We start from the raw sequence: 60948 nt of genomic DNA, 5'->3' as shown, positions 1-60948 counted from the left end.
AAAAAATCATTGGGGTCCACAATGCTGAGAGGTACAACGTTTCTGAGGTACACATATTGTTCAACACCATGTTATTCCATGTTGCAAGTACATGGAGGAGCATTATGTCTGTTTCAAAGACTCTTTCAATGTGTCGACATGTCACCATTTGGTGTCTAGTTTTGTCTAGTTTTCAAAATCCATTATTCATACTTTTTTAGAGAGATTAAATCTTCTTGGGCTTTATGGCATAGTGCACAAGCAGAATAAAACCCTGGTTAAGGTACCCTGGCTCGAGCACCTGGGTATTGTGCCGGCTTGTAACAGTCCTCTACCAAGGCAGTTGGTAGCGTAGGGTCAAACTTTATACACTTAGGGTGACAGGCAAAACTTATTATCTAACCCAAGATATCTATAAAACCAATTGTCTCAACTTTGGACTTGCATGTGTAATTAGCTAATCTATGATTTATTGGGCTGTTTTTTGTTATTTCCAGGCTAAAAGTCCAGACCAACAAAAGGAATATTTGTCACTAAGGCGACTGTATATTCATGTTCATTTCTTGGAAACATCTTTAAAAGTAATGTGAATAAGAAAACACCAACGCTGATACATGCTGTTTTGGTAGAGAAATAAAAAAACTAGTCAGTGATAAAACAGGAACAGTGCAGATCATGGGGAATAAAGTCCAGTACCATTTGACCCTGGTTATGTTATTAACTGGAGGTAAGTCATCACATACTACTGTAATTACTAAGTACTGTAATAATGTGTATGTCTATAAAAATAGTGTTTATATAAGGGCATGCATTCTTACTCCCAAATAAGATTTACCACAAGTAATACATTTTTTATGAATATTGATGAATAGATATCGAACACAATGGTTCTTATGAAGGATACTGTTTCGAAAGAAAAGTGCAGAAAACACGATATTTCTACCTTGAGAGATGATAGTTGATCACCATAAATCTTTTAGCATTCACCAATAATTTAATATTTTAGCGTATTCAGTTATTAAATAAACGGTTACAATCTTGTAATCAGTTATTAATATTTTGCATAAATGCATCATTTAGTAAGTAGGTAAAGGTTTATCACTAAAATTTGCTGTTTGTTATAAATGTGTATGTATTGATTTTAAATATGTGTGTCACTTTAAACCACAAATATGAGAAGTTGAGAACAAATCCTTTAGCAGTCAAATTACAAAGAAAATTTGTAATAAGGTACTTTAGTGACATACTGACTTGATAAGAATATGACTGGATAACTTAACATAGTAACACCTTAACATTAACTAGCATTAACAAGAAATAGAAAATTAGTCAGTAGCGGTTACGTCCCAAGTTTCTATAATCGATTGTTCAAATTTCACTATCGATTGTCGCCGACGTAGGCCTTTCCGATCAATTGTCGATTATAATCGATCATCGGCACAACACTTATAAGATCCTTCACTCTTGCTTCTGTATTTCTAGAGTTATTGCCCCTTGTTGGCGTCTGCATCCCGTTTTCACTTGTCCGGGGCATATCTCGTCAACTATTAGTGGTATCAACTTGAAATATCATATGTAGATAGATCTCATTGGGGCAAGTGCAGTGCACTATAACAGTAACTCTTGCTTTCTTAGTTTTAGAGTAATAGATCTTTTTTGATTATCATGCTTAAAGTTTTGTCCGGGCAAATTTTAAGGAATATAAGAGGTATCAACTTAAAACTTCATACATGAAGCTAGATAGACAGAGCTTTTTCTATAGTACCCACGGGTCCTAATATCGGACCCATTCCCAAAGCAAAATATAAGATGTTTTTCCCAATCTTTAGAAAAAAAAATCAAAACAAAACATCATTTTTTTTTTTTAGAGTCTTTTTACATTTACTGGTTCATTTTCAACATCGTAATAAATTATGCAATGTAAAGTTTTTATGACCATTGAACTTGGAAATCATTGATTTTCATCACATTCAGAGATCAGTCTGAAATATTATCTGTCATGATTTCTTGCAATAGATATTTACACCCCACGGATTGATATTTTTTTGGTCTTTTAAAGGGAAAATAAACTAAATTAAATCATTTCCTAATTCGCAGGAGTCTAGACAGCTTTTTCTTTTCACTGTAAAATTTCCCACTTTCAGCATTTTCATGAAGCGAAATTTCCCAAAATGTCTAGGGTCTTTTTCCCATAATGGCCAGAAAAAGCCCTGATAGATCTTATTGAGGGCAATTGCATTGTAAAAGAACCGTAACTCTTGTTTTTTCACATCTAAGTTGTCGTCCAAAAGTTCATTTTCTTATAGAAGTTGACTCGAAATTCCTAGTGTCTATTTTAAGACCCACACGCGGGTAATATACTAATATCATCTTGTGAAAGCCTTATATCAGTGTAACAGTACGGATTGGCTGATCTCGTGTTGATGAGAATTTAACATGGGCAGGTCACTTAAGGTATATAAATATTATATATATGTTAATAAGTATGAACACATGTTGCAAGTTCATATGTAACTAACTGAATGAAGTATTGGTTTATGTATTAATATGCAATCAAATTGTTTTTTAAAGCTAAGTTGTGAGCAATTGCAAAAACACTGTTGTATGAAGGTCTGAGTATTCTATGTTAATGTAAATTGTGTGTTTATAAAATGGGATACTAAAAATTTCATCTTGTCAGATTAACAAAATATACCCTGTTTACTTTATGAAATGAAATAGATATCTCGTGAAACAAACAATTATCATCATGAACACCAAATGTAAATCTACTATTTTGCTTCGCCACTTGTGAAAACATGACTTATTAAATCAAGATCTTACTAAAACAAACAAATATACTCTTTATATTTCACCTCATAAAAAGTAAATTTATTTTTTCTTAATATGTGTGTTGTTTCCCTTATTCATCTATTGCAGTGTTCGGTTTGGAGCCAATAATTGACATGGATGTGGATAATGTGACAGTAAAGGTGACAGACACCGCCATACTGCCGTGCGCCATTGACTTCATGGGAGGCCACAAGGTATGTATCAACGCCATACTGCCGTGCACCATCGACTTCATGGGAGGCCACAAGGTATGTATGAAGGCCATACTGCCGTGCACCAGCGATTTTATTGGAGGCCACAAGGTATGTATCAAGGCCGTACTGCCGTGCGCCATCAACTTCATCGGAGGCCACAAGGTATGTATCAAGGCCATACTGTCGTGCACCATCGACTTCATGGGAGGCAACAAGGTATGTATCAACGCCATACTGCCGTGCACCAGCGATTTTATTGGAGGTCACAAGGTATGCATCAAGGCCATACTGCCGTGCGCCATCGACTTCATGATAGGCCACAAGGTATGTATCAAGGCCATACTGCTGTGCACTAGTGATTTTATTGGAGGCCACAAGGTATGTATCAAGGCAATACTGCCGTGCACCATCGACTTCATGGGAGGCCACAAGGTATGTATCAACGCCATACTGCTGTGCACCATCGACTTCATGGGAGGCCACAAGGTATGTATCAAGGCCATACTGCCGTGCACCAGCGATTTTATATGAGGCCACAAGGTATGTATTAAGGCCGTACTGCCATGCGCCATCAACTTCATGGGAGGCCACAAGGTATGTATCAAGGCCATACTGTCGTGCACCAGCGATTTTATTGGAGGCCACAAGGTATGTATCAAGGCCATACTGTTGTGCGCCATCGACTTCATGATAGGCCACGAGGTATGTATCAAAGCCATACTGCTGTGCACCAGTGATTTTATTGGAGACCACAAGGTATGTATCAAAGCTGTACTGCCGTGCGCCATCGACTTCATGGGAGGCCACAAGGTATGTATCAAGGCCATACTGTCGTACGCCATTGACTTCATGGGAGGCCACAAGGTATGTATCAACGCCATACTACTGTGCACCATCGACTTCATAGGAGGCCACAAGGTATGTATCAAAGCCATACTGCCTAGCGTCATCGACTTCATGGGAGGCCACAAGGTATGTATCAACGCCATACAGCCGTGCGCCATCAACTTCATGGGAGGCCACAAGGTATGTATCAACGCCATACTGCCGTGCGCCATCGACTTCATCAGAGGCCACAATGTATGTATCAAGGCCATACTGCCGTGCGCCATCGACTTCATGGGAGGCCACAAGGTATGTATCAACGCCAAACTGCCGTGCGCCATCTACTTCATCGGAGGCCACAATGTATTTATCAAGGCCATACTGCCGTGCGCCATCAACTTATGGGAGGCCACAAGGTATGTATCAACGCCATACTGCCGTGCGCCATCGACTTCATGGGAGGCCACAAGGTATGTATCAACGCCATACTGCCGTGCGCCATCGACTTCATCGGAGGCCACAAGGTATTTAGTATCAAGGCCATACTGTCGTGCACCATTGATTTTATTGGAGGCCACAAGGTATGTATCAAGGCCATACTGCCTTGCACCATCAATTTTATTGGAGGCCACATTAGGTATGTATCAACGCCATACTGCCTTGCGCCATCAACTTTATGGGATGTCACAGGGTATTTAGTATCAATGCCATACTGCCATGCGCCATCGATTTTATGGGAGGCCACAAGGTATTTAGTATCAACGCCATACTGCCGTGTGCCATCAACTTAATGGAAGGCCACAAGGTATGTATCGACGCCATACTGCTGTGCGCCATCAACTTCCCATACTTCATGGGAGGCCACAAGGTAAGTATCAATGCTTTACTGCCCTGCGCCATCGACTTAATGGGAGGCCACAAGGTAATTATTAACCCCATACTACTGTGCTCCATCATCTTCATGATAGGCCACAAGGTAAGTATCAACACCATTTTGAGTCATAAAATTGTTTATGGCTTTCTATTATTATCCTGCAATACATTGCATTCGGGGGACCTATTTTATAAAGATAGCCATACGTTGCTGAAGTTTTTTTTAATAATTTAAATATCTTAGCTTATAAAAGAATTTGTTATATAAGTAGAACTTGTACCAGAAACAAGAACTTCTTTAAATTAATTGACATAATTCAACCAAAGTTCATAGGAAAGTTAATAACATGATCATTGTTGAACCTTTATTCAAATAACTCTACAATGCATGTGCACAATACTGTAATGGACACAGAGAGAACAAATGTTCAAAATATACCGGTCAGAAATTGATGAGGATATTCAGAAATAGTTTGCTGTTATTCTCTAGTAAAGTTGATGAATCGTCATAGTTCATTTCGACTACTCCATGAAATTATTATTTCTTGTTGTTGATAATTTGATGAACAATCTTTTCACCCCATAATTATCAGGTGGTTTGGACTGACCAGTGGTCTACATTGTTGACCCTGGATGACCGGCGGATAATTGATGATCCACGTGTCAGTATAGTGCGGCCTTATAAGCGCGACTGGAACCTGCACATCTGGAATGTGACGTACGAAGACCAGGGCCCGTATGATTGCCAGGTCAACAGCGACCCTATACATTCCAAGAGGGTCATGCTAAATGTCCTTGGTAGGTGTGTTTTATATTTAATTTCCTTATAAGCTTAAACTTGTGATGGTGCATGTCCTCAGTGTGTGATGGTGCATGTCCTCAGTAAGTGTGTGATGGTGGATGCCCTCAGTAAGTGTGTGATGGTGCATGTTCTCAGTAAGTGTGTGATGGTGCATGTCCTCAGTTTGTGATGCTTCATATCCTCAGTAAGCGTGTGATGGTGCATTTCCTAAGTAAAGTGTGTGATGGTGCATGTCCTCAGTAAATGTGTAATGGTGCATGTTCTCTGTAAGTGTTTGATAGTGGATGTCCTCAGTGTGTGATTGTGGATACCCTCAGTAAGTGTGTGATTGTGCATGTTCTCAATGTGTGATAGTGCATATCCTCAGTAAATGTGTGATGGTGCATGTCCTCAGTAAGTGATTGATGGTGTATGTCCTCAGTAAGTGTGTGATGGTGCATATTCTCAGTAAGTGTGTTATGGTGCATGTCCTCAGTAAGTGTGTGATTGTGCATGTCCTCAGTAAGAGTGTGATGGTGCATGTTCTCAGTAAGTGTGTGATGGTGCATGTGGTCAGTAAGAGTGTGATGGTGCATGTCCTCAGTAAGAGTGTGATGGTGCATGTTCTCAGTAAGTGTGTGATTGTGCATGTCCTCAGTAAGAGTGTGATGGTGCATGTCCTCAGTAAGTGTGTGATGGTGCATGTTCTCAGTAAGTGTGTGATTGTGCATGTCCTCAGTAAGAGTGTGATGGTGCATGTCCTCAGTAAGTGTGTGATGGTGCATGTCCTCGGTAAGTGTGTGATGGTGCATGTGGTCAGTAATTGTGTGATGCTTCATATTCTCAGTAAGTGTGTGATTGTGCATGTCCTCAGTAAGAGTGTGATGGTGCATGTTCTCAGTAAGTGTGTGATGGTGCATGTGGTCAGTAATTGTGTGATGCTTCATATCCTCAGTAAGTGTGTGATGGTGCATGTCCTCAGTAAGTGTGTGATGGTGCATGTCCTCAGTAAGTGTGTGATGGTGCATGTGGTCAGTAATTGTGTGATGCTTCATATCCTCAGTAAGTGTGTGATGGTGCATGTCCTCAGTAAGTGTGTGATGGTGCATGTCCTCAGTAAGTGTGTGATGGTGCATGTCCTCAGTAAGTGTGTGATGGTGCATGTCCTCAGTAAGTGTGTGATTGTGCATGTCCTCAGTAAGTGTGTGATGGTGCATGTCCTCAGTAAGTGTGTGATGGTGCATGTGGTCAGTAATTGTGTGATGCTTCATATCCTCAGTAAGTGTGTGATGGTGCATGTCCTCAGTAAGTGTGTGATGGTGCATGTCCTCAGTAAGTGTGTGATGGTGCATGTCCTCAGTAAGTGTGTGATGGTGCATGTCCTCAGTAAGTGTGTGATGGTGCATGTGGTCAGTAATTGTGTGATGCTTCATATTCTCAGTAAGTGTGTGATGGTGCATGTCCTCAGTAAGTGTGTGATGGTGCATGTCCTCAGTAAGTGTGTGATGGTGCATGTGGTCAGTAATTGTGTGATGCTTCATATCCTCAGTAAGTGTGTGATGGTGCATGTCCTCAGTAAGTGTGTGATGGTGCATGTCCTCAGTAAGTGTGTGATGGTGCATGTTCTCAGTAAGTGTGTGATGGTGCATGTTCTCAGTAAGTGTGTGATGGTGGATGTCCTCAGTAAGTGTGTGATGGTGCATGTCCTCAGTAAGTGTGTGATGGTGCATGTCCTCAGTAAGTGTGTGATGGTGGATGTCCTCAGTAAGTGTGTGATGGTGCATGTCCTCAATAAATGTGTGTCCTGAATGACCCGACCATAACCGGTTACAGTTTATCAAATGACGTCACAATAACATAAAATTGAAACACTAATGGCAATGATATATTTTAACATGCCATAAATTTGCATTTTCTCTAAAATAGTGATTTATTTTTTACGAGACCTGTTGACACAATTCAAACAATAACATGAATATTGTTTGTGAAAATTGCGATCCGAACATATCCAAAGATGCTGCGTTCATCGGATGATAACTACAAGGCCGAAAGGCAGTTCATTTAAGAAATGGTAGTTGGGATGTAGATATTTGCAATTAACTACTATATAATGTTTCAAACTATTGGAAATCATTCAATGGACTATGTGTTTCTGTTTAATGCCAATCGCAACGCAAAGGCAATTGCTAGGACTGTTCTTGTTTCCAATTGTAAGCCACAGAAACACAAGAAATCATTAAATGACTATTCTTATTAATTCCATCAAAACACTGAAATTACTAGTTTTATTAATTATTTTAATTTCATTAAAATACAATTATCTTTTTAGTCCCCTACCGGTTTCACCAGAGTACGAGGGTGAAATGGAGATTATGCTCATTAGTTGTTTTTTTTGGCAGACAAAGTTACGCAGAGTTATGGCCCTTGACTTATTAAAAACATAGCTGTTGACTGAAAAAAAATCTCAGTCCTGAAATAACTTGGCTAGGTTAATGAAACTTAGTATGTGGAAAGAAGGCAATGTGGAGATTATGCAGAGTAATGGCCCTTGACTTTTTAAAAATATAGCCTATTTGGTCCTGTGATAACACAAAAAAGCATCAAAGCTAGGTTCATGAAACTCAGTATGTGGCTGGAGGGCAATACGTCAAAAGTAGACATTGGTGATATGGTAGGTTTTATAGCTAAAACTGTTGCATTTTGATGGATAAAGTTTACTGTAAATGCCGTTAGTTCACTATCACATGGGCTGGGGTGACTTAAACAACTTTGATTTATTGGTAGGTTTTGTTATCATCAAGTTTTCATGGAGATTCTCTTGAGACACGCTCATCCTTTTCACAAGGCTTTAAACCGGTAGGGGACACTTGGCACACACTGCGAAGCGCTCATGTTAATTACTTTTATTTAATGGCATCAAACCAGATGGACATTTGCAAATGCTGTATTTTTATTTTCAATTAGAATGCCATTGAAGTACACCTTTGTTTTGTTGTTTTATATTTTGAAATGCAATGACTATGTTTGTTTCAATCTTGAATTGATTGAAACACAATGTATAATGCTTTGTCAAGATAACAGGTACTTGCTATGTTTTATCTACTGCATTCTATTCATAGTTTTGCAATTAAGTTTTTTTTTTTCAACATTTGTATTCACCTTTTTTAATAATAATGGCACTGATGATACATAATAGACCTCTGTTTGAACAAAGCCAAAGTGTCAGAAAACTCAAACCTGTATTAAGTAGCCACCTGTCGTAAGCAGCCACTTTGACCTTTCCCCAAAGGTGGCCACTTAATGCAGGTTTGACTGTAAATACACCACAATACTATCAAATGTGAAAAGTATTAATATTGGTTATCCCCCTTGTCAACTATTCAGTACCATCGGAGATTGTGGACATCCTGTCAAGCCGGGACCGGACGGTACTGGAAGGGAGCACTGCCATCCTTGTGTGTACTGTCACTGGGGTCCCGACTCCAGAGGTCTCCTGGTACAAACTGCCATATGAGGGACAATCCAGCGCCAGAGAAAGTAAGGGGAATATTGTCTTTGTTGAATAGTAGATGTCTGGTTAATAACACTCAATGTTGGTAAAGTTGTTAATGCAAAAAAAATAGGTCTCTTACCATTTGTATGAGAGTTTTAATTATTTTGCTTACATGAAAATATAAATATATCATCCACATACATTTTGCAAGTGCACTTATTAAAAGTTCTAGATTTAATTTAAAAACTCATGCAAATAACTAACCATGTGTTATCTTGCTAAAGATATTATTTCAACAGACCTACATGTGTTAGAGCTTCTGTTTTTTATTTTTGCCATGCCATTCAAATCACCAATTCTTTCTTCCCTAACCTTGCATTGTCCTTAGGGCGAGTTAAAACCTGCATGTATAATGAGGACAATTTTGTTGTGTTCTAATTGATTTACTCTTTTTTTGTTTGTCCACCAGGGTTAGATTTGAAACCCGGTCTCTATAGGGGCATCTATACCTGTGCTTACACAGTTCGGCAAACAGGTATATTCTGTTCTGTGTTAGTTAAGATTTGCTTCTATGGCTGGGAATATCTTGCCATATGATCATTTAATACTAATTGCAAAGTTTATGGGCAATTTCCATGTGACCCAGTATTGGACTACTCAGATTCTAAATATACGTGACCTTATTGTATGGAGTTATATAACCTCGTTATGTGATGGTCCTGAACAACTGTGTGAAGTATTAAGTCTATTGAATGTTAGTAGTTTTATATATTACATAATTGAGTACATTCTCTAAAATGTTGGTTACAATGAGGTGTATTAAAGGTAAAGTCTCATTTGATTTTATTCCAAATAAGAATTATAAACTTTATTGAAAATGTTATATTGAATAAAAACATTTCTTTCATGCTTTTCGATGAAATATGGGGTTTTACCAGTGAAATAACAACAGTGAAAATATCAATTTGATATTTTCACTGCAAAATAAGGAGTGAAAATATCAACTTTCAGAACTACTTTAAATTCCTTTGTTGTTACATGTACTTGAATAAAAATATATACTTATTTAAAAAACCTTTTGCCAACTTACCGATTATATATTACCCAATAATAGTAATGTTCATATATAACTGGTTAAAATATGGTTATTTAGAATATGATGGTATTGATATGTGTTGCACTTGAGTGTCACAGTAGGAACATCTTTACAAATTCATAACATGAAGAAATAAAATTTTCAAAAGTTAGCATTGATGAAATTTGATGAAACTTGGTGTGTGGGTATCAGGGGGCCAAGGTCAAGTCTACTGCTAGGAAAATAAGATAAAATTTCCTGCCTTATAACTTAAGTTAGGATTAAAGCATTGAGATGAAACTTTGGGATTGAATTTGTTTCCTCAAATTCCTTCTTGAGCTTTCAGCATATTCCTTACATCACACTTACATCATCTCTAAGTGCTGTTTTGAAAGTAAAGCTGAAATCCAGTCTCATCAAATTCAAAGCTATACTTAGCTTTTTGAAGCAATCTCTATTGTCATGCTTCTACCATTAAACAAAACACCCCAAAAAGGTAATATTTTCAGAAAGGAGGTTTATTTTTCGGACAAGAAAGGAATTGGCTATTAGTTCTTATTGCCAAAATAAACAAAAAAACAAACTGGCTGGTGCATAAGAGTGCATCTTGTCTCCTCATAACCATATGTCTTTTTAAAAAGGTTCTTGTCCAGGCTACATTTCCAACATAGTTAAGGGATTCAAATTCAATTTGAAATACATATAGATGGCAATGACATGATGTGTAGTGCATGAACTATTTAAATATCCATACACACCCTGCCCAAGTTACTCATTTACATGTTTTTAGCTCACCTGTCACATAGTGACAAGGTGAGCTTTTGTGATCACAATTTGTCTGGCGTCCATCCGTAAACTTTTACTTTAAACGACATCTCCTCATAAACCGCTTAGCCAATTTCATCCAAACTTCACAGGAATGTTCCTTGGGTGGTCCCCTTTGAAAATTGTTCAAAAAATTGAATTCCATGCAGAACTCTGGTTGCCATGGCAACAGAAAGGAAAAACTTTAAAAATCTTCTCCCAAACCACAAGGCTTAGGCCGTTGATATATGGTAGGTAGGATCACCAAATGGTCCTCTACCAAGATTGTTCAAATTATGGCCCTTGGGTCAAAATTGGCCCCGCCCCGGGGGGTCATGGGTTTTCTCTATATGTTTATAGTGAAAACTTAAAAAATCTTCTCCTCTGAACTTACTTGGCCAGAGAGCTTAGATATTTGTCATGATTCATCGTCTAGTGGACCTCTACAAAGATTGTTCAAATTATGGCCCTGGGGTCAAAATTGGCCCCGCCCCGGGGGGTCATGGGTATGCTCTATATGTTTATAGTTAAAACTTCAAAAATCTTCTCCTCTGAACTTACTTGGACTAGAGCTTAGATATTTGGCATGATTCATCGTCTAGTGGACCTCAACAAAGACTGTTCAAATTATGGCCTTGGGGTCAAAATTGGCCCCGCCCCTGGGGGGTCATGGGTATTCTCTATATGTTTATAGTGAAAACTTCAAAAATCTTCTCCTTTGAACTTACTTGGACTAGAGCTTAGATATTTGGCATGATTTATCGTCTAGTGGACCTCTACAAAGATTGTTCAAATTATGGCCTTGGGGTCAAAATTGGCCCCGCCCCTGGGTGGTCATGGGTTTTCTCTATATGTTTAAAAAATCAAAAATCTCATCTGAACTTACGTTGCTTAGAGCTTAGATATTTGGCTTGATTCATCGTCTAGTGGACCTCTACAAAGATTGTTCAAATTATGGCCTTTGGTTCAAAATTGGCCCCGCCCCGGGGGGTTAGGGTATTCTCTATATGTTTATAGTTAAAACTTCAAAAATCTTCTCCTCTGAACTTACTGGGACTAAAGCTTAGATATTTGGCACGATTCATTGTCTAGTGGACCTCTACAAAGATTGTTCAAATTATGGCCTTTGGTTCAAAATTGGCCCCGCCCCGGGGGGTCATGGGTATACTTGATATGTTTATAGTTAAAACTTCAAAAATCTTCTCTTCTTAACTTACTTGGACTAGAGCTTAGATATTTGGCATGATTCATCGTCTAGTGGACCTCTACAAAGATTGTTCAAATTATGGCCCTGGGGTCAAAATTGGCCCCGCCCCTGTGTGGTCATGGGTTTTCTCTATATGTTTATATTAAAAAAAATCACAAATCTCCTCTGAACTTACGTTGCTTAGAGCTTAGATATTTGGCTTGATTCATTGTCTAGTGGACCTCTACTAAGATTGTTCAAATTATGGCCTTGGGGTCAAAATTGGCCCCGCCCCGGGGGGTTAGGGTATTCTCTATATATGTTTATAGTTAAAACTTCAAAAATCTTCTCCTCTGAACTTACTGGGACTAGAGCTTAGATATTTGGCATGATTCATCGTCTAGTGGACCTCTACAAAGATTGTTCAAATTATGGCCTTGGGGTCAAAATTGGCCCCGCCCCCTTGGGGGGTCATGGGTTTTCTCTATATGTTTATAGTGAAAACTTCAAAAATCTTCTCCTGAACTTACGTGGCTTAGATATTTGGCATGATTCATCGTCTAGTGGACCTCTACAAAGATTGTTCAAATTATGGCCATTGGGGCAAAATTGGCCACACCCCGGGGCTGATGGGTTTTCTCTATATGTGTTATAGTGAAAACTTCAAAAATCTTCTCCGAACTCACAAAGACAAGTAATGTCTTAATTTAAACTGGATAACATATTTAGTACACATACCAATTTTCAATATACCAATTTTCAATATGGGCCACATACAACAATTAATGACAAATATACATATATAGATACACACGTAAAATCAAGTAGTGACAAGAGCTTAGATATTTGGCATGATATATCATCTAGTTGACTTGTACCAATATTGTTCAATCTTTGGCCCTGGGGTCAAAAAATGGCCCCACCCGGGCAGTCATGGGTTTCCTTATATATGTATATGATGAAAACTTATAAAATCTTCTTCTCCGAAACCAAAAGGCGAAGGCCTTAGATATTTGGTATGAAGCATCGTTTATCGGACCACTATTAAGATTGTTCAAACTTTAGCCCTGGGGTCAAAATTGGCCATGCCCCATGTTCATAGGCTTAGGTTTTCATTATCTGTATATAATGGAAGAATGTGCAATATATGACAGGTGAGCGATTAAGGGCCATTTGGCCCTCTTGTTGCATGTTATGAAAGTTTCCAACTCCTGAACATTAATGCTTTTATCATTAAGCTACTACCAGCATTGTATGACAATTTCTGCTTTATATTAAATATGAAAGTTTAGGGAGCATCCAACGATACTCTTGTTAAAATTAATTTGGCCAAATGTTGTTGCGTAGCTGAATAAATCATGGTGTTCCAAAATTATCATCCAGCTGGCTGTTGCTGACCTGAATATCACTCATACATAAACTGTTACACTAGTGGATCTTGGGGGGGGGGGGGGGGGCTACTTTTTGTTTCAATATAGGAGAAAAAAGTAATAAAGAGACACCTGAAATGAAAAACCAATTCAGACTAGAAATTGTTGATAAAGTCTTTGGGAGTACCCCCTAACCCCACTGCCAAGACTTTTAACAAAATAGATTTCGGTTCTGAGGAATGGTCACAAGTCTAAAGGTTATGCCTCTAATTATACACCTGTCTAAAGTTGAATCCTTTACTAGTCTTTAGATATTTTTGCCCAGAAGTTTCAATACTCGTGCATATCATACATAACTATATATATGTTTTCTTTCCCAAGAGTTGTCAATGCTTTGTCTGGCAGCATGCAATATTCGAAATGTAACATTATATTATTTTACATCGTATTCCATTCAGTCAGCAAATTAAGACTTTGTACATTGGTATTTACCTTCCAACCTACTGAATAACCAAGTAAGGTAACTCTAATTTGCATGTTTTGTTAATTATGGCCCTTTTATATTTAATTAAGAAATTATGGTTAAGGTTTTGCATGTAACCACATTTTAAGTCAACATTTTAGCAATACATCATGTATCGCATTTCTCAGCAACTCCTGGATGTATTGAATTGAAACTTACTCAACTATTTTACCTACATAAATAACCAAGCAAATTAAGTCTATTTTGGCCCTTTATTTTTAAACTTAAAAAATCTGGTTATGGATTTGCATGCTACCACATCTAAGTCAATACATCATGTAATGCATTGAAACTTTATTCTAGGGCTTTCAACCATGCAACTTTCTTAATTTATCCTGTTGGATAACATGACTTTCACACATAAAATGCAATTAATTGCCCTTCTTTATTTATCATAGAAATTCTGATTCAAGGTTTTGCATTTAAACACATATAGGATAATATCTCAGCAACTTCTAGCTCCAAACCACCCAACCTTCTTAATTAATGAAGTTAGATATTTTCATCTTGTATTTTATATTATTTTTGCCCCTTTATTTATTATTTTTGCCCCTTTATATATTATTTTTGCCCCTTTATCTTTATCTATTATTTTTGCCCCATTATTATTTTTGCCCCTTTATTATTTTTGCCCCTTTATCTATTTTTTTTGCCCCTTTATTTATTATTTTGCCCCATTATTATTTTTGCCCCTTTATTATTTTTGCCCCTTTATCTATTATTTTTGCCCCTTTATCTATTATTTTTGCCCCTTTATCTATTATTTTTGCCCCTTTATTTATTATTTTTGCCCCTTTATACATTATTTTTGCCCCTTTATTTATTATTTTTGCCCCTTTATTTATTATTTTTGCCCCTTCATTATTGGAATTATTATTTTTGCCCCTTCATTATTGGAATTAAATGTTCTTATTAATTTTTGCAAGCACATGTAAGTCAATAACTAATAACAGCAACTTCTACATGTATTGGATTAAAACTTGACACAATTATGTTTGCTAACTCTATCTTGCATATAATGTAAGTTTTGCCGTTTTACTACTTAGAAGTTCTACTAATCCACACAACTACTAATCCGTTAACCGCATGTACACAGTGATTGGGAAAGCTGGAGAGCTGCTCTTTATTCACAACATTTCCCGCTTCTGTGATGGAACATACGAATGTGTCGCTTATAATGGCGTTGACCCGGCAGTCACCCGCAGGATGAAGGTCTTCGTTGAATGTAAGTTTCAACTTTTATTAGCAATATCAGCAGAACAAAAACATAAATATCTGATGAACATATTAATTACACTAGCGAAGTAGAAAACAATTATGTGAGGGTTTGTCCAATTGTCTGTGTTAAATTTTATTTCAGACTTTTCTGACATGGAATTGTAATAAATTAGTTAAACAGAATATTCAATTATAATTTGAAGCATGTAGAGATTAAATAATGAATATTATGGCATTTTGCAGTTCAGTTAATTCAGATAAATAATTTTTAAGTATCAGTTTTGGCATAATTCCATCGAAATTATAAGTGAACTACATACATTTAAATCTTGCTCTCCCGAACACCGTTGATCAGAAATTGTCACTATATCGAAATAATATTATTTGTTCTTTTTTTAACTAGATTTTCAATCAATAATCAGAAATGGCTATTCCAAAAAAGTCACTATCTTGAACTCAATCAACTCAAAGTTTATCACAAATTTATATCTTGGTTGCGACTATTTCTTATAAATGATGTTTTAATGTATTTAAAAAAGTTTCATTAGAAAAAACATCACCGAAAGATTTTCCTTAAATGATGTCTGACAAAAAGTATCAAAGTGAAATCTGAAATGTCTTGGATTCTCAGTGAGAACTTATTAAATGAAGTTTTAGCCTTAAATTCATGATCTTACAGCTGCACTCTCACAGATTTACCATTTTTCCAACTTTTTAATTTTTTGTCTTGGAATGAGCAAGTTTTTGCGTAAATATCTGCAAACCAGTGATAAAAGACTGCTGACAAAAGATCAGATAGCAATATTTCATTTTCAATTCCAAAATTAATGTTTTATGGCTTAAACCATTACTAAAGGTTTAAGAAAAATGCTTAAAACATCAATTTTGGAACGGAAATACGAAAATCTGCGATCTGATCTTTTGTCAGCAGTCTTTTTTCAGTGGTTTGTTGATATCTATGCAAAAAATTCATCCTTCCAAGACAAAAAATAAAAAAGTTGTCAAACATCTGTGAGAGTGAAGCTTTAAAAGCATATGAACGAACAGTTGCATAGAGCTGATTTTTTCGAATCTTTTGGCCATGAAATTTGTTCCAATGATTAAAACTGCACTCTCACAGATTGAACGTTTGCTAACCTTTTTAGTTTTTGTCTTGAAACAAGCCAATTTTTGCGAAAATCCATGGAAACCAGTGATATATAAGACTGCTGACAAAAAATTTGATCGCAGATTTTTATACTCGTTAAAAAATCCGTGTTCATGTATGTAGATAGATCTCATTGAGGGCAAGTGCAGTGCAAGAGAACTGTTACTCTTGCTTCCATCTTTTTTTTATTTTTAGAGTTATTGCCCTTTGTTAATTTTCATTGTTAATTTTTGTCTGGCATAACATTGTTACAATCAGATCAAATGCCACCTACACTTGGAAGTTAGATGGCAATAGCATTGTCTACAATTGAATAAAATGCCAATCTAACAGCTATAATGTCGACAGTAAATAATTTAGTCAGGCGAAACATCTGACTCACAGAGTTATAGTTTTTACCAAACCCTGCTATATAGTATTCAGAATTTGAGGAAGCCTGGAAGTCATTAAACCAGTGCAGGGCATGTGGGCTTGTGTTAATTTAGACCACATATTTAAGCTGCACTCTCACAGATAGAACATTTTGACACTTTTTTTATTTTTTATCTTGGAATGTGCCAATTTATATGAAAATCCATGGAAACCAGTTATATAAGACTGCTGACGAAAAAATAGATCATGGGGAGATATATTGTTTTTGCCCTGGCCGTTAGTCAGCCTGTCAGTCCGTCAGTCTGTACGTCAGACTTCTTTTTTGCTCAATAAATATAGAACACTTAGACCCAAGAACTTCATACTTGGTATACTGGTTGGTCATGACTAGTAGATGACCCCTATTGATTTTGTGATCAGTAGGACAAAGGTTGAATTGGGGTTATTTACTTGAGGTGAACAAAATTCAGCTCAATAACTAAAGATCCTTTGGGTCCAGTAACTTCATACTTGGTATGCTAGTTGTCCATGACCTAGAAGATGACCCCTATTGATTTTGAGATCAAAAGGTCAAGGTCAGGGTTACCTTCAGGTAAAAAAAAAAGATATGTTGGCGGTGACTTTAAACTTAGAAATAGTTTCTGCTCAATAACTAAAGAACGCTTGCACCCAGGAACTTCATACTTGGTTTGCAAATTGGTCAAGTAGATGACCCCTATTGATTTTGTGATCAGTAGGTCAAAGGTCAAGGCCACTTTAATTGATTAATGATAGCGCCCAGGAAACTCATACAATGCAACCTTCGTTTACATTTTCCAAGATTAATCAACAACACTTCCTTCTCTTCCTCCTCTTCCTCAGTAAGTAAATATATATATGGCACAATTCAAACTATGTACTATGTTAAAGTTTAGCTCAAAATCTGAAATACAAATGACTTCACATTTAGTACCAGACCAAGTACCAGTTTGAATATAAGCAAACTTTGATACTGCATTTGATATAAAATATTGTTGGTACATTGTTTGAAATAGGAAGGAATAAGCAATTGTTAACATTTTCCCACCTTTATTCCTTCCAGGGTTCCTCTTCTAGTGGTGTTGACATGCATCACAATATCTGTTATTCACTAAACACTATTTTTAATTGTCCGTCAGAATGTTACCCTCAATAAAATCTTGGACGACTTCACATTTATGACTGTAACTTCAGAAAACTTGGCCAGAATGTAAATATAAATGATCTCTAGGTCAAGTTCGAAACTGGGTCATGTGTGGTCAAAAACTAGGTCACCAGGTCAAATTGAAGGAAAAGCTTGTTAATACTCTACAGGTCACATTTATGACTGTATCTTCATGAAATATGGTCAGAATGTTTATATTAACAATCTTTAAGTTAAATTTAAATCCGGGTCATGTGTTGTCAAAAACTAGGTCACCAGGTCAAATCATAGGAAAAGCTTGTTAACACAATAGAGGTCACATTTATGACTGTATGTTCATGAAACTTGGTCAGAATGTTAATATCAATGATCTCAAGTTTGAATCTGGGTCATCTGGGGTTAAAAACTAGGTCACCAGGTCAAATTGAAGGAAAAGCTTGTTAACACTCTAAAGGTCACATTTATGACTGTGTCTTTATGAAGTTGGTCAGAATGTTTATATTAACAATCTTTAAGTCAAGTTTGAATCCGGGTCATGTGTGGTCAAAAACTAGGTCATTAGATCAAATCATAGGAAAAGCCTGTTAGCACTCGAGGTCACATTTATGACTGTATGTTTATGAAACTTAGTCAGAATGTTTATATTGATTAGCTCTAGGCCAAGTTCGTATCTGGGTCTTGTGTAGTCAAAAACTAGGTAACCCGGTCAAATAACAGGAAAAGCATGTTAACACTCTAGAGGCAGTAGCACTCGAGGTCACATTTATGACTGTATGTTCATGAAACTTAGTCAGAATGTTTATATTGATTAGCTCTAGGCCAAGTTCGTATCTGGGTCTTGTGTAGTCAAAAACTAGGTAACCCGGTCAAATAACAGGAAAAGCATGTTAACACTCTAGAGACAGCATTTATGACCATATGTTCATGGAACTTGATCAGAATGTTATTCTTGATGATCTTTAGGTAGAGTTTGAAACTGGGTAATCAGAGGTCAAAACCAGGCCAATAGGTCAAATTATAGAAAAACTTTGTAAACACTGTAGAGGTCACATTCTCTCTTTAATCACCATGAAACTATGTCAGAATGCTTGTGTTTATGAAGTCTATGTCAAGTTTGAAACTGGGTAACCTGATTTCAAAAACAAGGTCACGAAGTCAAATCATAGTAAACATTGTTAAAACACTGTTGAGGCCATATTTTCTACTTTATCTATATGAAACCTGGTCAGAATTTACTTATTACAGCAAGCTAAGGTCTGCAGCTGGGTCATCCATGATATTAAAAAAAATCATCTGTGATATTAAAAAACAAACTTGGTCACTAGGAAGGATCTAAGTAATACATTTTTTAATTCCAGCAGGTATAAATGTTTTGATTCCATACCTCATGATTATATTATGATGTGAATGAGATGTGAAACCGAAATCATTAGTTCTGTTTGTCACCATATAACCTGAATTGGTTGGCGGTAAAGCCCATATAACCAATTCACCATCTTACTTTAACTTATACGATCTAAAGTAGCTGAAATGATGATGATCCTTTAAAATTGTGGTCTAACTGCCAGGGAAGAGTTTTGTCACTCTTGAACTCGCCCTGAAAACACTTATTTCACACTTGAATTGGATCAGGTGAGCGATACACGGCCTTCAGGGCCCTCTTGTTTAAAAAAAGCAATCTCTTGTTACAATATATTTAAATTCAAAAATTGATTTTTTTATGCATTTTTTTAAACGGCAATTAATGGTTTAAGCCATTAAACATTAATATTTGAAAGGAAATATAAAATCTGCTATCAGATCTTTTGTTAGCAGTCTTAAATCATTGGCTTGCAGATATTTACTAAAAAGTTGCTCTTTCCAAGATAAAAAATAGAAAAAAGTTGTAAAAGTGGTATTTCTGTTAGAATGCAGCCTCAAAAAGTTAGAATGAAATGGTAGATGAAGACCATGATATATCTATGTCATGGCTGCAAGATAACAGATTATTGGAATAAGATGACCATTGGTGGAAATGAGAAAGTTAAGTCGTGGCCAAGAAAAGAATGAAGGTTAGGACACAGACATGTCATAGGAAAGCGTTGTTTGTTGGACCCGGGCATGAATAGAGACATGCTCATGTTTGTGGTCATGGGCGAGGAAGGGCTGGACTGGTGTTTGTGGGTCAAGGGCAAGAAAGGGCAGGACTGGTGTTTGTGGGTCAAGGGCGAGGAAAGGCTGAACTGGTGTTTGTGGGTCAAGGACGAGGGAGGGCTGGACTGGTGTTTGTAGTTTGTGGGAAAAGGGTGTGGGAGGGCAGGACTGGTGTTTGTGGGACAAGGGCGGGGGAGGGCAGGACTTGTGTTTGTGGGACAAGGGTGTGGGAGGGCAGGACTGGTGTTTGTGGGACAAGGGCATGGAAGGGCAGGACTGGTGTTTGTTGGACAAGGTTGTGGGAGGGCAGGACTGGTGTTTGTGGGTCAAGGGTGGGGGAGGGCAGGACTGGTGTTTGTGGGACGGGGGGGGGGGGGCAGGACTGGTGTTTGTGGGACAATGGTGTGGAAGGGCAGGACTGGTGTTTGTGGGTCATGGGCGAGGGAGGGCAGGACTTGTGTTTGTGGGACAAGGGCATGGGAGAGCAGGACTGGTGTTTGTGGGTCATGGGCGAGGGAGGGCAGGACTGATGTTTGTGGGTCATGGGCGAGAGAGGGCAGGACTGGTGTTTGTGGGTCAAGGGTTGGAGGAGCAGGACTGGTGTTTTTGGCCGGGGGAGGGCAGGAATGGTGTTTGTGGAACAAGGGCATGGGAGGGCAGGACTGATGTTTGTGGGACAAGGGTGGGGGAGGGCAGGACTGACGTTTGTGGGACAAGGGCGGGGGAGGGCAGGACTGATGTTTGTGGGACAAGGGTGGGGGAGGGCAGGACTGATGTTTGTGGGACAAGGGTGTGGGAGGGCAGGACTGGTGTTTGTTGGTCAAGGGCATGGTTGGACAGGACCGATGTTTGTGGGACAAGGGTCTGGGAGGGCAGGACTGGTGTTTGTGGGTCCAGGGCGTGGGAGGGCAGGACTGGTGTTGGTGGGACAAGGGCAGGGGAGGGCAGGACTAGTGTTTGTGGAACAAGGGCATGGGAGGGCAGGACTGATGTTTGTGGAACAAGGGCGGCGGAGGGCATGACTGGTGTTTGTGGAACAAGGGTGGCAGAGGGCAGGACTGATGTTTGTGGAACAAGGGCGGCGGAGGACAGGACTGGTGTTTGTGGAACAAGGGTGGCAGAGGGCAGGACTGACGTTTGTGGAACAAGGGCGGCGGAGGACAGGACTGGTGTTTGTGGAACAAGGGTGGCAGAGGGCAGGACTGGTGTTTGTGGAACAAGGGCGGCGGAGGGCATGACTGATGTTTGTGGAACAAGGGCGGTGGAGGGCAGGACTGGTGTTTGTGGGACAAGGGCGAGGGAGGGCAGGACTGATGTTTGTGGAACAAGGGCAGCGGAGAACATGACTGGTGTTTGTTGGACAAGGGTGGGGAGGGCGGGACTGGTGTTGTTTGATAAGGGTGGGGGAGGGCAGGACTGGTGTTTGTTGGTCAAGGACGGGGGAGGGCAGGACTGGTGTTTGTGGGTCAAGGACGGGCGAGGGCAGGACTGGTGTTTGTGGGTCAAGGACGGAGGAGGGCTTGACTGGTGTTTTTGGGTCAAGGACGGGGAGGGCAGGACTAGTGTTTGTGGGACAAGGACGAGGAAGGACAGGACTGGTGTTTTTTGTGGGACAAGGGCGGAGGAGTGCAGGACTGGTGTTTTTGGGTCAAGGCCGAGGAAGGGCAGGACTGGTGTTTGTGGGACTAGGGTGAGGAAGGGCTTGACTGGTGTTTGTGGGTCATGGCAGAAAAAGAAGTTTTTTTGTACCTGATAGCTATGAATGGAGAACATCTTGTAGGGGTAGACAAACCAGACAGACTTACGCAGCACCACTTCTTATGACAGTTTGACAATCTAAATTATAAAATCTACATTGTTTTTTACTGTACCAGAAATAATATACAATGGAAGAGAGAAAACACTGACAAATTTGAAATCTAAACAGTATCACTTGCTAATGTGTTACTTGCTATGTTATAAAATGATTACCATTAAGAAGAACTACCGCCAAGAGTTGGGCGGAGTAGTAAGAATTGAGCAGTGAAAAACTTGACAAATGTTTCATGGATAATAAATTGCTTAAGATAAAATGTGTTTTATCATTTTTTTTTTTTTAACTGCAAATCAGTTCATATGAATAATGATAAACTTTTCTCCAAATAAATCTTTCATAATTACATTTCAAATAAACTATTGTTATAATAATCAGGTAAAAAGTTAAGGCCGTATTTTGTAAAATCATAACATGTAATAAAAGATTATTAAGTGAAGTTATTTTATGCTCCAATGATTTAAATAACTTAAGGCTTCAAATTTGAACTTATTATCCCAAATAATAAAAAAAACAGTTTTGGCCATTTCAGAATCACCTCTGTTTTTTTCTTGCATGATTCTATATAATATTTTTGCCATTAATTTAGCGTTGAAATGGTTAAAGGATTTTTACGTCTTATCAAAACAAGTTTTTATTGGAATCCTGGTCAGATACTGGTAAGATATTTGTCTGAGAACTGTTTGGCTTTATGAGCAAACAAAACCATTAAAATTACCAACTTCTATGAAATATTTGTCCAGTGTCAGTTTTTGATTTCAAAAAATGATATTGAAAAGGGTTTGAATGATTTTCACCAATATATTAACATTGCTTGTTTTGTGGTATGTTGATTTAACTAAAAACAAACATGGCATCATGGGAAATAGGCACTATCAGAGACCAGGCACATCAACATTGGATGATATAAATGAACCAAAGGTAAGCCATTAAAAGCATTTCTAAAATATAAAGCTGAGACTGGGAGAGATGACATAAGAGAATGATGGAGAATATGTAACATATGCAAATAATATGTAATATATATCTTTGATGTTAAAGTTCGCCCAGAGGTGAATATGCTGACGAAGCATATCGGGCAGTATGTCGGGCGGGATACAGTTCTGTACTGTGAGGTCGTTGCCAACCCACACGGCGTCATGGTCTGGAAAAAAAGATCGACGAGATATTGACTTGATGAACAAGGAAAAGTATACGGTATGCAGTTTTTATTTCTGATCAGTTTGTGGCAGAAAAATTCCACTGCAATATCTAAACATATACAGTAAAACTGTGATCGCTCGAGGACTACGGGGTCCGAGCTGAAACCTCAAGGGAACCGATGTTTCGAACGACCGGAATTTCAATTTTCCAGTCTGTTATGAAATATCTTTTAGTGTATTTTAAGTTTAAAGTCGTTAAACGGACTGATTACTATGACACCGATTATATGTTGTGTTGTGGAAATCACTCATATTTTCAAAGGCTGTCGTATACTACATGATTTTTTTTTTATAATTGAATAAATAGTTATGTTTATTTTTACAAAAGGACCTTTTCTAAACAAGCAACATTTATATATGACAGTACATATTATGGGCTTAGTCAGATTGAAGTTTTGCAATATCAAGGATTGATGATTGGCGCATCTTGTCTGTCTCGCGAAACTGTTCAAACTCATAATTATCTTTTCAAATGCCCTTATCAACCATTTGCGGTCATGCATAAAACAGTGATAAACAGTTTTTCACACCTTATGAAATTTCCTTTCAACTGGATATTGTGCTTGACTCCTCGACTTATTTCGGTTTCAAGGCAGCGTCAGTATATTTTACATGTAAATAGAAGAGTAAATGTTCGGGACCAAGCTTCGACCTCGAGGGATCGCCGGTTCTTGAACGTCCGCCTGTTCGAACGACTGCAGTTTTACTGAACATTTTTTCCGTTTGGTGAAAATACGTCGACTTATTTCTGCCTCATAATTTTTTCAGTTTATTTCATCAAAATATTGCGTGCCTCAACAAATGAGAGCATTGGTGTACTCTGCAAGAAACTTTCACACATTCCTTTATCTGTTCTGTTTATTGTTTAAAGCAGCCTTATTCATTCCTAGGCAGAAATGGTATTCCAATTCAGTCAAAATGATGTGTTTTTCTCTATCAGAAAGACCCGTGTTTTTCTCTATCAGAAAGACCAATTCCCTAAATGGTGACAAAAGCAGCAGAAAGAGTTATGTGAAATTCAATTGTTTCATTATATATTTCCATTGAGAACTCAAATTGATTTTAACATTAAAAAAAACAACAACATTGAAGAGAAATATTATTGTGGTGCCAGTGACCATAATTTTCATGTACCCTGGATATATGTCAAGTTCTATCATTTTCTGGATTATTTTGCACATATTTCAAAGATTTGCATAAAAAGAGTTGAATTAGTTGTTTATATTGAAATTGCATAACGTCTGATGAGATTGGTTTAGGGGTAATTATCTTGCTCTTGATCTTAAATACAGTTTAAAATACAATTGAAATATGTCCATACTGGTCTGATATCAAAATTTATTCTTACATACACAGGACTGTCCTACCATAATTATCTGCTGTTTTCATAAATTGATGTATTCAATACCATTCTTTGTATATGTATGTTACAAATACACAACTTGTGCTTGAAGATGAAACATGTGGCACAAACTATCATAATTAATATACATGTAAAAAGTGATGCCTTTTGAGCTCTGTAGTAATGTATAAAAAACCAATTTATGTGTCAAAATGGTAGTAAAATGCCCTGTTTCAAATAATAGTGGTTCAATTTGAACAAACCACAAAATCATATTTATGCTTTGATCCAACAAAAATAAGATCCAACCTTTGCTGCAGACTTTGGTCAATAAGTAATGATCTCTAATTAGCAGAAAGCAAGCAAGACAATAGTTTTTTGTATCCAATGTTCGTTTGTCTTAAAAAGAATGGTTAACTACTTAGTCTATGTTGTATAACAAGCAAATTGCTATCTTCAGGTGGACTATTATAATGGTAACATAGGTACCTTCAAGAAAACGCTCATTCTGCAGATACATAATATCCAAGTGGAGGACTTTGGGAAATATGTCTGCTTTGCACGGAACAGCATTGGTCAAAACAAAGAGTCCATGATATTGTATGGTATGTATAATCTATAACAAAGTTCTACAAAAATATATTACACTGTGAAGTTGACTATCTTGTACATCCATTGACTCGGAGGTTAATGATGTCCACTAATATTAATGATATCGACCAATGTTAATGATATCCACCAATGTTTATGGTGTCCACCAATGTTAATGATATCCACCATTGTTGATGATATCCACCAATGTTTATGATGTCAGCCAATGTTAATGATATCCACCAATGCTTATGGTGTCCACCAATGTTAATGATATCCACCATTGTTGATGATATCTACCAATGTTTATGGTGTCGACCAAAGTTAATGATATCCACCATTGTTGACGATATCCAACAATGTTAATGATGTCGACCAATATTAATGATATCCCCAAATGTAAATGATATCCACCATTGTTGATGATATCCACCAATGTTAATGATATCCACCAATGTTGATGATCTCCTAATTTTGATGACTGTACTAGTCTTGCAAGTTCACCTTTCTTCATACCTTCCCTTTACAACTGTAAAATGCTAGATAAGAATGATGTCTTATCATGAAGTCATTACATCATTCAAATATTAAAAGAAATACTCATCTGGTTTAGGTTAAATCTGATGTGATATTATTGTATTGCATTGCTGCCAAATCTAATGATATTTTTTTGTCACTTTGCTTAGTTTCTTTTATGAATCATGTTGGATTTCTTTTCTTCAGATTATTCAGTACATGATTCACCGCCAACCATCATGCCTGAAACGAGTGTTATAGAACCATTTGCGAAAGCCCCCTCAAAAACTCCAATAACACAGAAGCCTGATGATATTGAAATACCCAGAGAAGGAAGCGGTGTTGGGACTGACAAAGAGTTATTCCTGAATGCTGTGACACAAGGCGCAAACAGACCGAACAAACCCTCAACAACTCTGAATACACATAAGCCCGACGCTATTGAAATACTTGGCCAAGGAAACGATAATAGGACTGACGGGGAGGTATTTGCTATTGATGTCACAACAGGCATCGGGCCACAACAGCCAAACAGGCCAAACCAGTCAGGTAATGACCTTCACCCTGCTTCAGGCCCCACCCTTCATGCTTCTGTTAATATGATTCAAAATTCAAAATATTTGTTAAAGCAACAAAAGTAAACATATTCATGCTTCTCGTTACGTGATATTATGAGTTAAACAAACATATGATCAATGTGAAAAAGAATAAAACATGAAAATGAAAGAAGAAAAAAATAAATAATAATATAACATAAATCATCAAGATATAGTAATATAGTTATTAAGAGAATATAACACAACAAGATGGTTATTTAATTACTACACACAGTTATTTGTTAAATCATGAAATGTAAAGTAATAAATAGTATCGAGAGGGTGGACTTTATAAAGTACAGTGAACCTATATATATATATATATATAAATATTAGTCAATTATAAATAGAATGCTAAACAATTTGATTGCCAATATTTTTAAGTATATTAAATGCTTCAAATATATATTTACCAGTCTTAGCTGACCTTTATTATTTGACTGTAACAAATCAACAAATTTCATCCATTTAATTTATAAAAGGCCAAGTGAGACCTTTAGAAGCATTTGCTGTTAAATGTTCGGGTATATATATTTTATCTTTTATACTTGTAGCACATTTGCTTTGGACTGTTGCATATATGATATGTGTGTCATATATGTGAAGTTGTATGAATGATTGTTTACTTTGCGATAAAAATAATTGATAAAATGATTGATTTAAAAGTAATTTTAATCATTTGGAGTTCATGCCTGCCTTTCTTATTTTTCACTTCAAAATTATACTGAGTAGGGCAGTATTGCTTTTTGAATCTGATATAATTATGCACTTAACAATTTTTTTTATTGGTCACTCTTCATATTCAAATATATTTGAAAATGTATTTAAAAAAAAATCCCCACGATACATGATAACAATACTGGCATACAGCTTATGTAGCAAACCGAATGATTTTTTTGGCATGTTTCCACCAAATTTATGGAGTTGTTACCCCTTCTGTACAAAACAAGGTTTTCCCTTTTTATACGCCCGAAGGGTCGTATTATGTTATGGCCTCCATCGTCTGTCCGTCCGTCCGTCCGTCCGTCCGTCCGTCCGTCCGTCCGTCTGTCCGTCCGTTAGCAATTCCGTGTCCGGACCATAACTTGGTAACTAATAAAGCGATTTTCAAATAACTTTATACAAATCATCACTACATTAAAAGGATGTGTCGCGCGCAATTTCCAGGTCCATACCTCAAAGACTAGAATCACCATGGGGGTGCGTTAGCAATTCCGTGTCCGGGCCACAACTTTGTCACTAATAAAGTCATTTTCAAATAACTTTATACAAAGAATCATTACATTAAAAGGATGTGTCTCGCGCAATTTCCAGGTCCATACCTCAAGGACTAGAATCACCATGGGGGGGCGTTAGCAATTCTGTTTCCGGGCCATAACTTGGTAACTAATAAAGCCATTTTCAAATAACTTTATACAAATCATCACTACATTAAAAGAATGTGTCGCGCGCAATTTCCAGGTCCATACCTCAAAGACTAGAATCACCATGGGGGTGCGTTAGCAAATCCGTGTCCAGGCCACAACTTGGTCACTAATAAAGTCATTTTCAAATAACTTTATACAAAGCATCATTACATTAAAAGGATGTGTCGCGCGCAATTTCCAGGTCCATACCTCAAACACTAGAATCACCATGGGGGGGCGTTAGCAATTCTGTGTCCGGGCCACATCTTTGTTACTAATAAAGTGATTTTCAAATAACTTTATACAAATCATCACTACATTAAAAGGAAGTGTCGCGCGCAATTTCCAGGTCCATACCTCAAAGTCTAGAATCACCATGGGGGGGGACGTTAGCAATTCCATGTCCAGGCCATAACTCAAAGACTAGAATCACCAGTGGGGGGCGTTAGCAATTCTGTGTCCGGGCCACATCTTTGTTACTCGTCCGTTAGCAATTCCGTGTCCGGGCCATAACTTGGTAACTAATAAAGCGATTTTCAAATAACTTTTTACAAATCATCACTACATTAAAAGGATGTGTCGCGCGCAATTTCCAGGTCTATACCTCAAAGACTAGAATCACCATGGGGGGGCGTTAGCAATTCTGTTTCCGGGCCACATCTTTGTTACTCGTCCGTTAGCAATTCCGTGTCCGGGCTATAACTTGGTAACTAATAAAGCGATTTTCAAATAACTTTATACAAATCATCACTACATTAAAAGGATGTGTCGCGCGCAATTTCCAGGTCCATACCTCAAAGACTAGAATCACCATGGGGGTGCGTTAGCAAATCCGTGTCCGGGCCACAACTTGGTCACTAATAAAGTCATTTTCAAATAACTTTATACAAAGCATCATTACATTAAAAGGATGCATCGCGCGCAATTTCCAGGTCCATACCTCAAAGACTAGAATCACAATGGGGGGCGTTAGCAATTCTGTGTCCGGGCCACATCTTTGTTACTAATAAAGTGATTTTCAAATAACTTTATACAAATCATCACTACATTAAAAGGATGTGTCACATGGAATTTCCAGGTCCATACCTTAAAGTCTAGAATCACCCAGGGGGGGGAACGTTAGCAATTCCATGTCCAGGCCATAACTCAAAGACTAGAATCACCATGGGGGGACGTTAGCAATTCTGTGTCCGGGCCACATCTTTGTAACTCATCTGTTAGCAATTCCGTGTCCGGGCCATAACTTGGTAACTAATAAAGCGATTTTCAAATAACATTATACAAATCATCACTACATTAAAAGGATGTGTCGCGCACAATTTCCAGGTCCATACCTCAAAGACTAGAATCAACATGGGGGGCTTTAGCAATTCTGTGTCCAGGCCACATCTTTGTTACTCGTCCGTTAGCAATTCCGTGTCCGGGCCATAACTTGGTAACTAAGAAAGCGATTTTCAAATAACTTTATACAAATCATCACTACATTAAAAGGACCTCAAGCCGAATCTTCTTCGGGCGTATAATGCTCCGTTTCGCGGTGCTCTTGTTTTATTTTTTATTTGCCTTTAAATATGGGGAAAAATCCTTATACTAAAAGTATTTTTCTATATAAAAAGCATTTCAATTTAGCCAGCCATCTGAGCAGTTTTAACAAAAGCGTCAAGTAATATAAATTACCTCCCTTTTAGAATTAAACCCTAAATACATATTATCAGTGATTGTCAGCTTAATGCAAAACTTAGTCATATACTTGAAGAGATGTCTAAAGTTCATTTGTATCATGCTTTGAATAAGTTTTAAATGCAAGAAATACCTTTATTGTTGTTTTCTTGTAAATAAATTCTATTACAATCTATGTTTTTATCCCCTGCCTTGAAAAGACGAGGGGATATAGTAATGGTAGGTGCGATTCCGTACGTTCGTGCGTCCGTCCCACATTCATTTCTTTGCATCTCCTCTTACATTTCCCATGCCATTTCTACCAAACTTTCACAGATTGATGAACATATAGTGAAGTAGTGCATGATGTCGGGCTTTCCTGATTCAACCATTTTTGAAAGAGTTATTGCCCTTTGCTTATTTTACATTTAAAATTGGTTTCTTCGCAACTTCTCTTAAGTTTTTCATGCGATTTCTACCAAACTTTCACAGATTGATGATCATAAAGTGAAGCAGCGCATATTGTCGGGCTTTTGCGATTTGTCCATTTTTGAAAGAGTTATTGACCTTTTTTAATTTTACATTTAAAATTGGTTTCTTTGCAACTCCTTACCTTTTTCATGCGATTTCTACCAAACTTTCACAGATTGATGACCATATAGTGACGCAGCGCATATTGTCAGGCTTTCTCGATTCGGCCATTTTTGAAAGAGTTATTGCCCTTTCTTTATTTTACATTTAAAATTGGATTCTTCGCAACTCCTAACGTTTTTCATGTGATTTCTACCAAACTTTCACAGATTGATGACTGTATAGTGACGCAGCGCATATTGTTGGGCTTTCGCGACTCGGCCATTTTTGAAAGAGTTATTGCCCTTCCTTTATTTTACATTTAAAATTGGTTTCTTCGCAAATCCTCTTATGTTTTTCATGCAATTTCTAACAAACTTTCACGGACTGATGACTGTATAGTGACACAGCGCATATTGTCAGGCTTTTGCGATTTGACCATTTTTGAAAGAGTTATTGCCCTTTTTTTACATTTAAAATTGGTTTCTTCGCAACTCCTCCTACGTTTTTCATGCAATTTTTACCAAACTTTCACAGATTGATGACTATATGGTGAAGCAGCGCATGTTGTCGGGCTTTGGTGATTCAACCATTTTAGGAAGAGTTATTGCCCTTTCTCAATTTTACGCATTTCTTATGTTCCTGAGAAACTACCCTTACCATTGATTGGCATTCGTTACAAAAAATGCCCCCATGAGGCGGGGGATATAGCTATCTGTGACCACTCTTGTTTTTTTTTATTTTGGGGGGTATCATTATCTAGTTTAACACATTACGGAGAAGTCATACAATACAAATCTCAGCAGATCTGGAAGTTCCGCATTACTAATCACATGCTTTTCCTGTGTATGATCCTGAAATACCTACCTTATCTATACATGTATTGATCCAACTGGCTTAAAATATTGGTATACCATCATTCCATTGCAATGTTCGAAATTTATTATATATGCTATATAATGACTTCAAGACTTTTAGAGTCTGGCACCAATATCACAAACTTACGTCAAAGAAAACTTATTCTAGAGCAAAAAATGTACTAGAGAAATTGCTTGGAAAGCGTTTTTGCTGAAGAACAGTTTTTCTCTTGTGAATCTTGTCCAAAGTATTTAATCAACATTTTCTATGAGAGAATGTGCCTTTTTAAACAGTTGAAAAATCTATGATTTAAATAATGTTTATGCTGTATGGTTAAATTGAGTTGACATGAAGATTTGACTTAAGTATTTTGGTGATCTTGGGGCCTGTTGTTTAATTTTCTAAAGCACCATCACTAAATGCAATTGAAACCTTTTGCCATTATGTTGGGACTGTTTTTTTGGCATGTGCATTGGAATAGAATGAATATTTTGATAGATCATTTAAAATACCATCCTGCAGTTCAAGAAAATACTTCTTTACAAGAATTTCAATACAATATGTTTTATGTATCTTGAGGTTATCTATGACATATGTTTTCCAGGTGATGAAACGTTGCCCCCTGGATCAAGTGTGAAAGGAGGTGGGGATCCGTGCCCCACTAGTGCCTCGTCAGAATTATACTCCATCAGCCTTATCAGCTCATTGCTATTATCATACACTGTTAGTTTCTATAAAGTTCTGTAGAAACATCATCCAGCCATCTAGTGTAAAGCTACAAAGTGCTCATATGTTGGAATCGTGAGTGTGAGAAAATGCATCCATTACTCTTATATATGGGCGTTCAGTGTAAGGTCACTTGAAAGGTTTTTGTGGACGGGAACAAAATCAAAATGTCATATCTGCATAAATATAAACTTGACTAATTACTATAGTGAAAGTAAAAATGACGTATTAACTGATAAAAAAATGACTATGAAAAAGCAATAATTGTTGGGTCAAACAAAGACTTCAAAGTTTAATGTTAAATTGACCATAAGTCTATTTGAAGAGTCTCATCATGTGTGAAGTACAGGCCGAAAAGGACGGTTTAAACATCCAACATGAGATTTAGCATGGAGAAAATATTTACCAGTTTACCAAACATGCCGTCATAATTATATCTCTGTTATATGCTTTCATTATGGGCATTCTGAAGTATGTGATGCATGGAGATCGAAATACTTGAGGAACAAAAAAATGCACAGTTTTGGTACTATGTGTGTGTGTGTGTTGTCAAGAGAATTGTGAGTTAGTTTTTGCATGGTTTTGAGTTTACATTTTTTTAATTGACATGTATATTTATATCTAATTTAACTGTGAAAGGTATCACATTATGTTCACTTGATTTTGGCTACAATTTAAACCATACTGAGTTCATTATGTTCAGTTACAAACACATACTGTTTCATGTTTGGTTTTAAAAGCACAATACATTGCGTTATAATGTTAAATGATGTCTTGATTTCTTTGGCACTTTTACTGTCAGTTACTTAGATATTTTAATTGAAATTATTTGAATGCTTGAACTGTTTTTTGTGTTTATATCATTTATTGTTTCTTTCATGTCCATGTTTAAAAAATGATGAGTGCATGTTTACATATTGTTGTTTTGAATTATATCCTCATTGAGGTTTGTGCAGGTTTTTTATGTTTCGGTCATCATAGGATCTATAAGGGACTCTCTCACAGAGTTCATGTTGGCCACAAATTCAATTCTTTTCAAAATGTGTTCAAATCGAGTTGTTTTATTTATTATAAAAGACAGGCACCAAAAAGAAACTGACAGATGCTTACTTGAACAGAAAATTGGAAATCCAAGCCGAAACCATCCAATTTAATAGAATAATTCACTTTTTCCAGCAAACTCAAGTCTTTCCTGTCATATTTGAAAACATTTCAGAACAGAACCTCACTTATATTCATTTTAAACTTCTACTGACGTTATTCTATTGGGCCACACAATTTGTTCTTTTTACGTACACAATTGAAATGTTCTATGTCTGATCTTATAAAACGTGGGAGAGCCCCTTTAATAATCAAACGTTGATGTCTCTTTTTGTCTGACATTGTAAGGATCACTGCCTCTTTTGGGCTTATCTCTTGTGAGAAAGTACAAAACCAAAGTTCCTCTGCTAGTCCCATAAATAGATCATACGTATGAATGATTTTAAAAGATTGCATATTATAGCTTTAAATGTATATGGACAATTTGCTAATCATTTACATATATGTTTGATGTGAGTTTTTAGCTCACCAGAGCACGAAGTGAGCTTTTGTGATTGGTCTTTCTCCGTCGTCTGTCCGACCTTCCGTCAACAATTGCTTATAAAAAACATCTCCTCTGAAACTTATACCTGGCCAAATTTAATGATACTTCAAAGGAGACTTCCTTGGGTGACCCTCTTCAAAAATTCATCAAGGGTCACGATTGAATAACAAGAACAACAACAACAAAAAATGGCCAACTTCCTGTTTTACTTTAAAAAAACAACATCTCCTCTAAAACTTACAGTCTCAATTCAATAAAACTTTACAGGAAGCCTCCTCCTTGGGTGACCCTCTACGAAAATACAACAAAAAATGGCCAACTTCCTGTTTTACTTTTAAAAAAAACATCTCCTCTAAAACTTCCAGTCCAATTTCAATGAAACTTTACAGGAAGCTACAAAAAACCCAACAAATAACAACAAAGGGTCGAGATTGATCAATAACAACAATCTAGCCAACTTCCAGTTTTACTTTAAAAACATCTTCTCTGATGCTCTACCAGGTTAAATTCAATGAAACTTTTCAAGAAGCTTGCATGACCCTCTACAAAAATGCAACTAGGCATTGAGATTGATCAACAACAACAACAACATAATGGCCAACTTACTGTTTTGCTTTAAAAAAATCTCTGAAACTACCAGGCCAAATTCAGTTAAACTTTACAGGTAGCTTCATTGCATGACCCTTTATATATATATATATATATATATATAACAAGACATTGTCATCAGTAAAGATATATTTAAATTACAACATTTTTATTAATGCTTTACCACAGAGTTGTGGCCCTTTGCCTTTTTGTGGCCCTTTGCTAAGGTGAGCGTTTTAGGGCCATCATGGCCCACTTGATCAGAATTATGAATGTTCTAAATGTCTTAATTTGAACAATTGGGACTGTTATTTATGACAAAGCATTTAGTATTTGTCCCATTGATAATAATTTATACAGAGTTTGTTTTTCTAGATAATTTATACCGTGTTTGTAATTCTAGATAATTTATACCATGTTTGTAATTCTAGATAGTTTATTCCATGTTTGTAATTTTAAACAATGGTTAATACATTTAAAGTGTTGGCTCCTTTTGAATCAAGATTTTCAAAGGAAATTTCAATGTCTCCATTTTCTAATGGCCTTATTTTGCCTCCATTTTTAGGTGGTCAATTTTTGCTGTGTTATCCTGGTCTCAACTTTTTTATACTAACAAAGTTCCTTTTAAATGAGCAGCTTCATTTATTTCGACCTGGGTTCTGATCAATTTAAATTTTATTTTTAATAAAAATGATTTTAATTCTTAGGATATCTACAAAACCCAAATCAATGCAAAAAGATAATTTATGGGGCGTTGGAAGTTCCTTTGGTTACATGTTACGATATATTGGACTTTTTTTTACGTGTTTTATTTTTTGACAAGTTCTTGATTTTATGTAAAATAATTACATTTGTTCATGCAAGAAGCATCTGACCTTGAAATAAACATAAAAGTTACAGTTAATGAAATTTTCTTTTGGTATAACGATTGCCACATCTAGAGAAAGAAAAGGGGGATTATTGCTTTGTGCGTGTGGGTACGTTAGTTATTTAGTGGGAAGGTAGGTAGGTTGGTTGGTCCTTTATCCATGGATAGACAACAGCTTGTCTGAGTGTTTTATGAACAATGGTCCATAAACTTGACATATAAGCTTGATCTAAATAGGAGATGAACCCAATTGAAGGATATAAGGTCAAAGGTCAAGGTCACAATGACGATGCATGCGAAAAGCTGCACTCATGACTCTAAAACAAGTAGGGTTGTTGTGACAAGTAGATGACCCCTCTTGTTTTTAAGGTCATCAGGTCAAAGTTACCGTGACCTTAAACTTAAAAGCCCATTCAAGTATAATTTGACAATGCCTGCAATGATGGTCTTTAAACTTGACATGCAAATTGGGTGTGACAAGTAGATGACCCCTTCATTTTAAGGGCATCAGTTTAAATGTCAAGGTCACAGTGACCTTCAACTCGAAAAGATTGTCTAAATGTTAACTAGATTACCCCGGCTCCCATGTTCAGTACACTTGTGGGTGTGACCAGTCGATGGCCCCTATTGATTCTGAGATCATCAGGCAAAGGTAACAGTGACTTTGAATGCGAAGAACTTGTCCAAATGATACCTAGACAATGTCTTTGGAATGACCATTAGGTGGTTCCATTATTTTTGATGTTATCAGGTCAAAGGTCAAGGTCACAGTGATTTTGAATGCAAAGCTACTCCAAGTGATAACTTGACAATGCATGCATCCATGACCATCAAACTTGACATGAAGGTTGTGTGTGACCTGTAGATCACCCTATTGGTAATGAGGTCATCAGGGCAAAGGTTATAATGTCTTGAATGCAAAAAACTTCTGCATGATAACTAGACTTTGTCTATTCAAACCTTACATTGAGACTAGGCTTGACCATTTAATTATTTCTATTTGTTTGAAGGTAATCATTCAAAGGTCGAGGTTAAAGCGACCTTGAGTTTGAGAAACTTGTCCAAGTAATAACTTGACAATGCCGGAACCGATGGTCCTCGAACCTAAAATGCAGGTAGGGCATGGTTATTGATTGACCCTTATTGATTTTGAGGTCATCAGGTCAGACCCAATATGCAGCAGGTCAAACATTGTTTTCACAGAAACTTCAATATATGAAAATTAAGCCGATATACATACCATTTTTGGCTTCAGCCACAAAACAAAAACAAGAAGCTTGTCTGCTTTTTCAGAAATGGTTTTTGGCGGTGCCAGTAAAGATAAATGCTTAAACTAACCACATAGAAACTCTTGGGGTACTGTACCTACTATCCTCAAGCTTTGAAATGAACATTGGTCATAAGCTTCAAAATGCCTAATTGGGCATCCAATGTGACATGACAAATCAGCTTGCAATTTGGTCCAAAAATATATAATTCAAATATTCATGACAACATGATGCTCGGGGAGTAAAATGTTCGATAATAAACATATCTTGTTATTATGATTATCTTAATCATTATTATCAAGTTTTTGGAACCAAGCTCTGGTGGATATCTTAATACTGTACCAGTTTTATCGAGATACAATCAAAACTGAAGACTGTATCGTTGTTCTTGTTACATCAGGCAACAGGCGTGTTTTTTCAACACTGACAATGCAGTTGTATTTCATGTTTTTAAGGATATTCGTCAGCTATTTCCCGCGTTTTTCATTTTTCTTCAGATGGTACTTCCGAAATTGGAACACTAAAATAGCAATTCGCATTTACAGAACTGACTGAATTAAAATAATAGTTGCTGTATGGGTTTTGCGTATTTCATCAAATTTAAATCATTTACAAAGTAAACATCTGGGACACACTAATTTGTAGTTATGATCGTCTGTTATGGTTTAGTTTTTAAATCTAAGTATTGAAAGTTTTATTTTATTGTAGAACCTTTAAAGACCAGTCGCATGCAGGTATTGTGGCCGTTAAAAAAATGTTAATAAGGGTAATAACATTTTGTTACTTAAGTCCCACTGACAACACTTAAAACGTATTTGTCTATATATTTAGCTAATATATATTTGTTGACGCGGAATAAGGAGTGGAATGGGCATGTTAATATAGATATAAGTTAGTTCCATTCAGAAAACAAGTATTCGCAGGAGATCAGTCGCCCGTCTGTACGTAAACAAACGTCAAAGAAAGGACCCGTGCTATTTTATTTTATTTTCCATAGCGTTTTCTTATGTTCTTTGACCTACTTTGCATTCTTATAAAATATCAACGGGCTAATATTTATTTACCAAGTAAACGTAAAAACGTTAAGTGTTCACTAATATTTATTGCTATTATAAATGATATCTCAGTAGCCTCTCATCCTTTTACCGTATGAGGTCAAACTATACATATAAATCATTAAAGTTAGCGCATCATCCCATATGCTGATAATACTTGAAATATAGTGATCGAATTATCTTCACAACACTGTGTTATTAAGTCTCCTTTTTATTAGTGGAACTAGCAATCGTAACAAGTCAGCCATCTTCGGAATTTCTGTTGCATAATGGCCAAAGTGTTCCGATTATGAAACTTGCTGAAACGTTATAAACAAAAACAATATTTTGATCATTTCAATGTTTGAAACCCACTGCTATTTTTCATTTCTCAATCCTCTTAATCTTGGTTATTTGAAGGCCACGTTACATCAGACATGTCAATATTTTGTAACATTTTCTAGACATGCCATGGGGCGTCTTTGGGCGCTTGTTTCCAGGATCGAATCGAGTCGATTCGGAACGTGTAACTCACGTAAAACGCCCTAACACCGGGAACCAGTAGTAGAGTTGTTCGCTGTAAATCATGCACGCATCGTTCTTAACTTTACTTTCCGCCATTTTGTTCTCCTGTAGTTCTCGGTCCTCCCGGTTTGTAGGTAGTGTGGAATTTTGACCCGAGAACAATGTTCTTGGACCTTGTTCGTGTCGTTAGGGCGATTGTATCTAGGTTCGGACACAGAAGAACAAGAAGAACGAAGCGCCCAAAGACGCACATGTAGTAATTTTTTTTTGTATTTGAAATTTGCTTTGACCTAGGAGAGTGAATGTGATCGAACTGATCAAGTTTATGCCTTAAGTCAAATAACACCGTTGAAATACGTATTTAAGTATTGAGTAATTTTGAAAGGAGTGTTTGAACGTTCGGTCGCTCACCTTAAAAGGAGAAAAACAAATTTGATACCACCAATTAATTTGTGAAAACAAGTTCGCTCATTCACCTTACTTTGTATTACTTATGCAACCATTTTCGTTATGTGATTTATGATACTTAAATTAGATACTGTTTCATAAGGCGTATCATTATTTGTGTGGACGCAGTTTGAAGCTTATATATGTAGCTTATTCAAATGTTACGTACTTTATTTTTTTACCATCATACAACTATAGATTAAGTTTTGCTTAGTTCACATTATTTTAATTTCAAATAGCGTGAAAATTACTCCAAGGAGTTCAATTCGTGCATAAACTCACCACAGACTACACGCCCCTTATGAAGAGCAGGAAAAGCATTTTGTGTAAAGCGTAATAGTAAAGGACACATTTTGCACATAATCACACATACACGTAAGGCTATAGGTAGATACACCTATTGTGGTACACACGTCACAGAGAAAATAACAATGTATTATAATGTAATACATACAGGTGCTTGGAATTTGCCAGACTGACGGACACCCGGACAAATCTTCCGACCGGAGCATGCATCATACAGCCGGACATAAGAATATTTCCAGCAATTTAATGCAATCAATAAGGTTTCTAATTTATTTATTTATTAAATCGACTGACTACAGTAGTTCGTACATGGCAACGCTTATTCCGTAATCTTGAAGTCCCTTCGATAACTCGTTTGATCGAATGCAAACATCCACACAAATATTTCAAGAAACCCAAATTCAGGATATTGATGGTTTCAATACATCGATGAGATCGTGTTGGTGGAACAACCTACCATATGAAGTAAGGGAGGCTCCCATCTCTAAACACATATAGGTCATCGCCGTGTGAAACTTTTTTTTAACTTTTTAGGCCCAAACATACCGGCTGGCTCTGATACTCGCTTGAGTGATTAAGGCGATATAGTGCCACCTAATGGGTGTGGTATGGGAGACCATCCTGAGAAAAATCGTTAACTAGTTGATAATTCTCGCACAAATGACAACTAATTGAATACCGAGATTATTTTCAAATACTCTCTGAATATGTGTTTATCCCATTAAAGCTGCACACTCACAATTTGAACGTTTTGACAACTTTTTTTTATTTTTTGCCTTGGAACGAGCAAATTATTGTCTACAAACCAGTGATAAAAGACTGCTGACAAATTCCAAAACAAAAAATAAAAAAAGCTGGAAAAACGGTAAATCTGTGAGAGTGCAGCTTTAAGTGACCGATATTCAAACGAGGCGAGATTCCACACTCATCAACAGACTACATCAAACATTTATTCTTTCCTTGCACTATTGTCGAGTGAAAATCACTGCCAGTACTTGTAGACAGTGTTGGCACTGCCATTGCAGCACTGGTCACATGATCACACATCCCTTAGATAGCACTGATGTTTTATCATTTTAACAGCACTATCATTCTTGTTCTTTTCACTATGTATATACTGGGTCTGCATATGAATCCGTTGCATTTTAGGCTAATTTAGGTTTTTCACTTTTTTTATCACATGTCAAGCTCACCTGGGTGGATTGAGTAGCTTGGGTGACTTGACATTCATACTCTATTCCCCCCCCCCCCCCCCGACACACACACGCTGACCATATTAGTCATATTTGACTGTTAGCCATTAACGAAGAAGAAGAAACTCCTTCTATAAGCATGGCTATATGTGTGGAGACATTCCGATATTGAGTGGTAAACTGCACTAAATTTATTTTATATGTTCAAAACAAAATCAGCCATCAAACTTTGAAGTGACACGCATGTTGCGCGTGTTACGTCGCCTTAAACGTTTTTGACGTTGATAAGCGATTAATTTATTACATTAAAACTAATTTAGAATATCTAAAGGATAACGACCAGTTCGAACTGAACACATTTACACAAATTGAATTACACTAAAATATCACATTATCCGATGAACAATTATGTGGCAATTGGGTGCCTGGGACTCAATTTAAACTTTAAATTTTAAAAGTTTTATATTCAGATGGATAATATATAAACATTATACTGAACATAATTTTACAAAGAAGTATTTTGGCTTCAAATAAATGCAAAAAAAGTCATAACAGGTCCAATTTCAAATATCACAAAAAGTAGTCAGTAGTAAAACAACAACAACAACAACAACCCTGTATATACATCCCATACACAAATACAACCATCACAAATATGGCACACATGCATCGAAATAGCTATAATGCACCAGTCAATCGTAACCACGCCCCACCCCCGTCCGGGGGTAAACCGGGGATAGCCGGGGAAATTGGCCGTGTTTTTACCTTTCAGGTGGCCCCGCAGTGCCGGGTCAATGCGGTGGTTATGTCTTCGCGCATAATATAGCGCGGAATGGGCCTAACCTAAGGTCCATTGGGTGCATGGGCATTTGGCGGGGATTTAACCATCAGTTCATCCCCGCAGGGCGGGGATTTTAGCCGGAGTTGGCTGAACCGAAAGTCAAAGTCTCCGCTATTCCCCGGACCTGTGGGGGCCGTGGTTACAATTGACTGGTGCATAACGATAAATGATGGGATTTCTGCACCGGAATGGTCAGTGAAACCGAGCTTACTGGAAAATGAGTCTACCTAATAGTTAGATGACATGAAGTAAAATCTTGATTACGATTTGGCGGTGTGAGTGAAGCGAACAAGCCTTTCATATTCATTAACATTCTTGTTCAGGTAATTTAACCGACTTAGAATACAAGCTCATTGGCTGACACATTGTCAGCGCAAAATCGTATACAGGTAGTGTGTATCAGTATAAGTGGCAGTAGGCGGACCTTTAAACACCCACGAAAGTTGAAATTCTTAATTATTAAGCCCATTTTTTAATTATTGCCTATCTGCCATTTCATAGGCTGAAAATGAAGGTTTTAACGTGGGCTATAACTAGTTTGTATGGCTTTTTTCACACTTGTACCAACATTAATCAATAATTACAAAATAAACAAAAGCGTTAACTGCCGTTCCCCCGTTCTCTTTTAAGGACAACAAGTTTGGTGATAAGCGGTGATAAGAAATAACTAATAAGTTCTATAAGACGACATAATTTTTATGAGAAGCCGAGAATTCTATGAGACGACTGGAATGCCAGTAGCTTTATGAGGCGCTGTGAGATCTATAAAACGCACAACGGGACCTTCGGAGACACTGGTCACTGAGAAGCCACGAGGTCTATGAATAAAATGGAGCTATACGAGACGTGTGGTTGTTAATGAGAGGCAGTGGTCAATGAGAAACCACGAGGTCTATGGAACAAATGGAGCTATAAGAGACGCGTGGCTGTTGATAGGAGATATGGATCAATGAGAAGCCACGAGGTCTATGGAACAAATGGAGCTATAAGAGACGCGTGGTTGTTGATGAAAAACATGGGTCAATGAGAAGCCACGAAATCTCTGGAACAAATGGAGCTATAAGAGACGACTGGTTGTTAATGAGAAACATGGGTCAATGAGAAGCCACGAGATCTATGGAACAAATGGAGCTATAAGAGACGCGTGGTTGTTAATGAGAAACATGGGTCAATGAGAAGCCACGAGATCTATGAAACAAATGGAGCTATAAGAGACGACTGGTTGTTAATGAGAAACATGGGTCAATGAGAAGCCACGAGATCTATGGAACAAATGGAGCTATAAGAGACGACTGGTTGTTAATGAGAAACATGGGTCAATGAGAAGCCACGAAATCTCTGGAACAAATGGAGCTATAAGAGACGCGTGGTTGTTAATGAGAAACATGGGTCAATGAGAAGCCACGAGATCTATGGAACAAATGGAGCTATAAGAGACGCGTGGTTGTTGATGAGAGACATGGGTCAATGAGAAGCCACGAAATCTATGGAACAAATGGAGCTATAAGAGACGCGTGGTTGTTGATGAGAGATATGGGTCAATGAGAAGCCACGAGGTCTATGGAACAAATGGAGCTATAAGAGACGCGTGGTTGTTGATGAGAGATATGGGTCAATGAGAAGCCACGAAATCTCTGGAACAAATGGAGCTATAAGAGACGCGTGGTTGTTGATGAGAAACATGGGTAAATGAGAAGCCACGAGGTCTATGGAACAAATGGAGCTGTAAGAGACGCGTGATTGTTAATGAGAAACATGGGTCAATGAGAAGCCACGAAATCTATGGAACAAATGGAGCTATAAGAGACGCGTGGTTGTTGATGAGAGATATGGGTTAATGAGAAGCCACGAGGTCTATGGAACAAATGGAGCTATAAGAGACGCGTGGTTGTTGATGAGAGATATGGGTCAATGAGAAGCCACGAGATCTATGGTACAAATGGAGCTATCAGAGACGCGTGGTTGTTGATGAGAGACATGGGTCAATGAGAAGCCACGAGGTCTATGGTACAAATGGAGCTACAAGAGACGCGTGGTTGTTGATGAGAGATATGGGTCAATGGGAAGCCACGAGATCTATGGTACAAATGGAGCTATCAGAGACGCGTGGTTGTTGATGAGAGATATGGGTCAATGGGAAGCCACGAGATCTATGGTACAAATGTGCTATTAGAGACGCGTGGTTGTTGATGAGAGATATGGGTCAATGGGAAGCCACGAGGTCTATGGTACAAATGGAGCTATTAGAGACGCGTGGTTGTTGATGAGAGACATGGGTCAATGAGAAGCCACGAGGTCTATGGTACAAATGGAGCTACAAGAGACGCGTGGTTGTTGATGAGAGATATGGGTCAATGGGAAGCCACGAGATCTATGGTACAAATGTGCTATTAGAGACGCGTGGTTGTTGATGAGAGATATGGGTCAATGGGAAGCCACGAGATCTATGGTACAAATGGAGCTATTAGAGACGCGTGGTTGTAGATGAGAGACATGGGTCAATGAGAAGCCACGGGGTCTATGGTACAAATGGAGCTACAAGAGACGCGTGGTTGTTGATGAGAGATATGGGTCAATGGGAAGCCACGAGATCTATGGTACAAATGGAGCTATTAGAGACGCGTGGTTGTTGATGAGAGACATGGGTCAATGAGAAGCCACGGGGTCTATGGAACAAATGGAGCTATTAGAGACGCGTGGTTGTTGATGAGAGACATGGGTCAATGAGAAGCCACGGGGTCTATGGAACAAATGGAGCTATTAGAGACGCGTGGTTGTTGATGAGAGATATGGGTCAATGGGAAGCCACGAGATCTATGGTACAAATGGAGCTATTAGAGACGCGTGGTTGTTGATGAGAGACATGGGTCAATGAGAAGCCACGAGGTCTATGGTACAAATGGAGCTACAAGAGACGCGTGGTTGTTGATGAGAGATATGGGTCAATGGGAAGCCACGAGATCTATGGTACAAATGGAGCTATTAGAGACGCGTGGTTGTTGATGAGAGATATGGGTCAATGGGAAGCCACGAGATCTATGGTACAAATGGAGCTATTAGAGACGACTGGTTGTTAATGAGAAACATGGGTCAATGAGAAGCCACGAGATCTATGGAACAAATGGAGCTATAAGAGACGACTGGTTGTTAATGAGAAACATGGGTCAATGAGAAGCCACGAAATCTCTGGAACAAATGGAGCTATAAGAGACGACTGGTTGTTAATGAGAAACATGGGTCAATGAGAAGCCACGAGATCTATGGAACAAATGGAGCTATAAGAGACGCGTGGTTGTTGATGAGAGACATGGGTCAATGAGAAGCCACGAAATCTATGGTACAAATGGAGCTACAAGAGACGCGTGGTTGTTGATGAGAGATATGGGTCAATGGGAAGCCACGAGGTCTATGGTACAAATGGAGCTATTAGAGACGACTGGTTGTTAATGAGAAACATGGGTCAATGAGAAGCCACGAGATCTATGGAACAAATGGAGCTATAAGAGACGACTGGTTGTTAATGAGAAACATGGGTCAATGAGAAGCCACGAAATCTCTGGAACAAATGGAGCTATAAGAGACGACTGGTTGTTAATGAGAAACATGGGTCAATGAGAAGCCACGAAATCTCTGGAACAAATGGAGCTATAAGAGACGACTGGTTGTTAATGAGAAACATGGGTCAATGAGAAGCCACGAGATCTATGGAACAAATGGAGCTATAAGAGACGCGTGGTTGTTGATGAGAGATATGGGTCAATGAGAAGCCACGAGGTCTATGGAACAAATGGAGCTATAAGAGACGCGTGGTTGTTGATGAGAGATATGGGTCAATGAGAAGCCACGAAATCTCTGGAACAAATGGAGCTATAAGAGACGCGTGGTTGTTGATGAGAAACATGGGTAAATGAGAAGCCACGAGGTCTATGGAACAAATGGAGCTGTAAGAGACGCGTGATTGTTAATGAGAAACATGGGTCAATGAGAAGCCACGAAATCTATGGAACAAATGGAGCTATAAGAGACGCGTGGTTGTTGATGAGAGATATGGGTTAATGAGAAGCCACGAGGTCTATGGAACAAATGGAGCTATAAGAGACGCGTGGTTGTTGATGAGAGATATGGGTCAATGAGAAGCCACGAGATCTATGGTACAAATGGAGCTATCAGAGACGCGTGGTTGTTGATGAGAGACATGGGTCAATGAGAAGCCACGAGGTCTATGGTACAAATGGAGCTACAAGAGACGCGTGGTTGTTGATGAGAGATATGGGTCAATGGGAAGCCACGAGATCTATGGTACAAATGGAGCTATCAGAGACGCGTGGTTGTTGATGAGAGATATGGGTCAATGGGAAGCCACGAGATCTATGGTACAAATGTGCTATTAGAGACGCGTGGTTGTTGATGAGAGATATGGGTCAATGGGAAGCCACGAGGTCTATGGTACAAATGGAGCTATTAGAGACGCGTGGTTGTTGATGAGAGACATGGGTCAATGAGAAGCCACGAGGTCTATGGTACAAATGGAGCTACAAGAGACGCGTGGTTGTTGATGAGAGATATGGGTCAATGGGAAGCCACGAGATCTATGGTACAAATGTGCTATTAGAGACGCGTGGTTGTTGATGAGAGATATGGGTCAATGGGAAGCCACGAGATCTATGGTACAAATGGAGCTATTAGAGACGCGTGGTTGTAGATGAGAGACATGGGTCAATGAGAAGCCACGGGGTCTATGGTACAAATGGAGCTACAAGAGACGCGTGGTTGTTGATGAGAGATATGGGTCAATGGGAAGCCACGAGATCTATGGTACAAATGGAGCTATTAGAGACGCGTGGTTGTTGATGAGAGACATGGGTCAATGAGAAGCCACGGGGTCTATGGAACAAATGGAGCTATAAGAGACGCGTGGTTGTTGATGAGAGACATGGGTCAATGAGAAGCCACGGGGTCTATGGAACAAATGGAGCTATTAGAGACGCGTGGTTGTTGATGAGAGATATGGGTCAATGGGAAGCCACGAGATCTATGGTACAAATGGAGCTATTAGAGACGCGTGGTTGTTGATGAGAGACATGGGTCAATGAGAAGCCACGAGGTCTATGGTACAAATGGAGCTACAAGAGACGCGTGGTTGTTGATGAGAGATATGGGTCAATGGGAAGCCACGAGATCTATGGTACAAATGGAGCTATTAGAGACGCGTGGTTGTTGATGAGAGATATGGGTCAATGGGAAGCCACGAGATCTATGGTACAAATGGAGCTATTAGAGACGACTGGTTGTTAATGAGAAACATGGGTCAATGAGAAGCCACGAGATCTATGGAACAAATGGAGCTATAAGAGACGACTGGTTGTTAATGAGAAACATGGGTCAATGAGAAGCCACGAAATCTCTGGAACAAATGGAGCTATAAGAGACGACTGGTTGTTAATGAGAAACATGGGTCAATGAGAAGCCACGAGATCTATGGAACAAATGGAGCTATAAGAGACGCGTGGTTGTTGATGAGAGACATGGGTCAATGAGAAGCCACGAAATCTATGGTACAAATGGAGCTACAAGAGACGCGTGGTTGTTGATGAGAGATATGGGTCAATGGGAAGCCACGAGGTCTATGGTACAAATGGAGCTATTAGAGACGACTGGTTGTTAATGAGAAACATGGGTCAATGAGAAGCCACGAGATCTATGGAACAAATGGAGCTATAAGAGACGACTGGTTGTTAATGAGAAACATGGGTCAATGAGAAGCCACGAAATCTCTGGAACAAATGGAGCTATAAGAGACGACTGGTTGTTAATGAGAAACATGGGTCAATGAGAAGCCACGAGATCTATGGAACAAATGGAGCTATAAGAGACGCGTGGTTGTTGATGAGAGACATGGGTCAATGAGAAGCCACGAAATCTATGGAACAAATGGAGCTATAAGAGACGCGTGGTTGTTGATGAGAGATATGGGTCAATGAGAAGCCACGAGGTCTATGGAACAAATGGAGCTATAAGAGACGCGTGGTTGTTGATGAGAGATATGGGTCAATGAGAAGCCACGAAATCTCTGGAACAAATGGAGCTATAAGAGACGCGTGGTTGTTGATGAGAAACATGGGTAAATGAGAAGCCACGAGGTCTATGGAACAAATGGAGCTGTAAGAGACGCGTGATTGTTAATGAGAAACATGGGTCAATGAGAAGCCACGAAATCTATGGAACAAATGGAGCTATAAGAGACGCGTGGTTGTTGATGAGAGATATGGGTTAATGAGAAGCCACGAGGTCTATGGAACAAATGGAGCTATAAGAGACGCGTGGTTGTTGATGAGAGATATGGGTCAATGAGAAGCCACGAGATCTATGGTACAAATGGAGCTATCAGAGACGCGTGGTTGTTGATGAGAGACATGGGTCAATGAGAAGCCACGAGGTCTATGGTACAAATGGAGCTACAAGAGACGCGTGGTTGTTGATGAGAGATATGGGTCAATGGGAAGCCACGAGATCTATGGTACAAATGGAGCTATTAGAGACGCGTGGTTGTTGATGAGAGACATGGGTCAATGAGAAGCCACGAGGTCTATGGTACAAATGGAGCTACAAGAGACGCGTGGTTGTTGATGAGAGATATGGGTCAATGAGAAGCCACGGGATCTATGGAACAAATGGAGCTATAAGAGACGCGTGGTTGTTGATGAGAGATATGGGTCAATGGGAAGCCACGAGATCTATGGTACAAATCTAGCTATTAGAGACGCGTGGTTGTTGATGAGAGATATGGGTCAATGGGAAGCCACGAGATCTATGGTACAAATGGAGCTATTAGAGACGCGTGGTTGTTGATGAGAGATATGGGTCAATGGGAAGCCACGAGATCTATGGTACAAATGGAGCTATTAGAGACGCGTGGTTGTTGATGAGAGATATGGGTCAATGGGAAGCCACGAGGTCTATGGTACAAATGGAGCTATTAGAGACGCGTGGTTGTTGATGAGAGACATGGGTCAATGAGAAGCCACGAGGTCTATGGTACAAATGGAGCTACAAGAGACGCGTGGTTGTTGATGAGAGATATGGGTCAATGGGAAGCCACGAGATCTATGGTACAAATGTGCTATTAGAGACGCGTGGTTGTTGATGAGAGATATGGGTCAATGGGAAGCCACGAGATCTATGGTACAAATGGAGCTATTAGAGACGCGTGGTTGTAGATGAGAGACATGGGTCAATGAGAAGCCACGGGGTCTATGGTACAAATGGAGCTACAAGAGACGCGTGGTTGTTGATGAGAGATATGGGTCAATGGGAAGCCACGAGGTCTATGGTACAAATGGAGCTATTAGAGACGCGTGGTTGTTGATGAGAGACATGGGTCAATGAGAAGCCACGGGGTCTATGGAACAAATGGAGCTATCAGAGACGCGTGGTTGTTGATGAGAGACATGGGTCAATGAGAAGCCACGAGATCTATGGTACAAATGGAGCTATTAGAGACGCGTGGTTGTTGATGAGAGACATGGGTCAATGAGAAGCCACGAGGTCTATGGTACAAATGGAGCTATTAGAGACGCGTGGTTGTTGATGAGAGACATGGGTCAATGAGAAGCCACGGGGTCTATGGAACAAATGGAGCTATTAGAGACGCGTGGTTGTTGATGAGAGATATGGGTCAATGGGAAGCCACGAGATCTATGGTACAAATGGAGCTATTAGAGACGCGTGGTTGTTGATGAGAGACATGGGTCAATGAGAAGCCACGAGGTCTATGGTACAAATGGAGCTACAAGAGACGCGTGGTTGTTGATGAGAGATATGGGTCAATGGGAAGCCACGAGATCTATGGTACAAATGGAGCTATTAGAGACGACTGGTTGTTAATGAGAAACATGGGTCAATGAGAAGCCACGAGATCTATGGAACAAATGGAGCTATAAGAGACGACTGGTTGTTAATGAGAAACATGGGTCAATGAGAAGCCACGAAATCTCTGGAACAAATGGAGCTATAAGAGACGACTGGTTGTTAATGAGAAACATGGGTCAATGAGAAGCCACGAGATCTATGGAACAAATGGAGCTATAAGAGACGCGTGGTTGTTGATGAGAGACATGGGTCAATGAGAAGCCACGAAATCTATGGAACAAATGGAGCTATAAGAGACGCGTGGTTGTTGATGAGAGATATGGGTCAATGAGAAGCCACGAGGTCTATGGAACAAATGGAGCTATAAGAGACGCGTGGTTGTTGATGAGAGATATGGGTCAATGAGAAGCCACGAAATCTCTGGAACAAATGGAGCTATAAGAGACGCGTGGTTGTTGATGAGAAACATGGGTAAATGAGAAGCCACGAGGTCTATGGAACAAATGGAGCTGTAAGAGACGCGTGATTGTTAATGAGAAACATGGGTCAATGAGAAGCCACGAAATCTATGGAACAAATGGAGCTATAAGAGACGCGTGGTTGTTGATGAGAGATATGGGTTAATGAGAAGCCACGAGGTCTATGGAACAAATGGAGCTATAAGAGACGCGTGGTTGTTGATGAGAGATATGGGTCAATGAGAAGCCACGAGATCTATGGTACAAATGGAGCTATCAGAGACGCGTGGTTGTTGATGAGAGACATGGGTCAATGAGAAGCCACGAGGTCTATGGTACAAATGGAGCTACAAGAGACGCGTGGTTGTTGATGAGAGATATGGGTCAATGAGAAGCCACGGGATCTATGGAACAAATGGAGCTATAAGAGACGCGTGGTTGTTGATGAGAGATATGGGTCAATGGGAAGCCACGAGATCTATGGTACAAATGGAGCTATTAGAGACGCGTGGTTGTTGATGAGAGATATGGGTCAATGGGAAGCCACGAGATCTATGGTACAAATGGAGCTATTAGAGACGCGTGGTTGTTGATGAGAGATATGGGTCAATGGGAAGCCACGAGATCTATGGTACAAATGGAGCTATTAGAGACGCGTGGTTGTTGATGAGAGATATGGGTCAATGGGAAGCCACGAGATCTATGGTACAAATGGAGCTATTAGAGACGCGTGGTTGTTGATGAGAGATATGGGTCAATGGGAAGCCACGAGATCTATGGTACAAATGGAGCTATTAGAGACGCGTGGTTGTTGATGAGAGACATGGGTCAATGAGAAGCCACGGGGTCTATGGTACAAATGGAGCTACAAGAGACGCGTGGTTGTTGATGAGAGATATGGGTCAATGGGAAGCCACGAGGTCTATGGTACAAATGGAGCTATTAGAGACGCGTGGTTGTTGATGAGAGACATGGGTCAATGAGAAGCCACGGGGTCTATGGAACAAATGGAGCTATCAGAGACGCGTGGTTGTTGATGAGAGACATGGGTCAATGAGAAGCCACGAGATCTATGGTACAAATGGAGCTATTAGAGACGCGTGGTTGTTGATGAGAGACATGGGTCAATGAGAAGCCACGAGGTCTATGGTACAAATGGAGCTATTAGAGACGCGTGGTTGTTGATGAGAGACATGGGTCAATGAGAAGCCACGGGGTCTATGGAACAAATGGAGCTATTAGAGACGCGTGGTTGTTGATGAGAGATATGGGTCAATGGGAAGCCACGAGATCTATGGTACAAATGGAGCTATTAGAGACGCGTGGTTGTTGATGAGAGATATGGGTCAATGGGAAGCCACGAGATCTATGGTACAAATGGAGCTATTAGAGACGCGTGGTTGTTGATGAGAGATATGGGTCAATGGGAAGCCACGAGGTCTATGGTACAAATGGAGCTATTAGAGACGCGTGGTTGTTGATGAGAGATATGGGTCAATGGGAAGCCACGAGATCTATGGTACAAATGGAGCTATTAGAGACGCGTGGTTGTTGATGAGAGACATGGGTCAATGAGAAGCCACGGGGTCTATGGTACAAATGGAGCTACAAGAGACGCGTGGTTGTTGATGAGAGATATGGGTCAATGGGAAGCCACGAGGTCTATGGTACAAATGGAGCTATTAGAGACGCGTGGTTGTTGATGAGAGACATGGGTCAATGAGAAGCCACGGGGTCTATGGAACAAATGGAGCTATCAGAGACGCGTGGTTGTTGATGAGAGACATGGGTCAATGAGAAGCCACGAGATCTATGGTACAAATGGAGCTATAAGAGACGCGTGGTTGTTGATGAGAGACATGGGTCAATGAGAAGCCACGAGGTCTATGGTACAAATGGAGCTATTAGAGACGCGTGGTTGTTGATGAGAGACATGGGTCAATGAGAAGCCACGGGGTCTATGGAACAAATGGAGCTATAAGAGACGCGTGGTTGTTGATGAGAGATATGGGTCAATGGGAAGCCACGAGATCTATGGTACAAATGGAGCTATTAGAGACGCGTGGTTGTTGATGAGAGACATGGGTCAATGAGAAGCCACGAGGTCTATGGTACAAATGGAGCTACAAGAGACGCGTGGTTGTTGATGAGAGATATGGGTCAATGGGAAGCCACGAGATCTATGGTACAAATGGAGCTATTAGAGACGACTGGTTGTTAATGAGAAACATGGGTCAATGAGAAGCCACGAGATCTATGGAACAAATGGAGCTATAAGAGACGACTGGTTGTTAATGAGAAACATGGGTCAATGAGAAGCCACGAAATCTCTGGAACAAATGGAGCTATAAGAGACGACTGGTTGTTAATGAGAAACATGGGTCAATGAGAAGCCACGAGATCTATGGAACAAATGGAGCTATAAGAGACGCGTGGTTGTTGATGAGAGACATGGGTCAATGAGAAGCCACGAAATCTATGGAACAAATGGAGCTTTCAGAGACGCGTGGTTGTTGATGAGAGATATGGGTCAATGAGAAGCCACGAGGTCTATGGAACAAATGGAGCTATAAGAGACGCGTGGTTGTTGATGAGAGATATGGGTCAATGAGAAGCCACGAAATCTCTGGAACAAATGGAGCTATAAGAGACGCGTGGTTGTTGATGAGAAACATGGGTAAATGAGAAGCCACGAGGTCTATGGAACAAATGGAGCTGTAAGAGACGCGTGATTGTTAATGAGAAACATGGGTCAATGAGAAGCCACGAAATCTATGGAACAAATGGAGCTATAAGAGACGCGTGGTTGTTGATGAGAGATATGGGTTAATGAGAAGCCACGAGGTCTATGGAACAAATGGAGCTATAAGAGACGCGTGGTTGTTGATGAGAGATATGGGTCAATGAGAAGCCACGAGATCTATGGTACAAATGGAGCTATCAGAGACGCGTGGTTGTTGATGAGAGACATGGGTCAATGAGAAGCCACGAGGTCTATGGTACAAATGGAGCTACAAGAGACGCGTGGTTGTTGATGAGAGATATGGGTCAATGGGAAGCCACGAGATCTATGGTACAAATGGAGCTATTAGAGACGCGTGGTTGTTGATGAGAGACATGGGTCAATGAGAAGCCACGAGGTCTATGGTACAAATGGAGCTATTAGAGACGCGTGGTTGTTGATGAGAGATATGGGTCAATGGGAAGCCACGAGATCTATGGTACAAATGGAGCTATTAGAGACGCGTGGTTGTTGATGAGAGATATGGGTCAATGGGAAGCCACGAGATCTATGGTACAAATGGAGCTATTAGAGACGCGTGGTTGTTGATGAGAGACATGGGTCAATGAGAAGCCACGGGGTCTATGGTACAAATGGAGCTACAAGAGACGCGTGGTTGTTGATGAGAGATATGGGTCAATGGGAAGCCACGAGGTCTATGGTACAAATGGAGCTATTAGAGACGCGTGGTTGTTGATGAGAGACATGGGTCAATGAGAAGCCACGGGGTCTATGGAACAAATGGAGCTATCAGAGACGCGTGGTTGTTGATGAGAGACATGGGTCAATGAGAAGCCACGAGATCTATGGTACAAATGGAGCTATTAGAGACGCGTGGTTGTTGATGAGAGACATGGGTCAATGAGAAGCCACGAGGTCTATGGTACAAATGGAGCTATTAGAGACGCGTGGTTGTTGATGAGAGACATGGGTCAATGAGAAGCCAAGGGGTGTATGGAACAAATGGAGCTATTAGAGACGCGTGGTTGTTGATGAGAGATATGGGTCAATGGGAAGCCACGAGATCTATGGTACAAATGGAGCTATTAGAGACGCGTGGTTGTTGATGAGAGACATGGGTCAATGAGAAGCCACGAGGTCTATGGTACAAATGGAGCTACAAGAGACGCGTGGTTGTTGATGAGAGATATGGGTCAATGGGAAGCCACGAGATCTATGGTACAAATGGAGCTATTAGAGACGCGTGGTTGTTGATGAGAGACATGGGTCAATGAGAAGCCACGGGGTCTATGGAACAAATGGAGCTATCAGAGACGCGTGGTTGTTGATGAGAGACATGGGTCAATGAGAAGCCACGAAATCTATGGAACAAATGGAGCTACAAGAGACGCGTGGTTGTTGATGAGAGACATGGGTCAATGAGAAGCCACGAAATCTATGGAACAAATGGAGCTATAAGAGACGCGTGGTTGTTGATGAGAGACATGGGTCAATGAGAAGCCACGAAATCTATGGAACAAATGGAGCTATAAGAGACGCGTGGTTGTTGATGAGAGACATGGGTCAATGAGAAGCCACGAAATCTATGGAACAAATGGAGCTATAAGAGACGCGTGGTTGTTAATGAGAGACATGGGTCAATGAGAAGCCACGAAATCTATGGAACAAATGGAGCTATAAGAGACGCGTGGTTGTTGATGAGAGACATGGGTCAATGAGAAGCCACGAAATCTATGGAACAAATGGAGCTATAAGAGACGCGTGGTTGTTGATGAGAGACATGGGTCAATGAGAAGCCACGAAATCTATGGAACAAATGGAGCTGTAAGAGACGCGTGGTTGTTGATGAGAGACATGGGTCAATGAGAAGCCACGAAATCTATGGAACAAATGGAGCTATAAGAGACGCGTGGTTGTTGATGAGAGACATGGGTCAATGAGAAGCCACGAAATCTATGGAACAAATGGAGCTATAAGAGACGCGTGGTTGTTAATGAGAGACATGGGTCAATGAGAAGCCACGAAATCTATGGAACAAATGGAGCTATAAGAGACGCGTGGTTGTTGATGAGAGACATGGGTCAATGAGAAGCCACGAGGTCTATGGAACAAATGGAGCTATAAGAGACGCGTGGTTGTTGATGAGAGACATGGGTCAATGAGAAGCCACGGGGTCTATGGAACAAATGGAGCTATTAGAGACGCGTGGTTGTTGATGAGAGATATGGGTTAATGAGAAGCCACGAGGTCTATGGAACAAATGGAGCTATAAGAGACGCGTGGTTGTTGATGAGAGACATGGGTCAATGAGAAGCCACGGGGTCTATGGAACAAATGGAGCTATAAGAGACGCGTGGTTGTTGATGAGAGATATGGGTTAATGAGAAGCCACGAGGTCTATGGAACAAATGGAGCTATAAGAGACGCGTGGTTGTTAATGAGAGACATGGGTCAATGAGAAGCCACGGGGTCTATGGAACAAATGGAGCTATAAGAGACGCGTGGTTGTTGATGAGAGACATGGGTCAATGAGAAGCCACGGGGTCTATGGAACAAATGGAGCTATAAGAGACGCGTGGTTGTTAATGAGAGACATGGGTCAATGAGAAGCCACGGGGTCTATGGAACAAATGGAGCTATAAGAGACGCGTGGTTGTTGATGAGAGATATGGGTCAATGAGAAGCCACGAGATCTATGGAACAAATGGAGCTATAAGAGACGCGTGGTTGTTGATGAGAGACATGGGTCAATGAGAAGCCACGGGGGTCTATGGAACAAATGGAGCTATAAGAGACGCGTGGTTGTTGATGAGAGACATGGGTCAATGAGAAGCCACGAAATCTATGAAACAAATGGAGCTATAAGAGACGCGTGGTTGTTAATGCGAGACATGGGTCAATGAGAAGCCACGAAATTTATGGAACATATGGAGCTATAAGAGACGCGTGGTTGTTGATGAGAGACATGGGTCAATGAGAAGCCACGAAATCTATGGAACAAATGGAGCTATCAGAGACGCGTGGTTGTTGATGAGAGATATGGGTCAATGAGAAGCCACGGGATCTATGGAACAAATGGAGCTATAAGAGACGCGTGGTTGTTAATGAGAGACATGGGTCAATGAGAAGCCACGAAATCTATGGAACAAATGGAGCTTTCAGAGACGCGTGGTTGTTGATGAGAGACATGGGTCAATGAATAGCCACGAGGTCTATGGAACAAATGGAGCTATAAGAGACGCGTGGTTGTTGATGAGAGATATGGATCAATGAGAAGCCACGAAATCTATGGAACAAATGGAGCTATAAGAGACGCGTGGTTGTTGATGAGAGATATGGGTCAATGAGAAGCCACGGGGTCTATGGAACAAATGGAGCTATAAGAGACGCGTGGTTGTTGATGAGAGATATGGATCAATGAGAAGCCACGAAATCTATGAAAGAAATGGAGCTATAAGAGACGCGTGGTTGTTGATGAGAGATATGGATCAATGAGAAGCCACGAAATCTATGGAACAAATGGAGCTATAAGAGACTACTGGTTGTTAATGAGAAACATGGGTCAATGAGAAGCCACGGGGTCTATGAAAGAAATGGAGCTATCAAATGGAACTATAAGAGACACTTGGTTGTTAATTAGAGGTATGGATTAATGAGAAGCCACGAGGTCTATGAAACAAATTGAGAAATATCAGACGTCAGGACGTTTATGAGAAAACTGAAGCTGTATGATATGCCGAGAGGTTTATGCGACAAATGGAGCTATATTAGCCGATAGGAGGTTTATAAGAAACATGAAGCCATATGAGATGCCAGGATGTTAGTGAGACAATAAAGTTATATGAGATGCAAACAGGTCTATGAGAACAATGGAGGTATAGATGACACCAGAAGGCAGTCAAGGACAATGGAGCTCTATAAGACGCTAGGTCGTGTATGAAACCAATTGAGCTATAAGAGACGCCAGTAGGTAAATGAGCAACATGGAGCGTTATTTTTGAAGCAAGGAGGTCTATGAGATAAATGGAGCGATGTGAAACATGAGGTTTATGAGAAAAATGAAGATATAGGTTGGCTATGCAACAACAAAGCTTTATAATATGCCGTAACGTGTATGAAGGAAATGCAGCTATACGAGCAACATAATATTTATGAGAGAAATGGAGCAATTTAAGACCAAAGGAGGTCTATGAGAGAAATGGAGCTATATGTTACCCGAGGAGGACTATGAGAACAATGGAGCTATATGAGACCCGAGGAGGACTATGAGAACAATGGAGCTATATGTTACCCGAGGAGGACTATGAGAACAATGGAGCTATATGTTACCCGAGGAGGACTGTGAGAACAATGGAGCTATATGTTACCCGAGGAGGACTATGAGAACAATGGAGCCCCGAGGAGGACTATGAGAACAATGGAGCTATATGAGACCCGAGGAGGACTATGAGAACAATGGAGCTATATGTTACCCGAGGAGGACTATGAGAACAATGGAGCTATATGTTACCCGAGGAGGACTATAAGAACAATGGAGCTATATGAGACCCGAGGAGGACTATGAAAACAATGGAGCTATATGAGACCCGAGGAGGACTATGAGAACAATGGAGCTATATGAGACCCGAGGAGGACTATGAGAACAATGGAGCTATATGTTACCCGAGGAGGACTATGAGAACAATGGAGCTATATGTTACCCGAGGAGGACTATGAGAACAATGGAGCTATATGAGACCCGAGGAGGACTATGAGAACAATGGAGCTATATGAGACCCGAGGAGGACTATGAGAACAATGGAGCTATATGAGACCCGAGGAGGACTATGAGAACAATGGAGCTATATGAGACCCGAGGAGGACTATGAGAACAATGGAGCTATATGTTACCCGAGGAGGACTATGAGAACAATGGAGCTATATGAGACCCGAGGAGGACTATGAGAACAATGGAGCTATATGAGACCCGAGGAGGACTATGAGAACAATGGAGCTATATGAGACCCGAGGAGGACTATGAGAACAATGGAGCTATATCGGATTCAAGGAGGTCTATGACAGAATTGGAGCTATATCCGACTCAAGGATGTCATGTCTATTAGAGAAATGGAGCTATATTAGACGCAAGGAGATCTATATAGTGAAATGGAGCTTTATAAGACCGAAGGAGATCTATGAGAAAAATGGAGCTATATGAGACCCAATGAGGTCCATGAGAGAAATGGAGCTATATGAGAGCAAGGAGATCTGTTAGAGAAATGGAGCTTTATAAGACCTAAGGAGATCTATGAGAGAAATGGAGCTATATGAGACCCCATGAGGTCTATGGCAACAATGGAGCTGCATGAGGTATATGAGAGAAATGGAGCTATATGAGACCCAATGAGGTATTCAGAGAAATGGAGCTATATGAGACCCAAGGAGGTCTATGGCAACAATGGAGCTATATGAGACCCAAGGAGGTCTAAGGCAACAATGGAGCTATATGAGACCCATGACAGAAATGGAGCTATATGAGACCCAAGGAGGTCTTTGAGAGAAATGGAGCTATATGAGTCCCATGGAGGTCTAAGGCAACAATGGAGCTATATGAGACCCATGAGAGAAAGGGAGCTATATGAGACCCAAGGAGATCTTTGAGAGAAATGGAGCTATATGAGACCCAAGGAGGTCTATTAGAGAAATGGAGCTATATGAGACCCAAGGAGGTCTAAGGCAACAATGAAGCTATATGAGACCCATGAGAGAAATGGAGCTATATGAGACCCAAGGAGGTCTTTGAGAGAAATGGAGCTATATGAGTCCCAATGAGGTCTAAGGCAACAATGGAGCTATATGAGGTCTATGAGATAAATGGGGCTATATGAGACCCAAGGAGATCTATGAGAGAAATGGAGCTATATGAGACCCAAGGAGATCTATGAGAGAAATGGAGCTATATGAGACCCAAAGAGGTCTATGAGTGAAATGGAGCTATATGAGGCACAAGGAGGTATATCAGAGAAATGAAGCTATATGAGAACCCATGAGATATATGGCAACAATGGAGCTACATGAGGTATATGAGAGAAATGGAGCTATATGAGACCCAATGAGGTCTATGAGTGAAATGGAGCTATATGAGACACAAGGAGGTATATCAGAGAAATGAAGCTATATGAGAACCCAATGAGGTCTAAGGCAACAATGGAGCTATATGAGGTCTATGAGATAAATGGAGCTATATGAGACCCAAGGAGGTCTATGAGATAAATGGAGCTATATGAGACCCAAGAAGATCTATGAAAGAAATGGAGCTATATGAGACCCAAGGAGATCTATGAGAGAAATGGAGCTATATGAGACCCAAAGAGGTCTATGAGTGAAATGGAGCTATATGAGACCCAAAGAGGTCTATGAGTGAAATGGAGCTATATGAGACCCAAAGAGGTCTATGAGTGAAATGGAGCTATATGAGACACAAGGAGGTATATCAGAGAAATGAAGCTATATGAGAACCCATGAGGTATATGGCAACAATGGAGCTATATGAGGTATATGAGAGAAATGGAGCTATATGAGACCCAATGAGGTCTATGGCAAAAATTGAGCTATATGAGGTCTATGAGAGAAATGGAGCTATATGAGATCCATTGAAGTCTATGAGAGAAATGGAGCTATATGAGACCAAAGGAGATCTGTTAGAGAAATGGAGCTATATGAGACCCAAGGAGATCTATGAGAGAAATGGAGCTATATGAGACCCAAGGAGATCTATGAGAGAAATGGAGCTATATGAGACCCAAGAAGATCTATGAGAACAATGGCGCTATATCATACTAAAGGAGATCTATGATTTAATTGGATCTATATGAGACCCAAGGAGACCTATTAGAGAAATGGAGCTATACGAGACTCAAGGATGTCTATTAGAGAAATGGAGCTATATGAGACCCAAGGAGATCTGTTAGAGAAATGGAGCTATATGAGACCCAAGGAGATCTATGAGAGAAATGGAGCTATACGAGACTCAAGGAGGTCTATTAGAGAAATGGAGCTATATGAGACCCAAGGAGATCTATGAGAGAAATGGAGCTATATGAGACCCAAGGAGATCTATTAGAGAAATGGAGCTATACGAGACTCAAGGAGATCTATTAGAGAAATGGAGCTATACGAGACCCAAGGAGATCTATTAGAGAAATGGAGCTATACGAGACCAAAGGAGATCTATGAGAGAAATGGAGCTATATGAGACCCAAGAAGATCTATTAGAGAAATGGAGCTATATGAGACCCAAGAAGATCTATGAGAGAAATGGAGCTATATGAGACCCAAGGAGATCTATGAGAGAAATGGAGCTATATGAGACCCAAGGAGATCTATTAGAGAAATGGAGCTATACGAGACTCAAGGAGGTCTATTAGAGAAATGGAGCTATTTGAGACCGAAGGAGATCTGTTAGAGAAATGGAGCTATATGAGACCAAAGGAGATCTATGAGAGAAATGGAGCTATATGAGACCCAAGGAGATCTATGAGAGAAATGGAGCTATATGAGACCCAAGAAGATCTATGAGAACAATGGCGCTATATCCTACTAAAGGAGATCTATGATTTAATTGGAGCTATATGAGACCCAAGGAGGTCTATTAGAGAAATGGAGCTATACGAGACTCAAGGAGGTCTATTAGAGAAATGGAGCTATATGAGACCCAAGGAGATCTGTTAGAGAAATGGAGCTATATAAGACCCAAGGAGATCTATGAGAAGAATAGAGCTATACGAGACGCCAGTATGTCTGTGGGAACATTGGAGCTATATCTAACACTAGGAGGTCTTTGAGCAAAACTAAACTAAATAAAACGCAAGGAGGTCAATGAGACGATATGGTCTCTATAACATGCGTTCAGCTCTGAGAGAAACCGGGAGCTTTGTGAAAAAAGTAAACTGTTTTAGACGCCGATTTACAAATAAATAAATGATTCCCCATATTATTTTGAATCGGGAATCATGTTCCTATATATGCTCATAATCATCGATAATGTAAGTTGCTATTTATTGAGTAAAGACTAGCAAAACTTATTCTGAACTCAGTTTTCTTAATTTTATAATGTTTGGGGGTTGCCGGAGGCTGGATGAAATTTTCGTCAAAACTTCCGTTTTAATATATATCATAGTTAAATTCAATATAAAGTATTGACAAGCACACGTACACTAGCTGATGGAGCTGTTAACAAAAACTGTGAGATAATTTTTTATTATTATGAGTTTTATTTTTCAAAGTTTGTTTTCTTTTCAAACATTGTCGCATACTATTGATGCGGAATACATTTAAAACAAGATGCAAATACGAGAAAATAATGTTTGTACATGCGAAAAACCGATTTTTAATAAAATATTTTCAGGCCAAGAAAAATTTAAAAGCAAAGGTATTTCTGCAAACGATTGATTCAAAATAGAGCATAAATCTTATGTTTTAGAGTTAGAGTTATTTTTTAGGTGGCTGATTTCTGCCAATTCGACCTTACGCCGCAAACCATATGGCAGGTTGAAAATAGTAAAAGAAATACGACAATAGGCAATAGGGCGGGGCGAATATATCAAATAATATTCCGTCGTAGTTTTGTTCCGTCACATGGCATATTTCCGCTCCAGTTAACTTGGTTTTCGCCTTCAGGTAGGAATGTGCAAAACTCTATCAAGACATATCGTACAGCTGCTTATTCAAACTTATGCATTGGTGTAACTTTTCCAAGACGAAAAGTCCCGTAGGTAAAAGAGTGTTGAAAACCAAGAACATGAATTTATTGTATGGGATGCATGCAATCAAGGAATGTTAAACCCAAGGTAGGAGAATGTTTTATTAACGCTGTTGTAGTATGGCGCTTTTTGGTTCATGTCATTGTATCAATTGTGTTTATGAGTTCAAAAGAATTGGCCCCAACATCACGAAAATACTGAAGTTAAGTCTCAATCTCAATCTCAACTCAATTTACCATATAAAAGCATAGTATTATTCAAAATCTTGTGTTTTTATACTTTTTGAAAATGTATGCTCTCATAGAATATGTTATTGAAAGATTTTGACAATATTTCAAAGAAAACTAATTCCAAAGCAAAAAATATACTAAGTACTTTTTTGGCTGTAAAATATTTTCCCCTTGAAATCTAGACCAACGATTTCAATCAAAATATTCAATAATAAAATGCGGTTTTAAAATGTGAAAAATCATATTATTTTTCAATAAATTTTGATGTTTTATGGTAAAATGAGTTGATATTGAGTTTGAGATTTGACCTAAGTATTTTCGTGATATTGGGGCCTGATCAATTGACGCGCTGATGGTTTGCTAGTAGCTTTATATCCGATATTGATTGATATAATTTTTGCTTTTTTTCAAATGCTATACTTCGGAATTACGTCATACGGCGGGGCGTAAATACGCAAAATGTAGAGAGAAACTACAAAATACGGCAATAAGAAAAGATGCCAAAATGTGGACCAAAATTTGAAAATACGACAAAACGTCGGGCGGAAATATGAAAATACACAACAAAACATAGCAGCAATCAAACAAATTGTTTCACATTTTTTAGACCCATGTTCATATTTGTTCTTATCATACATTGTACTATGTTTACAAGTTTGACTTTCACGAGTTTTCATTAGATTGCTATCTGCGTTTTCATTTAAACTATACACCGCGGCTTCTACACTTGATGGAGTGATAAAATAAAATCGGTCTGGGACGGAGTTTGAAATGTTAAGTAACACTTAAATGATTCGGATGGTGGTGCATCTACATTCATGAGAAACCCTGTTGCCTAAAACATTTGAAAACAACAGATTAGGTTCTGAGCTGATGTCGGCATATAGCTTATAGAGAAATCGAAAAACGCGCCAAATTATTTAAAAACAAATGTCTGCATATAAACGCAAAAACCCACTGTGGTAAAATCACCCTCATGAGCAAACTTAATTGGTCACATTTTAGG

General features: G+C 39.2%; 1 pseudogene; it reads left to right on the top strand.

The window, feature by feature from the left end:
• Positions 1 to 552: 552 nt before the first annotated feature.
• On the top strand, positions 553 to 58034 carry LOC128223456 (peroxidasin homolog; annotated as a pseudogene).
• Positions 58035 to 60948: the final 2914 nt, after the last annotated feature.

Source organism: Mya arenaria, chromosome 17, assembly GCF_026914265.1.
Source record: "Mya arenaria isolate MELC-2E11 chromosome 17, ASM2691426v1".
NCBI classification, from domain to species: domain Eukaryota; kingdom Metazoa; phylum Mollusca; class Bivalvia; order Myida; family Myidae; genus Mya; species Mya arenaria.
This window is presented reverse-complemented; position numbering and strand designations above follow the sequence as displayed.